Source organism: Trachypithecus francoisi, unplaced genomic scaffold, assembly GCF_009764315.1.
Source record: "Trachypithecus francoisi isolate TF-2019V2 unplaced genomic scaffold, Tfra_2.0 Lachesis_group2, whole genome shotgun sequence".
Classification (NCBI taxonomy): domain Eukaryota; kingdom Metazoa; phylum Chordata; class Mammalia; order Primates; family Cercopithecidae; genus Trachypithecus; species Trachypithecus francoisi.
In genome coordinates, this window is record NW_022681465.1 from 168,262,967 (window position 1) to 168,335,055 (window position 72,089).

General features: G+C 36.9%; 1 long non-coding RNA gene across 1 annotated transcript; it reads left to right on the forward strand.

Moving 5' to 3' along the window:
* The first annotated feature begins 6,120 nt into the window (after positions 1 to 6,120).
* LOC117065951 lies at positions 6,121 to 49,503 on the forward strand. Its single transcript, XR_004430111.1, has 3 exons — positions 6,121 to 6,179; positions 7,144 to 7,285; positions 48,542 to 49,503. It is a non-coding gene; the product is annotated as an uncharacterized LOC117065951 (long non-coding RNA).
* Positions 49,504 to 72,089: the final 22,586 nt, after the last annotated feature.

Genomic DNA, 72,089 nt, shown 5'->3' on the forward strand with positions numbered 1-72,089 from the left:
AAATAAGAGGGATCTCTGACAGGCCTGCATGGTTAAAATCTGCCTTGGCTGGCATTTGTGATACAAGAACAATTTTTATCACTCCCTGAGTGTGTCCCTAAAGAGATACAATAGTGACTCAAGTTTCTGTACCCAAATGTCTTTTTAAAATCTGCATAAAGCAGCAAAGATAAGACAAATGCCTACATTAAACATGCTTAAAAGGAGCTTGAGCAAGGATAGTTAAAGAGAAAGACAAAAATTCTGGTTGAATAATGTAGGATTCTTTTGAATTAAATTGCTCTAAAACCATTGAAACAACACTTGAGGTAGAAATCAAGAATGTTTGGGTTTAGAAAGGAAGCAGGGTACACTCACCATTTTCTCATGTATGTATGTGTGTGTATTAGTCAAGAATGTAATTGTTAGACAGCTGCTGAAAATAGAATTGTTCTGTAAGAAAGTAGTCATTTACAAACTAGCGTGGGGTCAGGTAACCTCCTATTCCCTTTGCAGTTCCCATTAGGTCAAAATAGCAATCCCCCTACCATCACTTTCATCTTAAGAAGCATGGGCTAGTTTTGCTCTTTTAACTTGAGCTTTTTATTCTAGGGAAGGATTAGACTCTACATAGTCACTGTTTCTTTTTCATTTCATTGCTATTCTATCTTTAGGGGAAATCAGCTTCACATTGTGTTATTCTTATGCCCTTAAGTCATGTTTCTTAAAAAAAAAAAAAAAAAAAAAAAAATGAATCCTTTCAATAAAGCGGCCCCAGTTTGATGGAACTACCAAAGTGAAAAGAAAAGAAAAGAAAAGAAAAAAAAAAACTGTTACTTAAAAAGGGCCCGTGGCATTATAGCAGTCAAATCTCTAAAGTCTAATGGTGAAGTCATTGATACATTATTATTCTTAGACTCCTCTTCTTTCAAATAAAAATGTAAAGGAAATGATTTAAAGTCTAAAGGATGTCACTGGGCAGGAGCTAAAAGACATGCCTTCTATTCCCTAATGCTGAAGCTAAGGAAAAGTGCACCCTAATGTATATTTAGGTATCAGGCCTTAGAGTCAGATTTTTCCAAACTAGAAGCACTCATTTACAAGCAGACACACATGCACACAAAACCAGTCAAATATGCACCTTCCCAGCTTCAATTGCCCTGCTTTTTACCTGTGGATGACTGAGAGAAACATATTACCAGGTATTAAATTGGATGCACAGTAAGACCTTCTGGCTAATAGTAACTTTGCAACTGACACCAGCCATTCTTCAGAGCTACACAAATATTTCTGAAACATCTGTTTCTTTCTGCCACTTTTCCATTTCATCTGTCATTATGGTCTAACGATTTTATTATAAATATGAGCTTCTCTATATAGGTTAAATGAATCCAATTTATATGTAATGATATCATGAGAGAAGGTAGTGGTGGAGGGAAGTGGTTGGAAATAAATGGCTACCACCAGTAATCGACTTACTAAAACTCCATCCAAAGTCCTGGAAAAACAAAGCAAAACAAACAAACATAAAACAAAACAAAAAAAACCCTATTCTGCTAAAGTTATTACTGGCGAAAAAAATCTTATTTACTGATTGATATATAAGTAAGTGTAAGTATTATCCAACTTGGATAATAGTTTTCCATTATAATACATTATAAAAAGTCAGTTTTATTTTGGGTTCCAAGCACAGAATTTTTGGGCGAAGATAGACTCAAAGTAGATCAGATATCAAAGTCACCAGTTGTCACATACAGCTAGCTATGGCAAAGCTAGGTTTTGGGGAGTGGGAGGGTAGGAAAGAACAGACCTAAGCTCCACAGCTTTTTCTAAAAATCTGACACACCTCAGCATTTCTAGGTTTTGTTTTGTGATTGCAATTACCCAAGAAGGAGAAAGGTCAGTGTATCTTCTAGGCACAGGAGGAATGGGTTGTTTATTCCAAGGTTTTAATGTTCAATTAAAAAAGCATGCATTAATATAAGTAAATAAAATCGCAAGAGAAGGCTACATAACTTTCATTATTATCATTGTCCTTATTTTATCAAAGGAGTGTCCTCAATGAGGATCTTGTGTAGTAGTGAGTGCTCTGTGTTTTCAGGGAGTAAGATATTAGTCTGTTTTCACACTGCTGAGAAAGACATGCCTGAGACTGGGAAGAAAAAGAGGTTTCATTGGACTTACAGTTCCACATGACTGGGAAGGCCTCAGAATCATGGCAGGAGGCAAAAGGTGCTTCTTACAGGGCAGCGGCAAGAGAATAAAGAGGAAAAAGCAAAGCAGAAATCCCTGATAAACCCATCAGATCTCATGAGATTTATTCTCACGGGAATAGCATGGGAAAGACTGGCACCCATGATTCAATTACCTCCCTCTTGGTACCTCCCATATGTGGGAATTCTGGGAGACACAATTCAAGTTGAGATTTGAATAGGGACACAGCCCAACTATATTAGCCCCTAACTTGTAAAAAGAAGATATGCTTTCCTTTCTCATTCGGGATTTTGAAGCTAGGTGAAGTTTGATGGAGAGATGGGCTGCTGGTAATCTGACCAATGTCTGTTTCAGAAATTAGCTAGCAGTCAGACATATCTACTTCCCCACTTCTTTGCCACTCCCATCCCACCCCATGCAGAGATTTTCTGTACTGAAAGCATCCTCTTGGCAGAAAAAATTATATATCTTATTTTAGATTAATATTTCCAAGAAGGGAATTATAATGACTTCTAGTATCGATAAGATTTAGGAGACACCTTAGGCCTAGCAGCAAAACTCTTACAAATCATTCCCAGGAGCTTCAGGTACTTCTCTGTAGGGCTCATCTTTGCCCTTGTGTTTTGATGGTCATTGGCTTCAATTCAGAGATGTTTTAAAATCTTGTTCCCAATTCCAGGGGCACTCACTATTTTGTCTTATATTTTTCCAATGTATAGACATACATGAAACTGTTAGAGTAAGTGAAATAATCAATGGAGAACTTTGTGAAGCTTGGAGGCAGAAAGAATAACATCAAAAAGCATTGTTGGTACTATTTGTGGATCAGGATGCAGCGCAATGTTGTTAACTTCCACATGGCTTCTCCAGTTGAGATAACTGCAGCTTCCCACTGCTCTCTTCTGCATACCCAATGTTGCTGTTAATGGTCTCCAGCTGTAGTTGGCTTATTTTAACAGTTTAGTTTTGTGCTGTCATCTCTCATCTCTGAAGTAATTGCAAAGACAACAGAACTTGAAACATTGCTTGAGTGAGTAATAATAATGTTAGTCCCTTGGCTAAGTAGCAAGCCACCCTACAACTTCACCTGTTTTTATAAATTGTACAAAAAAAGCAGAAAAATTCAAGCAACTTCATCCTTACTTCACAACATGCATATTAGTGTATCAGTAGTACTTAGATCAGACTTGACTAAGTGAGTTCCTTTGACAGTCATAAATTGAATCTATTCAATAAGTGAGTGTGGATGCTGACCCCCATTGATACACAGATGATCTCAGATATTTATTTCCATAGTTTAAGACTGCATCCCTGGAAATCAAGTTTATCAAACTCCCTTTTCTCTCCCAACTCCTGAAAAGTCAATGAGTCTATTAGTTTCTATTGTTTTATTTGACAACCATTTACCAATCTACTATGGATTATGGGCTATTCTCAATATGGGTGATACAGAGGTGAATAAGTGGCCCTGCAACCCTCCTCCAAGGTGACTATGGACTAGGAAGTCATATAGTGAACTATTAATAAGGTGATAAATACACACAGTGATTTCTGATAGTTTAAGTGTTAAGGAGAAAATGAAATAAGTTGATGTCAGACAAAGTGACTTCAGGGGATGAGAAGGAAGGCTGCTTTAAACTGGATGGCAGTAGAAGGTCCTGCAGAAGAAGTGATACCTCTCTGAAAAAAATGACACCTGGATGACCAGAAGGAGGAAAACAAGTGAAGATCAGAAGAAAGAATTGTTGTGTGGGAAACAGCTATGTGCAAACAGTTTAAAGCAAGAAGAATCAGTTAAAAATAAGGAATATGGCATTTGAGGCAGGTTTGCAAGGGGAGAGTGATAAAAAATGAGGTAGAAGAAGAATCAGATCAGAAACCAGATCGCGTAGATCCTTGGAGTCTTGTTAGGGAGTCTGTGTTCTACTTTATGAGAGTTAGAAGCCATTGGAATGTTTTAAATGGAGATGTGCTACCATTTGAGTTAAGCTGGCAAATGTAATGCTGACCTCTGTGAGACTGCAGACGGGTGATACACTGTGGAAGTAATCTGGTAGGGGATGATAGTGGCTTGGACAACAGCTAGTGGTGATAAAGCAAGAGAAAGTGAATGGATCTGGACATGTTTTGGAGTCAGATTCCAGAGGACTTATAATTGGGTGGATGGATGAGCGTGCTGTTTATTGAGATGGAGAACACTAGGGAAGTAACATATTGGGGAATGGGAAGAGGGTGGAAGCAAAAATTTTATCTTGAACATACGTATCTGAAAGTACTCTTAGATATCTAAGTGGAGATGACAAGCAAGCATGTATGGAAATCTGGAGTTTGGGAACCAGGTCAGGGTAGAGGTATATATATGAGTCATCGGCATAAATCTGGACTAAATGAGATCCTTTTAAAGTTTTCGTTTATTAATTCTTTACCTTCTTTGCTTTTTACTCTATGCTGATCTTCCTGCATTTGTACTCAGGATCCTCTTGAAAACTCATTTCTGGACTAAATGAGATCCTTTTAAAGTTTTCCTTTATTAATTCTTTACCTTCTTTGTTTTTTACTTTATGCTGATCTTCCTGCATTTGTACTCAGGACCCTCTTGAAAACTCATTTTACCTATAAAGCTTTTCCTAGTTAAATGGGAAGAAAGTGCAGGTGACAACTGCAATTAAAAGTCTTGATGATGAGGGCTGGGTGTGGTGGCCCATGCCTGTAATCCTAGTACTTTGGGAGGCTGAGGCAGGAGTATTGCTGAGGTCAAGAATTCAAGACCAACCTGGCAAACATAGTAAGAACCCATTTAAAAAAAAAAAAAAAGAAAGTCTTGATGACAATATGATAATACAGTCACTAGTCATCTCTAAAATACCAAGACAGTGAAATCCAGATACATGATAATCAATAATTACTCACATAATCATGTATTTAGATGTTTCAATTGGATATTTAGCTATATCCCATTCTGGGTATGTTTTCAATGGTGTCTGTTGCAGTACATGTGCTCCTAGTAGATAGAAATCTATTTAGTTTGCTTTGTGAAGGCCTATACAGTCTTACATGTATGATGAATTGTATTAAACGTTACTGAATACAGAAAATAATAAATGAATCTTAAATAACTCACATTTTCCAAAGGATATTCGAAATATTTTCTTTATCTAATGTAAAATCCAATTTGTTTTCAATTTTTTTTTTACTATTAGTTGTTGACAATTTCTATTAAAATTTTGTAAAAGAAAAAGTCTTTTTCATTCTCACATTCAGAGGAGCAGAATTGTTCTTAGGTTATTTACTGAAATAGTCACTTAACTACCTACTTTATCAAATAATGACTTATACCAAACCAGAAAGAAAGAAAATAATACTGTAACACCTGTACATTTTATGCAGTTGAGTAAACTGATAGATTTTTTTTCACATCTTAAATTAAACATCACTCAATTCTTCTTGTCTTACTGCTTTTGTCCCATCTTTGTTGCAAATTTCTAGTGAATATCATATGGATTATAATTTTCTAATTAAAAAATTAGCAAACAACATTTTGATATAGTGAAAAGCAAACAATTTTTTAAGCTGTCTTCCTGTCTATCTATTTATTTATGGGGTCAATCTGATTATGGAATCCATGAAGAATGTTAAATCAATAATGAATTTAACATCAATTTCTGCTGAGGTTGTTGATGTAATAAGAATTATCCAAAACATATAGAAATAAAAAAACTTCATTTGCAGGAGTGTTTATCTCAACTACGGCATATGATAATATCACACAAGAGATAGTGCTAGTGAAGCCTAAACACTCAGTGAAAGAAATCATCTGACTTTAATATAAAGAATCTGGTCTGGAGACTTCTGAAGAGTTCTCAAATCTTAGGAACTGTATGGAACATACATTATGTAAACCCATCATATTTATTACATTTAACTTGCAGATATCCTAAGAACACTGGAAATGTTCCAACCGAGCATGGAAGGAACTGAATTTCAGGGTAGGTATTCTGAAAAGAGAATTGGAGATATGCAGCCTGAAGACAGCAGAGCATCTGGGTAAAGATCCTGTAGTTACAAATCTACTAAACCTTGTCATTTTCACTTCATTGGAAAGAGTCACCCTGCACCCTTCAGAACCTCACTAACTTGCTCATGTGCAAGATGAATGAAATACTAGTAATGGAATATTTCACAGGGCTATGAAATGGCTAAATTAGATACTGCAATACATTGCTTATCACAGTTCCAAATAGTAAACACTCATAAATGTTATTTAGTATTATCCTTGTTAATTATTTTGACTGGTCAACATAAGGGGCATGACTTCGAAAATGACCTTAAGTTGAAGAACTGTGAAAAAAAAGTAAAAACTCTAGACAAGAAGTATTTCTTCTATATATTGTATAAATATTTTTGTTTGATTATTTGTTGCAGACTGCTCACTAAAAGGTTTCCTTCACTGCCACCAAAGTTATACATTGTTCAATTAATATTTGTGCATCCACTCTGTTTGTTAAGGAAGATCAGGCAGTTGCTTCATGCCTACTATATGATAGACAGTGATAATTCAAGAAAATTTAAAAAGCACAGTTTCTATCATTTAGGAGCACAGAGACATGGCAAGACATTGTTTGAGTAGTATGATAATTGCCCCAATTTGACACAAACAGGTGTTAAACACAGGAAGACAAGTGCTTAATTCTGCAAAGGGAAGTAAAGAAAACCTTCTAAGGGAAGTGATATTTAAACTGAATATTGAGGTTTGATAAGTAGACAAGAAGAAAGGGCCATCTCTGGTAGATAAAATACCACAAAAGTGAAAATAAAAGAAAGAAGGTGCATTCAAAAGCTGCAGTCAATTTGACATAGCTAGAGAGGCAGGTGGGAAATGAGGAAGGCAAACCAGGAAGGTGAGTAAGGACAGTCTGTGTGATGCTCAGAGCTTTCAATTCTGTCTTGCAGGCAATGAAAAGCCAATGAAGGACTTGGGCAGAGCAGAGACACAATGAGTACTGAATTTTGGAGAGAACATCCAGGCCACTGGATAAAGTGTGCATGGGGAAAAAGAGCTAAAGGAAGCAAGGAGACTAGCAAGAGAGTTCACGTAAGAGTTGTTGAAGAGATTCTACTTGAAAGCCACAGTGGCGGGAAAAGAAAAGAAGTGGTAATTTGAGATAAATGCAGAGATAAAACTAACAGGACTTAGTCGTTCTTAAGATATGATATTGCAGGAAAATAGCCAAATATACTTGCCTCTATTATGGGGTACATGTGCAGCAGATTTGCTTGAATAATCTATTAAAGTGTGGGTAAAATATTATAATTTTATTCAAAAATTATTTTTATCTTATTCATCTTTAATTTTTATGCTTTACAATGTATAAAGTAAAATAAATATATGTGAATAATCCATATAGATATGTCTGTATTGGGCTGTACAGTCCAATTTTTACTAATAAAGATGCAAAATTAAAGAGACTTGGAGATCACTGCCTTATGAAAACCTCTGTGTTTGGACAAGGTAAAATATGGTGATATTAAAGGAAACATTTTTCCAAGTAGCATCCTAAAAGATAAGCAATGTATTTTAAAAGTGTTACTCTGTACTCCCCCAAAAGCTTACAGTCTAAAATAGAGCTCTCTAATTTCTCACTGCCTTACTCGTCTTACTGACTAATATAAACAGTAAGAAGGGCAGACAGACTCCCTTCTACTTTGTCCACAGCCTGGCTCAACTCTTTATTTTCATAAATGTCAACTTAAACTAAATCAAACTTGATTTCTGATTGCTTTTTTCCCCTTGCTCAACATTTCTGATAGACAAATGTGCTATACATTTGGACACAAGCACAAAGAACTAAACCAAAGTACACACTGAATGTATAAACTATCAATTTATATACACATTAGTTAGTGGAGTGGGAAAGAGAAACAAACGTTGACAATGTCCACAGAATGACTCAGGAAGGTAGGGTAAATACCACCGCCAGGATTAAAGTTGGTAAGTTCAAAAGGCAAGGAGGATATTACTGAGGAAGGCTCAGAGGGAGATGGGTCTTTGATAGTCTGCTCAATGGGATTCTGAAGAAAGAAGGGATTGGCTGAGGTTTCCAGAAGATGAACTGTGTAATTTAGGTCTGTTATCTCCACCCCTCACCTCCATATTCTTTGCTTTATCCCTTCAAGTACCAGCGAAGTCTTTTGACTTTTTGCTTTGAAACAATAATCTGAACTTTTGCCATATCCCATTTTTAAAAGAGATGTACAATAGACTGTTTATCCCCTGGGAATTTCTGGGCTCTGCTTGCTCATGAAAGTAATAATAAAATATAGAAACACATACAGCAAAGAAAAGCTCTAAATAGAACAAAAAAGTGTGTGGCACTGCCAGAAAATAAATAAAGAAGCACTTTCAATTAGATATTAAGGAAAAGGAAAGTGTTGGGAAAACCATATTATTCAAAAAACGTATGGTCCTACTTTAGGACCATAAGGAGAGGGTTAATGAAATAGTCAACAGTTCACTGAATATAGCAGTGCAAAGAAAAGGAACTTTGTCTAATTGACTACACATATGAAAATCTAGATAATGAGGAAAATGCATCAAGACAAAAGACCAGAAATACACATTGTGTATACCCACTCTTGAAACTTTTTCAAGAAGTATGTGTCAGAGTGAAAGGATCCAGTTCCATCAACCTTCTCTCCGCCCTGGATGAAATTGTCTGAGCTACTATGAAAAGGCGTAAGAGTTGCTGAATGGATTCAGTATAAGGACAGTTCAAGCAGCCCTTTACCAAATCAACCAATATGAGGATGTCAGAAGTAGATGACCCCATTTATATATAAGTAGACACTACATTTATGTTCTTAATACTCAGAGAAATGAGATTATCAGAGAGTTAAAAGAGAAGAAATGCTAAAAGAGTAAGATCTTTTTACTTTTCAGAGTGATGCATAGCTTTTGAGGACTCAGCAATAGACACTCGACACACTACTTGGTAAATTTTATCCTTCACTTGTATCTGCATCTGGGAAAACAAAAAAGAAGAAAAAAAATCTTGTTTTAAAAATGTCATTAACTATACACAGTATTGAGAAAGAAGCATGCAATGTAGCTCTTTATCTTTTGGAAAAGGAAGTAACAGAGGGTAATTTGAGAATTTGGAAATTACATCCCATGGGAGACAACCAAAATGTTTTCAAAACTTCAGCAAGGGAAACATAAATCCCTAAAAAGTGCTTTGCTTTTTTTATATAGTCTAATATAAGTGCTGAAGCTGTTAATACTGCCAAGATCTGAGGAGCTACAAAAACATGACCTTAAAGTGGATGGGACTAAATCTTTTTTCAATCATTAATGCTGAGCTATTTTTATCTAAAGATATAAACAAATAAACAATCCTAGCATCTCTCTGATGCCTCTAAGGAAAGGCTTCAAGATACTATGTCTTGGAGTGACATCAGCAAGATGACTGACTAGAGATAGCTGGCATTGTAGCTGACTAGAGATAGCTGGTCTGCAAGCAAGAACTAAGGGAACAAATAAACAGCTAAGATTTGACAGGATAATCAATGGGAGAGTACTGAAGTGGAGAGGCACCTGAGGTGATTGGAAGTCCAGGAGGGCAGCATGGAGGCACCTGGTGTCTGCAGCCCCATCAACCCCATCCAAATATCATCAGCCTAGAGTTAGGAAGGACTCCCCATTGCAAGGAAAAGATAAGCAGAAAATTTTCACCAACCCCCATTGCCACTTCAAACACCCACAATTTTTACAACAGGAGAATCCCACAGTCCTCAAAATCCCTGAGTTGAGTTTGGAGAGCTGTCAGGACTTCATGCTATTGCCTCGTTCCAAATTAGGAGCACATGGTGTGTACTCCCTACCCCACCCCCCACACCCTGTGAGCCAAGCAGCTGCAACCTGGTTCCATCTTGAGACCACAGCCACCTCTGGAGTGTGTCCTACCCTGGAGCCAGTAGCCACGGCACCTCTCCAGCATTGGGGTACCATCTTTATCATGCCAAACCCAGAAGGGTACCTGAATGCCATAACCCTAGATTTGTGGAACTTGGGCCAAGGATCAGCTATGACTCTGGTCCTGCAAAGCAGAGAAAACAATTCTCACCACTGCACTTCTGGCTGGAGGAACGGTCTGCTTTACCACCCAGGGTGAACCGGCCCTTAAGCTGGTCAACTTACCTTACGTTACCTAGAAAGACACTTGAACTGAAAGTAAAGGGATGAAAAAAGATATTCAGTGTAAATAGAAACCATAAGCAAACAGGAATAACTATATTTATATCAGACAAAACAGACTTCAAGTTAAAAGCTGTGAAAAGAGACAAAGAAAAACATTATATAATAATAAAAGGATCACTTCAACAAGAAAATATAATAACTGTAAATTCAGATGCACCCAATACCAGAGTATCCAAATATATAAAGCAAACATCAAATCCAAAGGGAAAAATAGATCCCAATATAATAATAGCTGGGGACTTAAATTCCCCACTCTCAGCACTAGACAGATCATCTATATGGATAATCAACAAAGAAACCTGAATTTAAACTGCACCATAGGGAAAATGGACACTTATAAAACATTTCAACCAACAGTTGCAGAATACACATTCTTGTTACTAGGACATGGAATATTCTCCAGGACTGACCATAAGTTAGAATACAAAACAAGTCTTAAAACGTTTTTAAAATCAAAATCATATCAAGCATATTATCCAACTACAGTGGAATAAAACTATATATCAATAACAAGAAGACCATTTGAAACTATACAAATACATGGAAATGAAACAACATGCTCCTGAACAACCAAAAGATGAAGGAAGACATTATGGATGAAATTGAAATATTTCTTGAAACAAATGCAAATAGAAACACAACATACCAAACACTATGGAACAGTGGAAAATCAGTTTTAAGAGGCATATTTATAGTAATAAATGCTTACATCAAAAGGCTAGAAAGATGTCAAATAAATAAGCTAACAATGCATCTCAGAGAACTAAAAAAATCAAGAAGAAAGCAAACCCAAAATTAGTAGAAGGAAAGAAATAATAAAAATCAAAGCAGAAATAAAATTGAGACAAAAAATACAAAAGATCAAGGAAACAATAGGTTAGTTTATAAAAAAAGATAAAGGGAAATAACAAACCATTATCTGGAGTAACTAAGAAAAAAGGAGAGAAGATCCAAAGAGGTAAAATCAGAAATAAGAAAGGAGATGTCACAACAGACACCACAGAAACACAAAGGATCATTGGAGACTACTGGGAACAATTATATGTCAATAAATTTGAAATGGATAAATTCTTGGACACAACCTACTAAGATTGAATCAAGGAGAAAAAACAGAATACTAGAATATACCAATCAGTAATAATAAGTCTTCCAACCGAGAAAAGTCTGTAAATAAATGGCGTCACCACTGAATTCTATCAAAACCTTACAGAGTAATTAATATCAATTCTTCTCAAGCTATTCTAAAAAATTGAAGGAGAGGGCACTCTTTGCAACTCATTTTATGAGGCCAGTATAAACCCTGATATCAAAATCAGACAACTGCACAACAAAAATAGAAAACTATAGGAAAAATCCCTGATTAGCATAGATGAAAAATAATCAACAAAAGACTAGCAAGCTGAATCCAACAAAGAGATAATATAACATGATCAAGTGAGATTTATCCCAGGAATGCAAGGATAGTTCTATACATACAAATCAACAAACGTTATATACACATTAATAAAATAAAGGAAAAAAATATGTTCCTCTCAATAGATAAAGAAAAAGCTTTTGATATAATTTAACATCTCTTCATGATAAAAATTTAAAAATTAGGTATAAAAGTGAAGTGCGTCAACATAATTAAGGCTATATATGACAAACACATAGCTATCATCAAAAGTCTAAAAGCTGTTTCTCTAAGAACTGGAACAACACAAAGATGCTCACTCTCACCTCTGTGATTCAATATAGTTCTGGAAGTTCCAGCCAGAACATTTAGGCAAAAGAAGGAAATAAAGGGCATCCAAATAAGAAAGAAGAAAGTCAAATTTTGCAGACAACAATATCTTATATACAGGTTTTATATATAGAAAACCCCAAAGACTCTACCAAAAAACTCTGAGAATTGATGAATAATTCAGTAAAGTTGCAGGACACAAAATTAATATGAAAACTTAGTAGCATTTTTATACACAAACAATGAACTAGTTGAAAAAGAAATTGGCCAGGCGTGGTGGCTCAAGCCTATAATCCCAGCACTTTGGGAGGCCGAGACAGGCAGTTCACGAGGTCAGGAGATCGAGACCATGCTGGCTAACATGGTGAAACCCCGTCTCTACTAAAAAACACACACACAAAAAATACTAGCCGGGCGAGGTGGTGGGTGCCTGTAGTCCCAGCTACCCGGGAGGCTGAGGCAGGAGAATGGCATAAACCCGAGAGGCGGAGCTTGCAGTGAGCCGGGATCCAGCCACTGCACTCCAGCCGGGGCGACAGAGCCAGACTCCGTCTCAAAAAAAAAAAAAAAGAAAAAGAAAAAGAAATCAAGAAGGCAATCTCATTTACAATAGCTACCCTGAAAATAATAATTAGAAATAAATTCAACCAAGGCAGTGAAAGACCTTTATAAGGCAAACTATAAAACATTGATGTTTTGTTTAGAACTACAAGCAACTAAAGAGGATACAAACAAATGCAAAGACATCTCATACTAATGAATTGGAAGAATTAATATCATCAAAATGACCATCCCACCCAAAGCAATCTACAGATTCAATGCAATTGTTATCAAAATATCAATGACATTCTTCACAAAAGTAGAAAAAAAAAAATCTTAAAATTTGTTTGGAACAACAAAAGACCCCAAATAGCCAAAGCAATCTTGAACAAAAAGAAGAAAGCCAGAGGTATCATATTGGTAGACCTCAAAATATACTAGAAAGCTGAGGCTTTGAGAATGATATCGGCATAAAAAATAGACACATTGACCAATGGAACAGAATTGAGAACCCAGAAATAAATCCACGTGTTCCTAGCTAACTGATTATTGACAAAAATGTCAAGAACACTCACTGGGGAAAGGACAATCTCTTGAATAAGTGATGCTCAGAAAATTGGATATCCATATGCTGAAGAATGAAACTAGACCTCAACCTTTCACAAATACAAAAAAATTTTAATTTTAATTTAAGACTTACAAGTGTAAAACTACTAGAAGGAAACATAGGAGAAACACTTCAGAACATTGGATTGGAAAAAGGTTATGTAAATAAGACCTCGAAAGCACAACAACAAAGCAAAATAGACAAAAGGGATTATATCAAACTAAAAATCTTCTGCACAGGAAAGGAAACAATTAACAGGATGAAAAGACAGCTTATAGAATAAGAAAAAATATTTGCAAACTACTTATTTGACATGAGACTAATTTCTAGAATATACAAGGAATTAAGCATGTCAATGGCAAAAACTAACCAAACAAACAAAAAACCTAAACACTGTAATTGAAAACAGGGCAAGTAATCTGAACAAACATTCTTCAAAGAAGGTATACAAATGGCCAAAAAATATATGAAAAAATACTCAAGATCACTAATCATTGGGGAAATGCAAATCAAAACCACAATGAGGTATCATCACATCCCAGTGAGGACAGCTATTACCTAAAACACAAAAAATAACAAATGCTGACAAGGATGCAGAGAAAAGAGAACTCATACACTGTGGTGGGAATACAGACTAGTACAGCCACTCTGCAGAACAATATGGAGGTCCCTCAGAAAGCTACAAATAGAACTACCATATGATCCAGCAGTCCCACTACTGTGAATTTATCCAAAGGGAAGGAAATGTTAATATCAAAGAGACATCTGCACCCCCATGTTTATTGCAGCACTATTCACAATAGACAAGATGTGGATTCAACCTAGGCATCCAACAACCGATAAATGAATAAATAAACTGTCGTATATGTACACAATAGAATACTATTCAGCTATGAAAAGGATGAAATCCTGTCATTTGCAGCAACATGAATGGAATTGGAGGACATTATGTTAAGTGAAATAAGCCAGGAATAGAAAGCTAAACATTGCATATTCTCACTTATATGTGGAAACTAAAATAAGTTGATCTCATAGAAGTATAAAGTAGAACAGAAGATACTGGAGGATGGGAAGGGTAGAGGGAAGGTAGGGTTAAGGAGAGATTTGTTAAAGGATATAAAATTACAATTAGGTAGGAGGAATAAGTATTAGTGCTCTAAACCACTGTAAAATGACTATAGTTAGAAAATATTCCCAACACAAAGAAATTGTAAATGTTTGAGATGATTGATATGCTAATTAACTTGACCTGATCACTTCACATTATACATATGAAAACATCACTATATGCCCAGTGAATATGTACAATTATTGTCAATTAAATGCTTTTTAAAAGTATCATGTTTTAAAGCAAAGAGGTAGGTGCCTGCCCATGTCAAAGGCTGCAGAAAGAACTATAATGAACACAAAAGGATGCATCTACAAAGGGAGGAGAGGTATTTTGTGACAGTGAGATATTTTGCAATTAAATGCATAAATGACCTGAGTTTTGAATAGAAGTTGATCTTATCCCTCCCATAATAGTGACATCAGCCAAGAATTAAGTCATATTTTCATGAACACAGAGATTGATTTTTAAATTGCTATCTGTATGAGATATGATTAGCATTTCTATGTTGCTGAGAGGCACAAACTCAGGTGCAAATTCAAGTGGTAAATCCTGTGCCATTATGGTAAGTGTTAATTCATGTCAGATTAGTGATTACAGTGCCACCCATCCCACCTAATACTGTAGACTATAAATGTGGGCTGGGCAAATTGTCACTGGTTCCTGGGCAAGACTTTCATCTAAAACACACAGGTGCTGCCTGGCATCCATTTCAACATGAGCAGAAAATGCTACGAGTACTAGATATCAGACCCATAATTAGGCAAATACTCTCAGGGAGTCAACGACTCCCTTACTGCAAGTAGGTAATACAGGAAATAACGCTTAGTCCTCCACTTTACCATACTAGCATTTAACAAGCTTTTTGTTTGAGTAAATGGTCTTTTCAGTGCACAAAATTGTATTGGGAGATTAGAAATAGAGAATACAGCTTCCCCAAAGTTTCTAGTTGATTATCAGGTAGTAACTGAGGAATTAAAAGAATATGACTCTATTGAAGAGCAACAGAACTGAGTTATTACAAAGACACCATCCAATTGCCAGGTTTCTTCCAGCATTAGGAAGAAGAAGGGATGATCTATTTGTTTATTCATTTATTCACTTACTCCAAGTACAGTGCTTAAACATGTGGTTGTACAGCTGAACTATCCAGTTTCGCATTCTGGCATCATTAAAAGTTAGGGCAAGGTATTTATCCTATCTGTGCTCAGCTTCCTGAATTGTAAACTAAAATTAAAAAGTATATTCCTGAAAGAGCTTTAATTAGGATTAAGCTGGTTAATATATATAAGAATCTCAGAGCATAATGTTTGGTGTTAGCTGCTATTTCTCAACAAAGATTTATTCTGCATCAATTACATACATTCCCTGACAAATAAAATTGTGCTTTATGAGTCACAGTGAATCTACTCTGTCATAATAGCCTTATCTTCTTTCACTTAAGCTTCCTAATATTTTAAGTATTTTTTAAAACGTGCATAAATAAGTGAGCTAGCCTATTCTTGTGTGTTACATCTGATCATAATTTGGAAGAGGGAGACAAAGACAGAACTTTCTAATCAAATGAAAACTTATCCTAATGTTTAATGTTCTTAAACAGTTGTGAAGGTTCCAGGTGAGACCCATAAGAGGAAAACAACAGTCCCCCTTTGTTGATGAAAAACAGTGCTAACCCTGTTGGATAGGGTAGGTAGACAATAAGGGGAACCATACAAATTATCCTCTCTTAAGATCCCTTTCCCCATATATCAGATTTTCCTCTTGCCCCTTTGGTATCTGTATTCTTACATCATTAGCCTTTACATATCTCTGTCACTGGAGTTTCAGTCAGGATTCTTTCTGCTGCAAAAGGCAGAAAATCTAACTAAAGGAAAGAAAATTTAGTGACTTAGGTAACATGTAAAGCTCAAGGGTTGGGTATTTTGAGGGCAGCTCAGATAACATGACCAGGACCCAGGCTCTATTTTCTTCCACATGGGCCTCATTTCCAGGCTCCACATGATTGCATAAATACCTGCCTCCAACCTATAACCTCCTGGATTTGGGTCTCACAAAAAAGACAGTGTGCCCCACAATAGCGTCAACAAAAGTCCCATTGCCTTTTATTGGCTTTTCAGAGCACTCATCCATTCAGAACCAATTTTAGTGATCAGGGAAAACAAGTTTGGGGGTGCCAAGTCTAAGTCACAGAGTTACCCATGGATCTAGGAGTAAAATGAATTCCACCCAAAGCACACAGCTTAGGAGAAGGGCAAGGAAAAATTACATATCGGATAATTAACGTGTTATTATCAGCAGATAGATGAATGGACAACAAAAACTGGTTTACTATATCTGCCGTATAGTTCTAATCCTGCCAAAGTCATTTTCAAAGACTCCAAATGACCCTTTTTGTCTCTTGCATAAAGTCCAAAATCCTTATGTGGCATTCAAGATTTTCAACAGTCAGAATTTATGCTTCCTTCTGCATTCTAGCTCCAGTTTGTTACCAAAATGTCTTTGTTCCCTTTTGACTTTTGAACTCCTTGTCTGCCTCCCCTCTCCATCTTGTTGACATCTTTTATATTATTGAAAATCCAGCTCAAATGCTACATGTCTCACTCCCAGGAAAGGGCTAGGCTGGAAAGGTAGAGGTGGAAATGACGAGAAGTGGATCCATTTGAGAACTATTTGAGAGGTGGTCTCAAGAATGATATCCAGGTTTATATTTTCAATTACCAGTACATTTGAGATGCCATTTACTAAATATCATTATTTAAAATAGTCCTATATCTAAGGAGAAGGGCAGGTAGCCTGGGCCAAGCTAAAGAAATTTCAGAACAAATGTACTCTACTGGATTCCTCTTCTAGTTTTGAGTAAAGATCACATGCAAGAACTTCCTGTTGATTCTATGGCTCTGGAAATGGAATCTAATCTTTCCCAAACTGATCCTTTCCTGCCACCACATTGTTTTCTTTATAATTTCAGGCTGAGGACCAGCTGGGGAAACAGATGCTATCGGTACTAAGATGTTTCTGTTGGAGTCTTGACATTTACTGACAGTTCACGTATTAGAACGGTCTGTGATGCTCCCACCTTCATGTTTCCTCCCTGCTCCATAAAAGCTGTGCCCAAGTTTTCCAGCACTCTGTCCTTTATCTCCTGACTAGTCTCTCTGCCTAGCAGAAATAGATATGTAAAACTGACATTTCAGCACCCTTCCGAATTTGTAACCAGACATTCTTTGCACAAAGGACTGATAATCTTTTCCCATTTCAGTGGTTCTACAGATAAACACTTGTGGATTTATGTTGCTATGTCTGTGAAATTTTGATTTCATTTTAAGAAGATAGTATTGTGATTCTGTTCTCTCAAATAGCATCTGCTTCTTTTGAAAATTATTCTGAATTTATAAGAGCATATGATTGTCAGAGAACTATTAATATTGCCAGTGTTGTGAAATTTACAAAACTCTCTCGTATACATCATTATAAGATTATCTCAAAAATACTGAGAGGTAGACATTTTTATATCATTGTTGTAAGAGACAATTGAGACTCAGAGGAACCAAGTGAACTCTGATGTTATACCGCTGGAAAATAGTGCCACAGGTCTCAAATTCATGGTCAAATCTCATGCTTTTATTTTTGTTTTGGTACAGCAACTTATTTGATGTTATGGGTGAAGAGGTTATATTTCAAAATATTCCACTACATTCTATTTGAATATAAAGTTATTTTCTCTCAAGGCCTCCAGAAATATTTATAGAAAGTACTCTAATTGTTCCAGAGCAGGTTACCAGAGTATTATGACAAAAACTTAATGACTAGAAGGGTTAGTTTTCCTTCAAGAAAACCTCTACCTTACAATAGCAGTCTTGACTCTTTAGGCAACTTATAAACTTGTTTCTTAAGTTACTACAAGAAAACAGAAAAAGAGTATAGGCTATGTACTCCTGGGAACACAATTCAGAATATAAACTGTGCAGCCAATAGGTCAATTTCATTTTCATTTGGCAAAGGCAACAATTTCTGTACCAAATGTCATGGACTCCCACCTTACCTCAAGGGCACAAAGGACCTGTTAGGATGCCTCAGATTTAGAATGCAGAGCATCACTCCCGGGAAATCTCATCGACCCTCCTCCAATGAGAGTATATTTATATTTGCTATTTTGTTTTTAAAAGAGTGTTGGATGAAAACATGTAAATTCTTCAAGTCCTTTGGAAATAAAGCAAATTTTGCACCAGATCTATACATATATGTTATTATTTTGATATTTGTTTTAAAATTGTTAAAACATTATGAATTTGAGAGATAGAAATGCATAGATTAAAGTCTAACCCTGAGATGTTTCCAACAAGGTTTATAGAGATGAAGTAATCTGCCTAAATAAGGTGGCTGAGCTAGAAGTTGAATCCAGGCACTCTGAACTCTGGTTTAATGGCTAAGAAGGGTTAGAATACAGCCATAATGGGTATATATTAATGGATTAAAAAATGTTTCAGCTCCTCAACTACCAAATAAATTGGCCAACCTCATTGACCTCTTAACTCTTTTTTTTTTTATTTCTTACTTTAAAAGATTTTAGGTATAATCAAGTTGCCTTTCCACTCCCATCCTCAAAATGTCCAAGTTAGACTGAGACAAGATGTTTTTAGATCAGTCTAGATCATTTCAGGAACGTTCACCCTAGGTGTAAGTCAAGCATAATACTCTAATGAGAGCTACTGGTAATCACCTTTGTGATAGTTAGTTTTATATACCAACATAGCCAGGCTGTAATACCCAATAATCTAATTGAATGCTCATCTAGCTGTTGCAATGAATGTATACTGTAGAAGTGGTTAACATATATATATATATATATATATATATATATATGTTGATCTTAATCTATTGGTTCTATTTTTCTGGAGACCTTGACTGATACAGATTTCAGTACTAAGAGTGGTGATAGAGGAACAAGATCTTAAGGATGAATTTTTTGAAATGTTTTGGAGTTCCTGTAATTAATTCTCTAATCCGACTATATTGAAAGACACTAATGATTATATCCAGTAGCAAAGATGGCACTGATAGTCCATAGTGTGATATAGCAATAGAGATAGGCAAAATATCACCATTGGATACTCCGAATGAAAAACCAATAAGAAGCAAGGTTCTGGCTTTCTGTTGATTCTCCTCAGGAACCATCCACACCACTCCTTTTTGCTTTTAGACCTATAACTTGACTCAAGTTCCAGCAGGCCTGAAAGGGTGAGGTACAACGTGTGGCCCATAAGGACATGCACTACCCTCGAAAAGAGCTTCATGATTTTCTATTTATACAGACAGGAATCTGGGGAATACATGTGGGAATGGATATTAAGGGTATGGAATAATGCTAGAAGAAGCATAAAGTTGGATCAGGCCAAATATTTTGATATGCTCTCACTGAGCAGATATTCTGAGTTTAATGTTGCAGCTTGGAGGATTAGAAAGGGTTTTAGCTATTTGTTGGGTTGGCTGAAACATAGACCAAAAGGTGCCCCACTCTAAGTGCAGTTGACATGACAGAACAGCCATGGTATATTTAGAGGAAAGAATCCAAAGTCTTCAGGATTTGGGGTATTTTAGGGTAGATTTATCATTTAAGACCTGCTCACCCACCCAAGAATGGTCCACAGGATGTATCTTTCACCATGACTGTGAATAATAAATTTGTGAAGGGAGTCCCAATATCCTCGAAGAGCTTTGTGATTGCTTTTTTCTGTAGGTTAGAAATTATAGTGGGAACTGCTACTACTGAATTAAGAAGCCCAAATACAATGGGAATAATTGGATCCCTGGGGTTGCAGGGGTAAAGTGGTGACATTCAATCTCAAAAGGCAAGTTGGGCATGGATATCATAATGGACAGCAGTGTCAGAGCGGCAGTCGCAATAATCTGACTCACAGAGACCTGTGACATTAGTTAGTTGATCATAGTGTTTTTAGAAGTGAAATAGGTAGGAAGCCTACTAAATTCTTACTTGATCTGTAAAAGTTGAGAGTTTTAGCTCAAGTAAACAAAACTCTAACTTGAGTAGTAAAAACAGAGTCATGACCCCTCTATCAATCCCCAGACTTGAGCAAGTTTGCAGAACAGAACCCCTTGAATGAAGAGGAGGCTGAGGATCCTTGAGGAAGGATCCCACTACACTGCCAAAAACTTATACTATTAATCTTTCTTCCAGCCTTTCCCAAAGAGACCTATAGCTGTTTACCAGAGTGACTGTTCACTGGGAAAAAGGAAGTAATCAGATATTTCAGGTATTACTGGAAGCTGGCTATAAACTGGCATTAACTATAGGAGACCCAAAATGTTACTGTGGTCTGCCAGTTCAAGTAAGGAAATATGGAGATCAGTGTTCAATGAGGAGGTTTTAGCTCAGATCCATCTCACAATGGGTCCAGTGGATCCCTGAACTCATTATGTGGTTATTTCCTCAGCTCTGGAATATATAATTTGAACATATCTGATAACTGGTTGAATCTCCACGTTAGCTCCCTGACCTGTGGGTTTAGGGCTATTATGCAAAAAATGCCAAGTGGAATCCATGAGAACTGCCTCTACCTAGGAAATAGTAAACCAAAAGCAATACTGCATTCCTGAAAGGACTGCAGAGATTAGTGACACCATCAAGGACTTGAGTGATGAAGGGGTAGTGATTGCCACCACATCCCCATCAAATTTGCTTATTTGGGATGTACCAAAGACAAATTTTGGAGAATGACAGTGACTTAACCAGATGGTGACTCTGATTGCAGCTGCTCTGGTAGATGAATTTCATTGCTAGAACAAAGTAATTTATGCACTGGTATCTGGTATGCAGCTATTGATTTGACAAATGTCTTTTCTTATTTGTTAGTAAAGTATATCAGAAGCAGTTTGCTTTCAGCTAACAAAACCAGCAACCCATCTTCACTGTCCTACCTCAGGGGCATATCAGCTTTCTAGCCCTTTGTTATAATTTATTGTGCAGAGATCTTGATTGCCTTTCCCTTCACAAGATATCACACTAATCTACTACATTGAGGGCATTATGCTGATTAGATCTAGTGAACAAGAAGCCAAACTATTCTAGATTTATTGGTAGGTAAGACATTTGCAAGTCAGAGGGTGAAAAATAAGTTTCAAAAAATCTAGGGGCCTTCTACCACAAGGAAATTTCTAGCAGTGCAGTGCTGTGGAGCAGGTCAAGATATCCCTTCTAAGATGAGGAAGAAGTTGTTGTAGCTGACTCCTCTTACAACCCCAAAAGTGGCACATTGTTTAGTGGGCCTTTTTGGATTTTAGAGGCGACATATTCCTCACCTGAGTGTATTACACTAGCCCATTTACTGACTGACCCAAAAAGCTGCTAGTTTTGAGTAGGTCACTGAATAAAAGAAAGCTCTGCAACAGGCACATTCTGTTGCACAAGCTGCTTTACCATTTGGGCCATAAGACCCAGCAGATCCAATGATGCTTGAAGTGTTAGTCACAGATAGAGACCTGTTTGGAGTCTTTGGCAGACCCCAATAGGTAAATCAGCACTGGCCTTTAGGATTTGGGAGCAAAGCCCTGCTATCCTCTGCAGATAAATACTCTCCTTTTGAGAAGCAGCTTTTGCCCGCTACTAGGCCTTAATAGAGACAAAATGCTTGACCATGGGCCACCAAGTTAACGTGCCATCTGAATTGCCCATCATGAACTAAGTGTTATCTGACTCACCAAGCCATAAGTTTCATGAAGAAATGGCCCAAATGCCCATGGTCTCCACACCTGCTACAATATATTCTTTCTCAATCCATATCTATGGTCTTAGGGGATTTTCCCTAAAATCAATGACTGTAGAGGCAAAACACTCAAGTCTGGATTGCAGATGGTCCTGTACAATATGTAGGCATCACCCCAACATAGACATCTACAGCACTATAGTCCTTTATAGGACATTCCTAAAGGACAACGGTGAAGGGAAATCTCCACAGTGGACAGAACTTCAATAAATGCACTTGGTTGTTCATTTACTTGGAAGGAGAAATGGCAGAAGTACAAGCATATATCAATTCATGACTTGTGGCTAATGTTTTAGCTGCATGGTCAGGAACTTGGAAGAAACATGATTCAAAAATTGGTGACAAGGAGACTTGGAGAGGAGGCATATGCACCCACACACATCCTATTGGTTCTGCTTTTTTGGAGAACCTCTCTGAATGAGCAAAAATGTGAAGATATTTGTGTGCTATGTGAATGCTCACCAAGGAGTAAATTCAGCAAAGGAGTATTTTAATAATCAAGTGTATAGGACAATTCTTTCTGTGGATAATAGCCTCTGTTTCCAGCCACTTCTGCCATTGCCTAGTGGGCTCATGAACAAAGTGACCATGATGGTAAGGATGGACTCAGCAACATGGACTTCTATTCACCAAAGCTGACGTGACAACAGCCATCATCGAGTGATCAGTCTGCCGGCAGCCGAGACCAACACTGAGTTCCAATACGGCACCATTCTCTGGGGTGACTAGCTAACCATCTAGTGGAAGGTTGATTATATTGGAGTGCTTCCATCATGGAAGGGGAAGTGGTTTGAATAGACACTCTAGATACAGAATTCCCTTCCTTGCATGCACTGATTCTGCCAAAACTACCATCTGTGGACTTACAGGATGACTTATAAACCATCATGGCATTTCTCAGCATGGCTTCTGATCCAGTAACCCACCCACTTCACAGAAAGTAAAGTGTAGCAACAGGCACATGCTTATGGAATTCACTGGTCTTACTGTGTTTTCTACCATCCTGAAGCAGCTAGCTTGAAAAAACGGTAGGATAGTCTTTTGAAGACTCAATTATAATCCCAGTTGGGTGACAATACCTTGCAGAACTTGGCCAATGTATTTCAGGAGGCTGTATATGCTCTAAATCAGCATCCAAGATCTAGTGCTGTTTCTCCCGTAGCCAGGATTCATGAGTACAGAAATCAAGGAAATGAGTGGAAATGTGAGTGGCACCACTGGTCATTACCCGTGGTGACACACTAGCAACATTTTATTTCCTGTCTCCAAGACCTCATACTCTGCTGGCCTTAGAGGTCTTAGTTCCAAAGGGAGAAATGTGTCCACCAGGAGACAAAACAATGATTCTATTGAACTGGATGTTAAGACAGCCACTGGTCACTTTGGGTCCTCATGCTTCTGAATCAACAGGCAAAAAGTTTACCTGTTTGTATACTGACTGATGTGATTGATCCTGATTACCAAGGGAAAATTGGCCTGCTACTACGTAATGGAGAGAAAGAAGAGTATGTCTAAAATACAGGCGATCCCTTAGGGCATCTCTTAGTATTATCGTGCCTTGTGATTAATGTTAATGTAAATCTGCAACATCACAATTCAGGCAGCACTATTAATGACCTAGATCCTTTAGGAATAGAAGTTTGTGTCACTCCACCAGGTAAAGGGCATAGTGGAGGAAGGTAGTTTAAATACCAGCTAAAACCATGTGACCATTTTCTTAAATAAAAATTGAAATTGTTACAGGCCTTTCACCTTATTTTCTTATTTTTGTAGGGTTTTTTTTGTTTTGTTTTGAGACAGAGTCTCAATCGTTCACCCAGGCTAGAGTGCAGTGCTGTGATCTTGGCTCACTGAAACCTGTGCCTCCTGGGTTCAAGAAATTCTCATGCCTCAGCCTCCTGAGTAGCCAGAATTGCAGAGTGTCACCACACCCAGCTAATTTTTGTACTTTAGTAGAGAAGGGATTTTGCCATGTTGACCAGGTTAGTTTCAAACACCTGACCTCAAGTGATCTACCTGCCCCAGCCTCCCAAAGTGCTGGGATTACAGCTGTCAGCTAACATGCCCTGCCTATTTTCTTATTTTGTTATAAATTTGTGTGTATGTATGTGTGTATGTGTAGGTGTGTTTGTGTGTATGTATGGCAAATATCTCTGTTTTCTTTTCTCTCCTCTTATCATAATGATGTAAGACATATTAAGTAATAGCTATCTTTCCACCATAGTATTTAAGTTACAGGATATCAAAGAAAAGAGTGAACGTTATCCAAGGACTTTGCATCCCTCTGGGGAAAGAGTATTTTTTTTTTTTGTCACACATTAGATAGTTGTATCACGTTAGGTGGATACAATAAAAGTGTGACTTGTTATTGTCTGATTGTTTTTATTTTGGAGATTAAGTGTGCTGTAAGGAGATGTGTATGACTGTCAATCTGACAAGAGGTGGACTGTGATGGTTAGTCTTATGTGTCAATTTGATTAGGCTATAGTACCCAGTTATTTATTGAAACACTAATCTAGGTGGTACTGCAAAGATATTTTTGTAGACAAGGTTACCCTCTACAATCAGTTGACTTTACATAAAAAAATTACCATCAATAATGTGGGTGGGCCTCATGCCAGCAGTTGCCTTATGAAAACAAAAGCTGAGGTATTGCCCAGAAAATAAGAAATTCTACCTCAAGACTCCTGCTCGAGTTTCCAGCCTACCAGCCTACCCTGCTGATTTTGGACTTGCCAGTCCCCATAATCAAATTCCTTAAAATTTGTCAGTCTATCTGTCTACATATATATAAATATATATATATATAGTCACATAATTGTATTATAGTTATACATTATATATTATATAGTTATACATAAACATTTACACACACATACACACATAAACACCCTATTGATTCTGCTTCTTTAGAGACCACTAACTGATATATATCTATAAATTATAGCTCTAAAATTAATTGCCCTTTTTTCTTCTTCTAATTTTGTTAAATTTTATTTACAAAAATAAGACATGATTATTTTAACAAGTTCAAAAATACAGGTTTATAGAAGTGAAGTGTTAATACTCTTCACTTATCTTCCCTCTAAATCTATTTCTATTTTTGTATACCTTTCTATACTTTTCTTAATAAAACACATACATACACAAATGCACATTCATATTCACATGTCTATAATTTCTTTTGTTTTTTTTAAAGGTGGCTATAGCTATACTTATTTAACACTCTATAATTTGCTTTTTAAATTAAGCAATACATTATGTAACTGCTTCTAAACAAATACTTACAGGGCCCATTTTAAAATTGTTGCATACTAGTCACTATATTGACCATAACTTAACCAAGCATTTCCTTATCCTTATAAGGAAATATATAACTTATATTTATATAAGTTATATAACTATAACTTATAGCATTTCCTAAAGCCTTTTGGGTTGCTTTAATAATTTCTGTAGTTTGAATAACTTAACCAAGCATTTCCTTATCCTTATAAGGAAATATATAACTTATATTATATAAGTTATATAACTATAACTTATAGCATTTCCTAAAGCCTTTTGGGTTGCTTTAATAATTTCTGTAGTTTGAATATGACTGCATTAAACATATTTGTACTTGCAACTTTACCTACTCATTTTTTGTATATTTTCAAAATTGAGATTTCTAGGTCAATGGGTATTGATAGATTCTTTTCATAAAGGTTGTAGCAATTCATTATTCTACCAGCAAAGTATGTAGCCCTATATTTTCACCAGCACTGGATATTAGTTTTCAATGTAAAGAATAGAAAGTGAGATCTCGTTTATATTTTATTTTACGTTTCCTTGCTACCAACATGTTGGACCATATATTCATACGGTTAAGAGGTGGTCGGCCTTTCTTTTTCTATTACTTGCTTCTTCATTTCATTTTCTATATAGCATTACTTTCCTTTATGTTTACTTACTAATAAAAAATAATTTATTTTTATGAGACAAGGCCTCACTTTGTTGCCCAGGCTGGAATGCAGTGGCATGATCACAGCTCACTACAGCCTCAGTCTCCTGGGTTCAAGCAATCCTCCCATCTTGGCCTCCTGAGTAGCTGGGGCTCCAGGTACATTCCACCATGCTCAACTAATTTTTTTTATTTTTAATTTTTAGATATGGGGTCTCACTATGTTGCCCAGGCTGATCTCAAACTCCTGGGCTCAAGTGGTCTTTCCATCTCAGCCTCCCAAAGTGCTGGGATTACAGGCAAGAGACACTGTGCCTGGAATTTTTTGTTTGTTTGTTTTTAACAATCTCCAAGAATGTTTCATTTTGCTGAATATGGCCTTTCAATTTACCTAAGGTGACCACAAGCATAAATACAATTTATGTATTTCCACTTAAGCTGACATCAATATATAGAAAAAAGCTGAAAACATGTGATACCTATTAAATGAAACACAAAATATGACCCTTAAAAGCAAATTGGTTACTAATTCCTGGAGCTGAATTTATTTAAATCCCATTTAAACCAAGTAGTTGACCATTTAAACCAAGTCAATGTTTATATAGATTATTGCAGTTTATTGCACTGACACCACCACTTACCCCCAAGGAGAAAAACAAAGGACCAGCAAAAGGTGATGATATGGTAGACCTTGAAATTTCTGTCAGTGGCACATCAACTAAAGAAATTCTAAAGAAAAATCATCTTGTCAACTTCTTCAAACTAGAAATGTATTTAGACTGCAATATAGATCTAATGCCCAGCTTGCAGAATTGCAGAATTTTCCAATTTGGTGTTGCTCTAGGTTAAAAAACACCAGCTGAAAAATGTGAATTGGAATCATTTGCCATTCGTTCCTAATATAATGACTGATTTCCCACTCTGGATTCAGCAAGCTGCAGGCAATGGGTTTGAACTGAGTCCAGGTGGAAGGGGGCCAGACATATTAAATTTAAGGCCTCTATTGCACAACTCCCTACAGAAATTGTACAAATAATGTAGCTGAAGTGCTTTCTGCATGCTGTGTAACCCAACTCTTTTGGCAACCTGATTAATTCCTTGCCCTTTTCTGTAGTATGCACAGTTGGGAAGTATACTAAAAGGTGACAGAAACCATAATAGAAGCTGTCAAGTATTACATTCAAGATGTTATCCTCTTCATTTTCGGTTTAGAAAAAAATTTTTCAAAAAAAAGGCCTCATAAAGCTTGGACATAATAATTACTCCTCGGTGCTGTTTTCCTTTTGTTAATACCACTCATGTTAGTAATAAATAAGTCCAATCCCAGAGATGATTGTTATTCTAAATTTATGCTGTATTCTACAGAGCTGAATATAAATATATATGCAGACTTACTAAAAACTGTCTCAATTAATACAAAAAAATCCTTTTAATTGTACCTACTCTAAGTTGGACCACCATGTCGATGCGTATTTCTCTGTTTGTTTAAGTGTCTGCACAGCCTTCAGGGGTTACACTTTCATTCACTCCCACCTGCTTTTTGTGCTTTTTCTCAAAAGGGGGGGGGTCTGTGAAACAAGGATACCTTTTGAGTGTAAATACTAAAAAACATTTAATCCAAGATTTGTGGTAACTCCAGTTTTAGTCTTCTCAAAGATGGAGATGTTAATATTGTCAAGGTTCCAGTGAGAACACGATGCCAAGAATGACACATCAAATTCTACCCAAGTCATCTAAAACCAAAGCTTGTCAAAAGCAACTAATGTTTAAGTAGACACAATTTATTTTTCAAAATGAAAACAATTTAGAGGTATTCTCTATACTACTTTTTTACTTGTAAATTCTTTTTAAATTGCACACTAGGAACAAGGGGGTAGTTCAATAACTGGTTAATGAATTCTAATGTGTGACTTAGAAGTCAAATTGGCAAACACAGAGGGAATAGTGACTTGGTGCATTACCAATCTGGAGTACCTGAGAAGCTCAAACAAGGACTGTATTATAAATTCTGGGAGAACTTGGCACAGCACTGGAGTCAGAATATTTCATCAGGCAACCTAGAGCCAGAGTTGAATTTTCCTTTTGTTTTCTGGACTTTGATTTCTAAATGTTTCCTTAGAATAGGTACCTGGTTTAAATGGGATTTAAATAAATTCAGCTCCAGGAATTAGTAACCAATTTGCTTTTAAGGGTCATATTTTGTGTTTCACTTAATAGGTATCACATGTTTTCAGCTGGTCTTTTTTCTATCTATTGATGTCAGCTTAAGTGGAAAGAAATTCAAATAATCAAGCACCATAATACTTAGAGATTACATCCATAAATCAGGCTTGGCTATAACATCAGTATATGCTTAGGATAGAATCATGTTGCATGCCATAAAGTATTTGTGTGGACATGTGTCATTCATGTCTGAAAATAATTTTGGGAGGCAGCAGTCTAGTTGTTGGCCTGTTAATCTAAAAACAAACAGAAAAACAAACAAAAACAACAAAACACCTGGCAATTAAATGGAAACAATTGTAGGGTTAATTGATAGGGGAAGACTAATAGGATTCTGGCTGTGCTTGGGATCATGATGTGACCTCTGAGATATCATGGATTGGAAACTGGAAAATATTTTAGATCTTACACTTAAAAAAATATTTGAAGTGGCACCACATGCCAGAGTTAATCAGTGTCAAAACGTATTGCTTCAAGTCTTTGGAAAACATTAACTAAGAGGTAAGTGAAATAAAAATGTTTTCCTGTTTGTTATGGACTAAATTGTGTTTCCTCAAAATCAATATGTTGAATCCCCAACCCCCAATATGACTGTACTTGGGGATACGGCTTTTAACGAGGTAATCAAGATTAAATGAGGTTAAAAAAAAAAAAAGGTAGAACCTTAATCCGATGTGACTGGTGTCCTTATAAGAGAGAGAGACACAAGAGAGCTTTCTCTCTTTTTCTCTCTCTCTGCAGGAGCACAAAGGAAAGGCCATGCGAGGACAGCCCTCTACCAGTCGGGAAGGAAGCCCTCACCAGAAACTGAACTGGCCAGCACAATGGTCTTAGACTTGTAGCTCCAGAACTGTGAGGAAATAAATTTCTGTTGTTGAAGCCACCCAGTCTGTGATTTTTTTTATCACAGTACTAGCAAATTGATATACCTTCCATCTAGTTGCCTGAAAATAGGGTCTAAGGTACCATGCGTAAATAAAACATATCTGTGGTACCTGTGGTGCCAAAGCAGACATTTCGTATTTTTGTGGATTATCTGGGGACAGACATAGCTCTTACAGCTGGCTAGAAATTCTCCCGATAGTGTCTGAAGTGGTTGTAAAAGTCGTCAGAGTGAGTGGAGTGGACATCTGTTATTTTTGTTTGCCTACATTTATTTCTCCTTCCCCTCTAACATCACAATGGCTTTCCTAGAAGAAGTGAATCCTCTCTCACTCTTCTCATGCTTAGTCCACATGATTTGGGTATGGCTGACTCTACTCCAAGGCTCTAAGTTGGGCAGGTGACTCAGACCTGGAAGGAGGAGTACAGTAGCCCCTGCCAGAATGATTACTCAGGAGAGAACGTGTGACTATCACAGCCATTTAACATCTGCTCACACACTTTTTCTGGAACTACAGGGAAATAATCATGAAATTACTGTTGGATTTACTAATATGAGAGCCTGTTAGTATGGAGCTACCGGGGACCATTTCTCAAGGAATTATGTCAAAAAAGAGGAAGCCCAAGTCAAGAAGAGTCTAGTGTGTTTCTGAAAGCACTCTTATAGGAGCAACATCCAGCGATTCTTGGGCCTAGACTTGGAGTTTTCCACTACTGTCGCTGATACATTAGCCCATTTTTGCATAAGCCTGCTTGAGTTGAATTTTAGGCTCTTGCAGAAGGAAGAGACATCTTGGTTATCACTATGGCTGACGCTTAAAAGAGAGATTTAAAATTTCAACTCAAATGCCCTCTCCTTTCTCGCAATCTATCCAAACTTCTATTAAGCTTTTATTAAGGCTGAGTTCAAGTTCTACATTCTCTGGGTGGCCTCCTCCGGACTGTTATGTGAACTACACAGCAAGAAAAACGAGGTAGAGGCACTGGGTTTTGCAACACATGTAGTCAATTACCTGGATGGAGGCTAGGGGCTGCCAGGAGTTTAAGGGCTACTTTCAGAAATTTGTTTGTCATTTATTAATTGTAGTGAGGTGAAAAATGTTCCCCTCCACCGCAAATCTGTGTCAAACCACATCCTCATAATGTTATTTGGAAATAAGATCTTTGCAGATGTAGTTATTTAAAAATCTCAAGATGAAATTCTCCCAGATATAAGGTGGGCACTAAGTTCAATGACTGGTATCCTTATAAAAGAGGAGAGGACACAGAGACCCAAGAAGACCATGTGGAAAGAGAGGTAGAGGTTGGAGTTATGTTTCCACAAGCAAAGAACACGAGGAGCCACCACAAATTGGGAAAGGTAAGTAAGAATTCTCCCCTAAAGTCTTTGGAGGGAGCATAGCCCTGCTGATGTCTTGATTTCAGACTTCTGGTGTTATGAGAAAATAATTTCTCATTTTTTAGACACCAAATTTTTGATTATTTGTTATGGCATCCATAGGAAATGAATACACCAGTGAAGCTATAAAGCTTGAAAAAGTGAGGAGAAAGTTGAAAACTCTAAGAAATGACTTTGCTGGAGAAGGGGAAGTTCATGTCAAAGTTCATTAGCATTGAGATAAAAAAGATCAGTGCTATTCCCCATGCACTGTACATTCTCCCTTATGCCTTTAATCCTAATTAATCACATGCTGACCAGGCTTTGTATATTAGCTGATGGCCATTCTCAGGAAAAGCAAGGATTTGCTGAGCTTTTGCACTTTTCTGAGATGGGGAAGGAACTGAGAAAAAGAGAGCATGATGATTTTACCACAGAAATTCTGCAGTGTGATTTGGCATCATGACAATTTGGCCATCTGCTTCATGGAGGGAGTCCAGCACCATCAACGAGACAGTGTAATTTCTGTCACTTCTTAGAGAAGCATCCTTGTAACACAACAGTCCTTTGGTGGGTTCATTGTGTGGCAGTGTAAATTTTCATGACTAGAGTCATCGTCCATCCTGGTTTGCCTCAGACAGCCCCAATTTATGCCTGTTGTCCTAGCTGAATTAATTATAGCCCTCCCTTTTTCACTTTGAAAAGTCCCTGTTTGGATGACAAATTATATAGCCACCTTAGCTATGACACAATCTCTCATTAAAAAAAAAAAAAAAAGCTGTAAAGCTTTGCAAATTGATTTACTTTCATTTTCTTGCCAACTCCACAAGATTACTTACAATGTTTTGGAAATAGTAATTACTTTTTTTAAAGAGAGTTTTGCCTGGGAGTTAGAAAAGGGAAGTTCAAAAAGGGAAGTCTGTGTTGTCTGTTTCCTAAAGACTGCTTTGCTCCCCAACAGCAGGTGCCCCCACCAGTTCCTACCTGCTCCTAGCTTTGGCAGTAGAGCAATGCCTCTATCCAGTGAAAGGAATCTGGCCGCTTCAGCAGGGTGACAACTGCACACATCCATATCTGCAAGGCAGGTGTAAGCTGGCATTTTGCCCAAGCCTGGCCAGACAGCTTCATAAATCCTGCCCTTACCACAGCCCGAATTACTTTTCATGACACAAAGCCAAGCTGTGTTATTCACCTAATGCCCCGATTTACAGTTCCCAAGACAAAAGAACATACAGATAGAGTTTCAGGGCTCTGTTTGTCTTCACGTTTATCTAAAGGTCAGTTTCAGGTCACGCTCAAGAAACCTGACAAATGGTGGTGAATAAACCTAAAAATAAATTAAGTGCAAGTGGGAAACTTAAGCATTCCTTATTCTTGTGCCAAAAGAAAACTCAACCCAATTTACATTCTTTTAATATCTGAAATACGCAGCTGTTCTCTTATTCATGGCATAGCAGGGAATTATTATGCTTCCTTCAGCTCATGCGCATATGGGCATGTGTGTGCTTCCACATAAGGTATCCACATGTACACACATACACGCATACACACGTCTCGGCACAGTTCCCATTTAGGTATTTGTTCTTGTGTCTTTAAGGACCTGAGTTCATGGAAGACTTGAGGGTCCTCAGAGTGAGAACTGTTCTTATCTGAAAGAGTGCTGTGGTTGCCCAGGAGTGCCAGTCATGTCCTGCCAGACTCAGGGGCACTAGGATGTCAAGCAGAAATGTCATCACTATATGAACAAGAAAATGAGACCAAGAAATGCAGCTCCTTGGAGAGAGATAACTGCTCATATGCCAGATTCATGAAAGTGAAGGTTGAGCAGTTAACCTGAAGAATGCTCCATGCAAGTAGGCTTAGAACTGCAAGAAAGTGCTGGAGCCCCACCAACTAAAAATGCCTCTGCAGAAACCTCAAGACCCCAACAGTCCATTGCTGAGTTGTTGACCATGACAGGGCTTCTAGAGCAGCACTTAATTTACCCTCGGGTGAAGGGTGTTTCTAAGGAAAACCATAGACAACAACGAAAAACCCACCTTCTCTCCTTCAGAAAACTGCAATAGACTTTGAGACTTACCCTACTCTGCTGTATTTTTCCATATGTAAACTTTCTCTATGATGTAGATTTTCCCTTCCTCCCACTCCATCCCCAAACCCCTAGCCTCACTTTTCTATTCACAAGATTAGGACAGAAATTACACTAAGAGAAGTAAGACACTGCTTGAGAAGAAACACACGGAGCCCATCACATTTCATAGTGGGTTTGTAAATTCCAGCTGCCTCTGTTAGGGTTGCAGAAGAAGCCCAGAGTTGTTTCTAAAGACAAAGTCAAGTAAGACTCATCACTGTCAATCTTCTGAATGCAAAGAGTAAGTATGGCAGATGAATGTGTTTCTGTGACTGGTTTGACAAACCTGCCATATGGTTTGTGGACAGTAGCATTTGGACCACTGAGGTAAAAAGGAGTCTTATGGCACCATCAGCAGCCACATTTGCTCACCCACACTCTCTCAGCTCTCACTTGTCCCATACGTGCAGATGGGGCCCTACTGCAAGACTTTTTGGCTTTCCTCCCAACAGCTTCCATTGACTTACAAAGAGTGCAGGCTGGAAGCACTGGGATTTCATGCCCCCAGAGAGCAGCCAATGGCACATGGGAGTTGGTGGATATATACCCCTGTGGTGAGAACTCTGAGATGTGTTTTACACTGGCTCCCAACAGTCCCTAGTGGGGTTATGCCCCCATTGCCCACCATGATAACTGGCTCAGTAAGGCACCATTTAGTGGCTTCTTTACCTTCCCTCTCTCATATCCCCATCCCACTACAGGTGCTACTTGGATCCCCTCACAAATAAAGCACTTGCATTAAAATTCTTGTCTGGAGTCATATCCTGGAGAATCCCAGCCTAAGAAAGCTCAATATGAGGATATCTGTGAAAAGGCAGGTGGAACTACGTAGAATATGTGACTTGTCTCTGAAGAGTGATCCCCATAGGGCATTTGGAAATGGCACAGAGGATATGCCCTGGAGTACCCACATGTATTGATGGAAGTTATAGAATGTGAACTTCCAGATGCAAATGTACCAGTAAAAAGTACATTGTTTGTGTGCATGTGCAAGCCAGGGAGTGGGGATTGTGGGGAGAGACTAGGAGGTAAGGATGTCTCATCTTCCATTATTATTAGGATTATGACTGAGAAGACAAAGCATCACTTTGAGATTTCTCTGTGTGTTTGAAAAGGCAGATGAATGTTAACGTATTCCAGGAAGTACTGAACACCAACTTGAAGCTTTTATTTGCTTTTCTTTGCTCTAATTTCTAAAGCAAAAATGCCTTTCCTCCAAATACTCTATTAAAAGAATGTATGAAATTAATGAAACTTATCATTACTTTTACAATGGCCAAATTGTAGATTTGTCACAGTACAGAGATGGAAACTCATTAAGTTATTGTGTTTCTGCCTCACATTTTATAGTGTATTAAAAGAAAAATAATTTTCCAAACCTACCAAACCTTCTTTTTTTCTATTGTCTTTCCACAACTTCTTTCATAGTTTGAGCTGCAAATCATCTGACTTATCTCTCTATGCCTATAGTATCCATAGAACAGAAATTAAGAATAGCTGTGGCTGAAAATGAGAATCTCAATTTGGGGTTGTAAATTTCATGCTTTATTTGAGAACTAGGATAGAGTTGACAAGTCTTTCCATCCTTTGAAAGCAGATGAGTAGAGTAGCATTCTTCTTTTATCATCCTGTCAAACCCCGTCCCTCATATCTTTCAGGGAAACTGTGAATTATTTATCCCACTAGGTTTGGGCATTTTAGCAAACGTCAGCACTGTTGCAGTGTGAAGCCAAGCTGATCGTTCAGTTACCCTCTATATTATACTGAACAATGCGACATCTTTTGGTTAGATGCTATGTATACAGGAAAGAATGATATGAGAAATGGAGCATGAATCAAAGTAGAATCCATCAGTTCTCCTTCTAGACTCTACTCCTGCACTTAATTAACTACAATTACATTCTTTGCAAGAACAAGAAAATCCTCTCGTGCTTATCCAAATGAACACTTCTTAGTTTCCTTTTATTTTCAGACTGAGTTTGCATTATAAAAATTACTGCACAGGGACAATTTGAAAAGAATTATTTTTAAACATTCACAAACTTTTTTTCACCTTGAAAAAAATAAAGCACACAAAATTTCTCATGAGGCACTTTACAGAAAAAGCATCTTTCTTACCTTGATCATGAAGTTATGTGCTTCTTGTCATATTCTGGAAAGTCATCTAGGAAATTATCTGTTGAGGGAGAAATATATTTCCTTTGACTCTTTCCCACATTCTCTTGGGTAACTTTCAGTTACTCTTTGTCTCAGTCAGGGTTCTCTAGAGAAACAGACCTATTATATATACATATTAATGGAGAGAGATTGATTTATATTTATGTCCCCCTCAATTATATGCATATATTGGAGATATGTATATAAAGAGAGAGAAAGAAAAAGAGAGATTTATTTTAAGGAATTGGCCCATGTGATTCTGGGAGCTGGCAGGTCTGAAAAATATAGGGCTGGCTAGCAGGCTAAAGACTCAGGCAGGATTTCTGTGTTATGGTCTTGAGACAAAATTCCTTTTTCTCTGGAAAGCCTCAGTTTTTGCTTTTATGGCCTTCAATTGATCTGATGAAGCTCACCCACATTATGAAGGATAAACTGCTTTACTTAAACTGATTGTAAATTTTATTTATTTACTTATTTTTGTTTTTTTGGTGACAAGATTTTGGTTTTTCATCCACAATGGAATGCAGTGGTGTGATGATCATTACTCACAGCAGCCTTGACCTCCTGGGCTCAAGCAATCCTCCTACTTCAGCCTCCCAAGTAGCTGGGATTATAGGTACATGACACCACGCCTGGCTAATTTTTATTTTTATTTTTGTTGAGCCAGTGGTTCACCATGTTCCCTGGGCTGGTCTTGAACTCTTTGGTTCGAGGACCTTCCTGCCTCGGCCTCTCAAAATGCTGGGATTACAGATATGAGCCACTCTGCCCAGCTGATTATGAACGTTAATCATATCCACAGACACTTTCATGGAAACATTTAGACTAGTGTTTGGTCAAGCAACTGGACACCGCAACCTAGCCAAACTGACATAAAATTTACCATCACACCCCTCAAAAGGAAATCATTGCCTTCAGGCCTCATGTTGCATTAGAAAAAACATGATATTCTGAATGAGAAAAACTTGGATTCAAAGTCTAGGTCTGCAACCTACTGGATAACTTTGGACAAGTGTAAAACTTTTTGAGCCTCAGTTTTCTTATTTATAACACTATGTAATCAATGAATATTCTTTGTATTACAAGACACAGAAAACTCAATCCAGTCAAGCTCAAGAAAACAAAAGGGGGATATATTGGCTTAAGTGCCTAAAATCAGTGTTGGACTAAATTCAGGGTTCAGTTTGATTCAGAATGCAAAAGATGTCAGGAATATTCAGTTAGGCTCTCATTTATCTTTCCCATATATCAGCTCCCCTTGCTCTGTGTTGGTTCCATTCTCATATAGACTCTCTCTCTCTGTGGTGGTAAGTCACTTCTAGCAGCTTCGGTCTATGACCTTTGAGGTTAAAGACCACCTTTCAGCTTTCCAAAGACATGCCGTTACTAACCACTTTCTGTGTCCCAGAGTATAAAGTGTTACAGCATAGCTGAGATTGACACAAACTATTTCCTGGAGCTGAAGATAGAGCTCTGTCATACTCTGTTTTGTGTTGCTATAACAAAATATGGAGATTGGGTAATTTATAAGAACAGAAATTTATTTCTTAGAGTTCTGTAGGCTGGGAAGTCTAAGATCAAGCTGCTAGCGGGTTCAATTGTCTGATGAGGACTGCTGTCTGTTCCCAATATGGTGCCTTATTACTATTTCCTCCAGAGGGGAGGAATGCTGTGTCCTCACGTGGCAGAAGGCAGAAGGGCATGCTAGCCAAATGCTGTGTGAAGCTGTTTTTGTAAGGGACTTAATCCCATTCACAGAGGAGTAACTCTCATGGCCTGATCACCTCTTAAATACCCCACTTCTTAACACTATCACACTGGCAACACCTGAATTTTGTAGAGGACACACTCACACACACACTCAAACCATAGCAAGCCCCATTCAAACAGATGGACAGAGAGCAGAGCCTGCTTATCGAAGAAAAGGAAATAGATACTAGGGAGGCAAAGACAAATGTCCACTGCATGATAATGCTAGTACTTAACTCACAGAGTGGTTATCAGGACTTAAGATGTGTTTGTAAAGCCCATAGAGAATTGCAGAATTCTATGAATGGCAGATATTGTATTTGATATGTTTCTATTGGTACAAACTTGGGAGAATTCTGAACTGTACAGACTTTGTAGCATTGTAAAAACACTGCTTCCATCTTAGCTTTGACTCTCCCAGGTCTTTCCCTTTCTTACTCACTGCATTTTTCTGAAAGAATTGGCCTTAGAATAGTTCACTGAAGTTCAATCTCTTTCCAGTCAAATGTGCTCTGATTTATGTAGCTAACTAAGTACCTGGCTAAATAGTCTCAGGCATTGGAGCACACTGTGTTAGGTCAGGAATACAAATATACATTTTAGGAAAAAAATTTCAGGTGAATTTTTAAAAATGATGAGCTATTAGAAGATTTATCGTAGATAGTCTTATCCAAAGATGGGCAACATCATCTTGATATATCATTTTTGTGTAATCAAGATGTCCTAAAGAAAATGAATAGAAGTGATTCGAAGTGAAATTTTGGCAAATTGAAATGATAGTAGGATAATTTTTAGTTAAAATTTAAATGATGGGAGTTACAAGCAGGAAACAAACAACAAAAAAAACAAGCATAATGGAAATTCTGAAAGATTCTATAATCAGCTTATCTTGCATGACAGAATTAAAAGCAATTAATGAAACAGATTGGCTCTTGGGGTAAAGTTAAACACAACACCCACTACTCTAAGCTCCTTATTTCATTGTTTTAGTTCTATGCCCAAACTTTCTTCTTTCTTCTTCTGTCTAACTTCTTTTGCATCATTTTTATACTCTACTTTCAATGAAACTTTTGGGCTTGTCAATGGCATCTGTGCTTGTAACTTAATTCAGTCTGCCTCGGGGCAAAACAAAGTTGTGTGTGTGCGTGCATACACACACAGTGGTGATAGTGGTGAGGTGATATTGGAGATGTTGGAATTAGAGATTCTGAAAATAGAAGTTATTCTATTGGCAAAATCATTTTAAGCACATTGGAATTGGAAGAGATTGTCAGGAAAGAATATTTCTAAAACTCCACTGTGGCAATCCAAGTACCAAACAAAATCTTGGATCCAAGCTTTGATGGAGACTGGGAACATTGTTATTATTAATATAAAACAGAGTGTTCAATTCTTGTAACTGCATCTTAAAGAAAAGAATGGGAAAATCACTATTAGGAGAGAGAAAATAAGATGAGGTAGCAAAAGACAGTTAACTCCTAAGAAGGGATTTATAATAGCCACATAAAATTTGTGCCCAAGTATTTCTGAATAGTTTTTCAAGTCATTCTATTTTGTTTTTAATCCCAATTTTTTTGAAAGTTGAGGATATTTGCACAGTCAAATTTTTTCTGTGCTATGCCAACAACCTGGTTAGACAGTTGAGGATTACTTCTTGTTCTTTGGCTGCTGGCATTAGCCTTCAGTGGGTAGGGGAGGCAAATGTACTGAAATACTGACTTGGAAAAACACTAGAAAATTTTGAACAAATATTTAGTGGTAAGTCACATTTCAGCCCTCTCAACTCTGGCAGAGTTCCATGTACATGGAACTAAAGGAAAACGGAATACAAATCAAGTGAGAGAGAAAAGAAGAAAAACTATTCAAGCCAAAGTCTGTGTAGGTATTATAAGGGTGGTATTTACCTTCTCATCTACATCTTGAATCATAAACAATGATTCATTTAAATGATAATCACTCCTTAAAATGTTAGTCTTCTAGTAAGCACTCCCAATTCTTTATATTTGTCTAAACATCACAGCAAGATTTTTATCCATCAATACTGTTACAGGTCATCAGTATGAGCATAAGCCAACTTGGCTTCAGCACGTTTAATTCAAGCTAACCAGAGAGGTTAATATACTGACGATAATTGAATTTTACCCATGAACATCACTGCCATCTAGACAGAAAGACAGAAAATGATTTTTAAATATCAACAATAATATTTATGGAGTGTTTGCTAAAGACTATGTTTTCCAGAGATTATTCCAATCAATATGTATATATCAACCCTCTCGAGTAAGTGTAATTACCCCCACTTTTTCAGATGAGGAAACTGAGCCTCCAATAGATGAAAGTAACCTGGCTACTAACAGAATTTCATCCCAAGACTTTTGACCCCAAAGCCATATTTTTAACCACTCGTGCTATAATCAGGGATGAACCTTGGTTGATACTTGATTTTTAAACAAATTGACATTCTTATGCCCTGTTTTGCAGATGAGACAAGTCGGTAGCCACTTTAAAGTAATCACATTCTTCTTAAGCTGTGGAGTGAGGAATAGAAGTGTCTTTTCCAATTGACCTGAATGCATTGTTGGCCTACTTACTGAGTATTTTCATTGCAGCTCCCCCCATTTATGTTTTATTGACAATTTCCCTTTTCTGGAATGGAATCTTGGTCAGATTTCTTAACTTTCCAGCCAACTTTGGTTCAAGACATTCTCAGGAGTTTTTGTAAAACTTGATTTTGTTCATTTTATAAAATCAGTCTCAAACTCAATTCTGAGCTTATTTTCTTTTCCTAATCCTTCCCCTCTCGCCTCATTTATGCTCACCCACCTACTCCACCAGAACCAGTCTTGGTTTCGTTTTAGTGGCTTGAATTGGGTAGGGGAGAGGTATGCTCTATTCTTTACTTTCTCTCGTAAACCTTCCTTGCAATCTTTCTGGGCTGCCTTTTTGTTCAGCATCAGTGAGGAAGAGGAGACTACTTATGAGGCCATAGTATGTCATTCATGGGAATGTCTCTGGACTGCTCTAGTTTAATCTGGTTCTATTTGATACTGGAGGCTATGGTTGATTCGCAGTCTGCTTATTTCTTGGAATAAATATTCTTCCCCACAGCCTTCTCTATTGCTAAACAACCCCCCTTCCCTCAAAAGGGCAGTGAGCTGCCTCATTCGGCTCTGCCAATGCCAATCAGTATATGCCATAATCCATTTCCTGAGTTGAGGATCCCTATGCTTAGCCCAGTGGCCCCATGATCTCTACTCTCTGTTCCCACACTTTGTCACCCTAAACTCTCTAACACAGGAAGGCATAGTACCTTCTGTGGTACTTTTCTGTATTCTGGGGCTAGTGAAAACTGGGAGGGCACCTTCCTCTTTCCAGGCACCTGGCATTATAGTTCTCCCAAACCTTGATGCAAGAAACTATTCCAGCAGGCCTCCCACTTTTAAGAATCTCTAGACAAGGCTTTGTATTTAAGTATTCTCCAGAATGTAATGACACCCACTCCAAGCACCCCTTTCTCTTCCCCATAGGGCAGAGGGCATGATGGTTACTTATAATGACAACCTTCTAGAAACTGAGGCTTCCAAACATTTTTCCCAAAAAATGTTGTCATCACACTCCATTCTGGTGGCAGCATCACCCATCCAGGGGATGAGATGCTAGTCTCCCATTCTTTCTGCAACTCATCCTTTCTCTGTGACTCTTTGGGACTGCCCCCACTCCTCCCCATAAACAATCTCTGGAAGAAAGCACTCTTTCCACAAATATTGAACTCAAAGCCCAACCATATTGCTCTCTTTCTTGTATTAACCAAAGTGGGGATGAAGGCAACCATGTTGGTAGTGGGAACATACCAGTGCCTCTCCTAGCAGGTTCCATAGGCAAACAACTGGTCCCGGTTGCTGGGGGCTCACTGGTGTCTTGCCAACTTAGATTGTAGTCTCACTAGCAACCTGGCTCTCAACTTTGGGCCAATTAAAAGATGTAGAAAAATCCAATTTGCCATCTTGTAACATGAACATACATGTTTCATTTTGTACTTCAGTACTTGAGCGTTTAGAGGATTTCCCAAGAAATTGTTCTCTAAGCCTGGTCACGTCAATCAGGAAAAAGCTACTAGATATTTGCCTAATAAGATACATACTTTAGGGGCCTGCTCACTCTTGAAAAAAGATTTTAGGAAGGTAGATGAGCCACAAGGCTAGATTTCCTGTGTTTTAGTTTATTTTAAAATAATCAACAATCTAATAACAGTGACACTAAATGGAAAGGTTATTCTTCTTTACTCATGAAGGCCTTAAAGCATGTCTTTAAATCAAATAGACTTAAACTCTATTCACTAGCATTATTTTTCAGAGGATACACAAATAGATTTTTTAGGTGTGATTAAATGTGCACCTAAAGCTGGTTTTTGTTTTCTATTATGCTCAACTCCAACTTAAGTTACTATGGCCCAAGGAAACATGCCAAAGACTACAGGCCTATACTCTCAATAGCTTCTTCATTAGATTTTCTATATTGTCAACCTAAAACTACTTACCTTGAAGTTTATGAGACTTCCACGGAAGACCATACTTTCTAAATATAATCTTCCATTAATCAAATCCACTGTTTTAAACTCCCTTGTTTCACTAGGGACCATGGATATGTTTTCCTCTATGATCTGTCTATTCAAACTCTTGCTTTCCATTAGGATACAGATCAAATGTCATCACCACTGCTAGTAAGTAAAACCCACCTCTCTGACTGGGTTAGTGAAGTTCAAATGGAAGTAAAGTACAAAATATTTATTGAAAAAGTGTGTGATTCATAGGAGTCACTACAATCCTTTAAAAAGAAAGATGAACATGTGTATAGCTGCATGGCATTTTTGTCTTATTGTTGATTTTTTTTTAATTACCCTATAAATAAAAATAAGATGGAGTACAAAAAAACTAATCAGAATTTGTAAAGACTTGCAGAAAAGAGACAAGAAAATAACAGACTACTTGAAAGACAAGAAAGGGGATTAAAAAGAATAAGAAAATATCAAATAAAAAATTACAAAGAAAGAAAACTTAATTTTTATTCACATTGGAGTAGTTTTACATAAACTATAAACTATAAAAGAAGATAAGAACATTAAATAAATTATTGATTGTAATAGGAAAAAACTAAGGAAAACAGGGAAAGGAGGCTAATCAAATCCTGTTAAAAATAGAATGTTTGAAAATTTAAAAATTTATAAATTTATGACTGCAAAGTAAACAAGCAGTCAGTAAAAATAGTACCAAGTAAATGTTTTTAATTCAGAGAAAATTAAATATATGTACAATATACCTGTTAAATATAGTCAAGGAACAAAAATGGCATTGTTATTAAATACTAAAGAAGAAGACAACTCAAACTGTTGCGGGTGCTTGGGCAGGAGTTCAAAGAAGTCTATTTATGTCTGCCATTGTATAAGACGCCTCCTTGTCTTCAGGAATCCAGAGCTGGTTTTGTTTAATGAGTATAATTTAAATTCCAATAATAATAATAATATAATACATTTGAAGAAAATAAAGCTGTAACCTAAGAACACAAAGAGATTATTGTCAAATGATGGACAGCAGTAGGCAGAACCTCCAGTATTTCAACTGGAAATGTACCAGGTGTGTTACCTTTGAAGAAAAAAAACAAAAAATAAGTGTTTATTTTGATCAGGTGACTATTTTAACCACCAGGGAGAATTTTTTAAATATCTTTTTATCTTACTCTCGTTTTTGTTGCTGTTGTTGTTAGAAAAGCACAATATGACTAATAGAAAGCCTAGAAATATAGTCAAATACAGTTTTCTCTTAAACATATAAAAACAATTCTAAAAGTTCTATATTCTGCCCCATTTTCTAAGTAATACATTGTAACTGGTATGTCTTTAAATACTCAGTAAAATTCAGTTGAATAACCTATCTCCCACTATTTTTGGGAAATCAGATTGTTTTTACTCTTACTAAACAATAACAACAACCACACAGCAAAACAACAAAATGCTCAGATTTTTGTACTCTTCTTTGATTATTTCTGAAAGCCAAATTACCCAAAGGATAAGAAAAATCTAAATGTCTTTCAGATTTTTACCTTAGTTTATGTACATATTCATAAAAATCTCAATGCGGTGTTTGATCTAGAAAGGCTTACTATTTTCTGAGACTTTTCAGAGTAATTTGAAAATAACTGAACTATGTGAGGAACCCGGATGCCTGACTACACGTAGCATTCCCTCATCTCTGTTTCTCTTCACTCCAGTAGACAGGTTTATTAGGATCTTTTGGAGGGTGTGTCCATTAGCAAATATTCCTCTTCAGAAAAGGGAAGGGTTAATTTTACCTGGACGCACAAGATATAACACTGTCTATATCTCAACATTTTTGCTTGTGGATAGAAGTACCCCGGATTTCACAGTTAAAATAGGTTTTGATTCCCCTGGCTTTTAAAATATTCTATTGATCATTAAAATGGAAGTCTTGAAAGATGTATTCAAATTCATTAATTACCTGTAATTTCCTCTGAAATTGGGTATTCGAAAACACAGGAAGTTCAATGATGTAAGTTAAAAAGTTGTGTCTTTAAAAGATGTGTCTAAAAGCATCATTATATAACCAGATTATGGGATACGTGTCATTTTAAAATGCCCAGAATTAATTTGTCATGAACACAACAAATTAGAAAAACCAAATATCGCTTCTATGTTCCCCCAGAATATGTTTTGGACCTTAGTTTGTCCTAAAATATAAATTCAGAGATAACTTTGTACTCAGTGAAATTTCCACTTAACTCCAATCCTTTAATACATAAGGTTTCGGCCAAAAGGCAAGACATTCTAAAATAAGACCAGTTAGGCTCAAAAACCACAAGACCTACACTACAAAATTCTCTCCTCAGAACTACCAAAATGCTAACAATTCTGTCTTCCTAAGATTGGTCATTGTTAGTTGGTTGATTGGTAATGAATTCAGGAGTCATTAGAGTAACAGGAAAGTGAAAGCAATTATTCAGGTATTTTAAACTAAAATAAAGAAACATTTTGCAATGAAGGGATATAGGATGAAAAGAAACTCCATGCAACCCATTATATAATTGCTCATATCTGTACTTCAGGAAGCTCCTGTCTTTGTGTCTCTTGTCTCATACTGAGGCTTCTTTCAGCCAGTTTGATTTCCTGCCCTACTCTCTACCTCTCCTACCTATTTATCTTCTTTCCCATGTGTAAAGCCCACTTACACGTTCTTCCAGACTCCCCTCTCATTTCTTATTCTTTGGAAAGCTGTACATTTTCCTGCTGCAAGTCCTTACGTGTATTTTCTTTTTCTTATTATTATGTGAATCTCAAGACATTGCAAAAATTCCCTATGTTTTCCTGTAGAGTGGAGTAAATCATCAGTTAGATGGAGAATGTTTGACCTAAGTGAAAGATGACTTCCATCTTGAAGAAAAAAAAGTCTCTTATGAATTTTCTGTCTTGTATTTCTAACTGCACAAGCAACTATCTAATTTCTTAGACCAGCGAAAATTAAGATGTGAATTAACAAGTATGTTGATATAGCAAATTATAAAAAGCAAGATCTCTGCTAAAATTAAGAGAACGTTATAACCTGATCTGCTTATATTAGAAGAACTTTAGTTTTGCTGGATGTAGAGAGCATATTCTCATAGAACATTTTGCATTTTTTATGTCCACTATGGGTGAGCTCTTTCAAGAAAGCTGGCTCATAAAGTTACTTCAATGCTTTTGAAATTCAAGATGCAGAGCGAACTTTGCCAAACAGAGTACTATACTATCTAGTTCAATGATCAAACACTGTATTTGGAAAGCAGAGCTGAATTGCTAATTGTTTGCCTACATTCATGACAACCAGGTATAGCATTATCAGAACCTTTTTTGATATGATTTATTGCTTTCATTTCTTCTTTTTGAATAATTAATTCTCTACATATTTACCTGTAAGGTTTATTCCACCAAAAACCATGTTGATAAAAATCATCTCTCCTGCAGGAGCTGGATCAAAAAAAAATCTTCATAAGCACATGTTCTGAAATTTACATCAATTGTGAATTTCAGGACAAATTCCTTTGGTGATGTTCTGATCTCCTATGGATAGTACATTAAGCCAATCATATAAATTGATTTATTGGTTTTATGCCTGTCTGGCAATCCTTTTTTGCAAGTTTGCTCTTATTAATTCCCAGTTTCACTCTCTTTCTTCTCTCAGTTGCTAAATAGTCATACAATTATTATCATATTTAAGAAATAAATACTAAGACTACAGGTCACAAATAGGCAGTCTGTTGACTGAATCCAGCATGTAGGCATGCTTTATTTGGCTAGTAGCACATTGAAAAAAATTTTTAAAATCACCAAAAAAATCAAAATCTCCTAGCTTTGTCTTGAAAAATTCAAAGATCTGCCGATCTTCAGCCCACTTCGACGTATGCTGCATGGTAGCTGCCTGCATTAGATGAAGCCAGGATTCTCCAGTTGAATCTTGCCAGCTCTCACCTCATCCTTCCCACTCATTAATTGCCCATCTGTCCCCTGTAGGTTTGCATAGGCTAGTCCTGATTTTGAATACTTGGAGAGGCTTGGATAGAAGTCCCAAAAGTAAATCACAATTTTTAAAGTAGTCCAGGCTTTTCCAATTAGCATAAGTATGATAGTGCTGACATGAATCTTCATTTATGTCAGTAATTACAGTCAATTCCTACAATTGTCTGACCAAAAAAGGAGGGAAATGCATTTCTATTAGTTATTTGCATCATAAATATTCATAAGTATTTATCATTCAGAACCATCTTTTATACATTTCTTATGTAGAATTAGAAATTAATTTTATAGGACAAGATGCCTAAAGTTTTATAGCTTTTGTAGATCTTTAAAGAAAGATGTATAAGCCTGAAAAGAGAAATGCAATGATCAATTGGGCCAATTAAGCCTACGAGCCTATGGGGGAAAAAGTCCCTGTTCCCTATTAAACTGAATCTCAAATGTATTTTATGTGGAATGCTTTTAAAAATATGTTTGTTTCTTTGGATAATAAGTTCCTAGGGAGACTACTGTACATTCACTCAGCAAACTTTCATCTGGCATTCCTAGATGCTATACAAGTGGATAGTTCCTAGGCAATCCCATGTTCTTATTCAGTATATTGTGCTTATCTTTGTATTTTCATCAGTTTAGAAGTCCTGGAAGATATCCATCAGCAAACAGGAAATATGTGTCTAGGTAAATATATCAGGACTCAGCATACAATTTTAAAAAGAATAAATGCACACAAAATTGATCACTTTGTAACTAAAAATTTGTATGCATGAGAATGGTTATCACAGACTTATAAAAAGTTTTAAATTAGAAACAATCTAACTGGCCTTGTTAATAAGTGCTTGTCTAAATAAATCACAATGTATTCATAGGACGAAACACTTTTAGTATTACTATTGTTATGTAACAATATTACTTAGTGGCTTAAAACAACACACATTTATTATTTCACAGTTTCTGTGAGTTAAGAGTGCAGGCAGAGTTTAGCTGGGTCTTTTGCTTAGAATATCACAAGGCTGCAACCAAGATGCTGACGGGGCTGCAGTGTCATCTGCGGCTTGACTGGGGATGGATCTGCTCCAAGCTCACTCAGGCTGTTGGCAGAATTACAGCTGTAGGACTAAGAGCTTCAGTTTCTTCACATCTGTCAGCTGGAATTCTATCCTCAGCCACTAGTGGTCACCTGCAATTCCTTGCTATGTGGGGATTCTCAATATGACCATCTACTTCCTCAAAGCCAGCAAGAGAAAGAAAGAGACTCCTGAAAGATGAGTTTCTAATTTTATGTAATATAAGGTCATTCATATGCAAGTGATCTTGCACATCCTATCAACTTGACATATACTATTTGTTAGAAGCAAGTCACAGGTCCCACACAAACTCAAAAAGCACACCAGAATGTGAACACCAGGAGGTGGGGATAATGTGGGCTACTCTTAAAGTCTGTCTACCACACTCTGCAACATCAAAATTATGCTTTTGACAAAAAAGGTCTTGGATATTAAAAAAAATCTAAAAATATGGCATTGGGTTCAAACAAAGATATAATTGCAGTATTAGCTTTTATATCAAATATATGTACACATTTTATTAACATATATACAAACGTAAAAAGAAAATATATATACATACATACACACATAGAGCAAAAATTCTAAATAATAGATATTGTTTATTACCAGTTTATGGCGACTCTACTTTGTATGTTTCAATGTATTCCAGCATTTCCACAGTCAACATATATTTCCCTTATAGTTAGAAATAAACCAGCTTTTAAAAGTTTCATACTTTTGAGCATGCATGACATTTATTTAGTTATAAATTTTCCTTATCAAAATAAACCAAGGATTTTGTTTGTTTTCAGGAGTTTTTCTTCTTTTAGTTTATGATGAAATCCAAGCACTTATTTTCAGTAGACTGCTTGGTTGGAACATGGTTTTTCATGAGCTGGAACTTGTTCATCATTAGCTCCGAAAGCCCTTATAGGATTCATTTTTGTTGTTTTTTTAAGAGTTAAATAATTAATTTTTTAAAAAAGAAATAATCTTTCTTTAATACATGATTATTTGTGGCTGCTGTTATCTCTTATTCCTATGCTGGCTCTGAAACGAAAATGTTCCCTTGTCCCCCCTCACAGGGCAACCAATGAGGGTGTGGCTCACTTCTTCAGTGCCCAGCTGCTCAAACCTCTAGGGGAGCAAACAGATGGGCAGGCTGTGGGGCTTCAACCCCACAGCAGTGTCTAGGGGTGAATGTTTATAGCGCCTGAAGCCCCAGTGGTCATGTGTTATAGGGTGCTCTTTCAGTTTGCCTATAGGTGGCTTGTATTAACAAGCTCAATTAGACCCTCTACCTTGTTGCAAGGACAGAGAGCTTTCTGTATCCTGGGTTCTTGCCTTAGGTGTACTGGAAGAATCAGATTACACATGGACCTTAAGAATGAGTGCAAAGTTGTATTGAGTGGAAGTAGCTCTCTGCCAGTTGGGGAGCCAGAAGGGAGATGCTTTTACCCTGGAACTGGGCCGCTTGGTGGTCCCAGCTCTCCTCTGACTGCCCCAGCCAAACTCGGCCTCGTCCCATTGGTCGATGGCCTGCCGGCATGCCAGTGCCTGTGGGCATGCTCTTCTGTTGGGGTGCTCCTCTAGAGGACCAGCCACTTTTGTCTTCTGCCGCTGTGTTCTCACGATGTTCAGCCACTTGTGTGCCTGTCCACTAGGGTATTGGGTTTTTATAGGCACAGGATGGGGCATGGAAGGCCAGCGTGGTCTTGGGAAAACATCTGGGCAGGAAATGCCTGTCCTCACCTAGGTCCATGGGGGTGGAACCCTAGCCAGGGACCACGACAACCTCCTCACCTCAGCACTTCCCTTCCCCCTTTTCGTATTATTTAAAGGGACCACGCTCTTCCCTTCCCAGCACTTTCATATCAGCTCCATCCTTATGCCACCTGACAAAAACAGGATTATAAGTTCCTCAGGTCCCTTCATGCAGGACATACGTTCTCTTTGGAGAAGATGGAGTCAGGCAGACCAGGACCTAAAGCCACCCTAAGCTCCTCCCAGAAAATATCAGTACTTTTTTGATGAGCTAATAACCTCAACAAAAACAGAAAACACCTAATTAAGTATACTTGGCTGGGGAAAAGAGGCATTTCAACACCCATCTTATCTACCAAAGGATCCTATTACTTGGAATTAGCAAACTAGAAGGCCTGAGCCATAAATAGAGATAGGAAATCACCATGTAAATGTTATTTAATATTATTTAGTGAAAGCCTTTAATGTTCTCATTGATGCCTTTTTTTTTTTTTTTTTTTTTTTTCAGTTCCTCAAGATGCGAAGACAAAATGACATGCTTTCTTACTAGGAAATACTCAAAAATCTTGCAAAGCAAAATTGAATTTTATCCCCAACTTTCAAGTTAAATCTTGTGGTCTGCATATCACAATGTAAGTGTTTGATAAAACACACCATTAGAGTAGCTTTTCTGCCTAGATATTTAGAAAGTATACTTTGCTTCTCAAATCAAGATTTTTTTAGAGGAAACGTATTAGGAAAATAAAAAGAAACATTAAAGAGGAATCCTTCCAACTAAAATGAATTTTTAGAATCGACTAAAGTAACTTTTTTTTGGCTATTGTTTTGTTTAGTTTTTCAGATGTCAGGTCGAGAACTATTATTTTTCCCCATGAGAGCCTCATTAGAGTGTCTGACCACAGTTCTTAGAAGATACATTTGGTACTGCTGGGGAATTGACACTTGCGTGTCAGCATTTCCTGCCATGTCTGGTTGTTCTTGGCAAGAAAAAAAATTACTTGGATATAAATTCAGATTGAAGCAGCTGTCCAAAGTCCATGGCCTACATTTTAAAGAGAAATTGTAGAGGAACTAAAGCAGCTCACCAATGGATCTTGAATCTTGGCCTCCTCTTTTTAAACTGCAGTCTCTTAGAGGAATTGCCCTATTCTATTTTTCCTATGTGTACAGAGCTCCAATTTTCTCAACTTTATAAAAGCCTCTATACATGATACTAAACTTCAAATTGTTCCCCAATTTATGTTGAAAGGAAATTATCTGTTTGGCTTCAACTAATACATCTGTATAATTTTCATCCTATTATACCTCACTTTTATATTCAAGTCATTACCCTTCTGGTTTAGTTAACTATGGTTCCAGTTTTATGAATTTGGGAGTTGTATTCGTCTGTTCTCAGACTGCTAATAAAGACATACCTGAAACTGGGTAACTTATAAAAGAAAGAGGTTTAATTGACTCATAGTTTCACATGGCTGGAGAGGCCTCAGGAAAATTACAATCATGGCAAAAGGGGAAGCAAACATGTCCTTCTTCATAAGGTGACAGGAAGGAGAAGTGGCAAGCAAAAAAGAGAAAAGTCCCTTATAAAACCATCAGATCTCATGAGAACTCACTCACTATCAGGAGAACAGCATGAAGGTAATGGCTCCCATGATTAAATTACCTCCCACCAGGTTCCTCCCACAACACGTGGGGATTATAAGAACTAAAATTCAAGATGAGATTTGGGTAGGGACATAGCCAAACCCTATCAGGGGCTACAGTAATATTTCATTAATACAATTTAAAATAAGGGTCACTTTTTCTAGTTTGCTAACATGTGCTAGTTCTTGGCCCATGGTAGATGTGTGATAAATATTTGTTAAATTAGTTATGAAAAATGAATTAATGCAATTGCCATTTTCATAGGTCAAAATTTCATATAATTCAACCTAATACTCCATAGCAATATTACAGAAAGTAAATAATGTATCATTTGGAAATTGTGTAGGCAACAGAAAATACAATTAACATTGGCTTGAAGAGTCAGTTGGGAATCTCTTTCTCACACATAAGAGGAAGCCTGGAATTTGGTAGCCCAAGACTGTGGCATGTACTCATGTGTGATTTTCATATTTATGGTTACAAGGTTGCAATTCCTCCTGAAAGTCTATTATCAACATTTTATACAGGAAAGACAAGAAGGAGCCAGTATCTACCTGTTTTAAGGAAGCAAAACCTTTTTCAGAAATCTTTTTGCTAGATTTCCACTGCATCTCAGAAGCTATTACTGTCTCTCATGGCTACCACTTGCTGTAGTGGAGACTAGCACATTAAGGAGATTTTTGTTTGGACACATTTCCACCCCAAACAAAATCAGTGACCTGTTAGGAAAGAATAGACTATTAATTGGGTAGGCACTAGCAATGTCTGCCAGAAATGAAATGATCCATATAAAGTGCCTAGTGTCTGGCACAGAACAACCACTGTAGCTGTTATTGCTTATTTATCAACTAATATTATTTCCCTCCTGCAATTCTCTCCATAACCAAATATTGAAATCATACCAGATGTGTTTAAATTTTAATATCTTTGCATTCTGTCCAAGAAATTCTATGAAAGCAAATATTTTTTAAATTTAGCAAACATTGTCAATATCTCTGTTTTCTTTTTAACATTCTAAATTATTCAAATTCTTCAATCTTGTCACTATTTCCATTTTTTCAAAAGGTTATAAACCCTTATTAAACACATCTTATGATGTAGGTGTTATACTAGGCATGAATGTACTTTCAATATTGAATAAAACATGAGTATATCTTATGAGTACAGTGATCCTGTAATTCATCACCCAAAGACACTTTGAGAGTAAAAGAAGGAATTAAAAAATTATCCAGTGTTAACTAATCTAAACTGTAGTGAATCCAGTACTTCCAGACAAACCTAGAAATAAAGTTACCCTACTTAAGGAGTTCACCATCTTTTACGGAGAGACAGATACACACACAAATAGTTATGACACAATGGGCTTTACTTACTAATATTGGTGTATATTAGGTGCTGTAGAAACACAGAGGAGGAAGTAACTAACCTTTCCTGAGGTAATCGGCTTTCTCAAACTAGACTTGTTCTTTGTACAGGGTATATTTCCACATGACCCCAGATGAACACATTGCTTGGCTTTCTGGCACAGCCCTAGCAATGACATGTACTTGTTTTTGCAGATGTGGATCCAGGTTTAGACTGTTGTCCACTCCCACCACACACACACACACACACCACACACACACACACACACACACACACACATACAGAGTGTTGGTCCCTGTATCTGCATGTTGGCCAAACTAGAGCCCTGAGGGTGCTAGCTACACTAGAGCTGTCCATGACAAATTGAGAAGCATATGGATATAGCGGGAAATAGTGAATGAAAATAAACCAACATGTACGTTCTTCTTTCTCTTTTCCCACAGACAGACTGTCATGAGGCACAATAGTTTTGTGGCTTCTCAGAACCTCTGTTATGTTCCTCCAGTGATCAGCTGTACCTATTATCAGGGTGGCCAGGTAGTTCTATCCCTCATATTGCTTTCTCTCCCTTTCTGCTTCACTCCCTTCCTTATGTCCTTTTCCTCTGGGATTGTACCAAGGCTAGTATATGCCATCATATCTTATTCTGTACATTCTGTCCCCAAGTAAACTAATTCATCTTCACTTTCAACAACCTACCCAGTACCTATTTCCCGAAGGGGGCACTTTACAAGTAGTAAAAGTCTTTTCGGTAAATACTCACATTTTATTTGCTTTGACTGAGGTCAGGAACTAGTTGTAGGCCCCAAATTTGACTATTTTCTGTAAAGGCGTCAAGACTGGATGAGTAAGTCTCACAAAGGCATAGCTATAGAAACAATGGCTGCCCCTTCAAGCCAGTCGGCTATTTTTCTACAGTTTTAGATTTTGTAAACAGAAGAAACCTCAACACTGCAAGGATACTCCTGGGTCAATTCATGCCAGACTGTAGTATGTTCAGACCTGTAAGAAGCAAATTTAAGAGGATTTTTTGGCTATTGAAATGTCAGTTATTGGGATAGTTTAATGCTCCCTTTTCTGGCACCATATTCTTTTTGTTAGCAATAGACAACAGTACTGTATTTCAGAGATTGATAACTTAATAATGTAGGACATCAAGATTATAAAAAGCAGGCCGGGCGCGGTGGCTCAAGCCTGTAATCCCAGCACTTTGGGAGGCCGAGACGGGCGGATCAAGAGGTCAGGAGATCGAGACTATCCTGGCTAACATGGTGAAACCCCGTCTCTACTAAAAAATACAAAAAACTAGCCGGGCGAGGTGGCGGGCGCCTGTAGTCCCAGCTACTCGGGAGGCTGAGGCAGGAGAATGGCGTGAACCTGGGAGGCGGAGCTTGCAGTGAGCTGAGATCCGGCCACTGCACTCCAGCCTGGGCGACAGAGCCAGACTCCGTCTCAAAAAAAAAAAAAAAAAAGATTATAAAAAGCAGATGTTCAGTGGCTATATTAATTTAGACTATCATTCCTAAAACTTACTTTCCTCCATTGGCAAAGATATCGTTACTAGCGATACATAGCAAAAATCAAGAGAGAAAGAGAGATACAAAGGTTATTAGTATTTCCTTACTCTCTATCTTATGGAACATATACTCTTTATATTATTTTCAAATGAAGTAAATTATTTAATATTTTTTAGGGGCAGAATATCACCTTGACTTGCAAGGAATAATTTCTTATTATGCGTATTCTTCCAAGCACTGGTCAAGTTTCCAAATCTTACATTTATTTCCTTTTATATGAAATGTTAAAATAGCATCTTAAAATTTTAATTTGAGATGACACAATTGGTGTAATATAATCATACAAAAAATACTATTAGTATTTTGTGAACTTAAATCTGGGAAAATTTTTAATCAAACAATTGAGAAGCAGAGTTGGTTTTAATTTTTAAATGAACCTAAGCTCTTTTTAGTAGCTTCCAGACTTACATCAAACTCGGCCTGAAAAAGAGAAAGAAAAAAGAAAAGGAAAGAGACTGTAATGAAAAAGAACAAGAATATTACTTTGAAACTATATCTTAGTGAAGAGGAAAATATAGAAAAATAGGAAAGGGAAACTGGATATTTGCTTTTAATTAAACTTGAATCCTCTTCTTTGCTACCTGGTGTACATTTTAGATAAGTCACTTAGCTGAGTTCTTTTATTGGTCTTGGGATCTATTTCATTGCTCGCTACAAATTCCAAGGTGGTTTTAATATGATTTATGTATCTGTTATATTGGAGGTTAACAGCCTTCTAAATTAAATTACTCTTGCCTTACACTGAAAGGGGAAAAAAAGACTCCTTTCAGGTAAAATTGCATTTCCTTTAAGTGAAATAACTCATTTACAGGTTTTGTTTTTCAAGGTTTTTGCTTCTACAAGTTTCCAACACTGTAGAAACAAAGAAAGGTGATCAAAGAAGTATATTCTCTGTGATTTCTTCTAAATATGCTTTGCCAGAAACATCTCTATTTTTAGGTGTTATCTAGGGCTTGCCTTAGGCTTAGAGTTTTCTTTATTTCTTTAACAATGGCTTGCAAGACAGAAAGAACTAGTTTAATTTCTTTGAAGAATAATTTTCATAATGGGAAGGTTTTCCCAATAGAAAATTTGGAAAACTCACTCCAAGCAGACATAAGGCTTTTTTAAACAAAAGTTACAAAGTTTTGGATAGCTCAATGGGTAGAGGATAAGATAATGAATCTGAGGCTCTTTCTGGGATTTTTATTTTCTTTCTAGAGGACATAGTAACATCACAGATGTTGATGCAAAACCTGGCACCTAAGGGATTATTGAATGTATGTCTAATAAATGAATGTATAATGAGAAAACATTCAGTAAATGAATGCCTACAGTTTATCTCTTGCCACCGTCACCTTCTAGATACCTAGTCTCTATTAGGAAAAACAGGTGATAATTCAGAGGGCATTCCTGCTGAAATAAAGGATCTCTGATAGACACGTTGCTGGTTAGTTGCCCTTCCTGTGTACACACAGGATAACCTGTCCTTGTCCTTGTCATGGTTGTTTAGCTTCTCTGCTTCACTAGAATATACAGGGAGAAACAGCTTAGGATGTGATACAACACACACAACTTGGATGGCATAATGACCCATCTCTCCTAAAGCTTGTAGTCATAAATTGTGAATTTATTTTTCTATCTTGAAAAATGTACACATTTTTTAGACTTAGTTGAAGACATCATGAATGTGTTTCATAATTTACATAGCTTATTTCATCCATTTTTCATATAGTTATTACACTTTCAATGCTATAATTCTTTTCGTCTGATATATTGGGGCACATATTGAAACTTATTGAGTGGATAGGGGTTAAAGAAAGGGTATGAGATCGAACTTATGGTGAATCCCCATTTCTAGAACTTCCTGAGGGTATTCTCGTCTTTTAAATACCCCAAAGCCTACAGTAAAATCAGTGCCCATTAAATATTTGTTGGATTAGTTAATTAATATTTTTTAAAACAGGCTGCAATGGATTACAGAATAGATTTTTTAAATTAAGGCAAGGTGTCGCTTTAGCTAGGCTTTTCTAGGACTTGTCTTTGTGGATAAAACCCATTTGGTAATTGCTCAGCTCTCTCCTTAATTTCATCTCTAAAGACAGTCAGAGTCCTCAGGAATATTATACTGATTATTAATATTTGCTTAAGTATTTCCACTAAGTATGAAGTAGATAATGACAGTGGAAATACATGGACATAGTTTTGACTGGTAAATAGAAAATGATTGTTATTATTTCCCATGCTACTGAATTAAATCTATTTTTTGGAGACCAGCTACATCTCTTGCTGTGAAAATTTTCTTAGTATTCTTTTTATCAGTGTCAAGTTAAAAGGTATTGCCAGATTTTTATGCAGGCTAAAATACATATACTGATGTATTTTTCTAATGTGAGTGAACAAGTGAATGCAAAATAGGGAAATTAAGTAACTAACATGATAAAGTGGTGAAACCATGAAAAACAGCAGATTGGAAAAAATAGCTGAGCTGGTGTTTTCAGTTCCTTTAACAACCAAGTGGGCAACTTGATTAATGGTGCAGATTGCAGGCAATTCAGTGGCCACCTGAATGAACATAAGCAGAGCATAATCACCTGGCAAATAGTGGCCTGAATGTTCTGCTTTTGAAATGAGAACTGAGTAAAACTCACATCCTAGCTGAACCAAAGCACCCAGCAGTCTCAAATTAGACACTTATAGAAAGAAGTTTTTAAAGTTTCTAAAACGTAGTCTAAAATATAGTACTGATTTGCTACATTATCAAAAAGCAAATTAAGAATATAAGTTTACTTGTAAATAAGGAGTTCAGAGTGGGAAAATAGAGAAGTATTGTCATTAGATTATCGCCCTCTTTCCAGAAATGAAAGACTTCAGTTCTATATCAGGATCACTATTTGTATAGTCTATAGTTGTTTCTTTTGTTCCATTTTTATGTTCTCAACCGTTTATCAGCAACTAAAGAGACCTATTAATCATTTTCTCTAACTGCTACACTACATAGTGTATCAATTGTTGTCTTGAAATAAAAATAAGATAAATGATTTGGCCTGAATTGTGGCCTGATGAACCAAGAACAAAGATCTGACACATGGTAGATCTAATAATTCCTGCCTTATGTTTAAAATGCACACTTACTAGACTCTTCTGATTTGCCATTTCCTTCCTACTGGTGTTCTGAAAAAGTGCAGATTACAGAATAGGGAAGTTAAATACAAATTAAATTGCATAGTGCTTGTAAAACGAGAATAAATGTGCCCAATAACAGTAACACTATTCTTTTTTCTTTCATAAAGGAAGCACCAAATCTTGCCTGTACAGGGTACATCACAGTTATTATTGATCTTATGTATGAGGCAGGCTTCTCTGCGAGGTTACACAGCACCATGGGATGAATGATAACATTTTACTGAGTGACCAAGGGCTTTTAGGAAAGCTGGTGTTTTGTCTGAGTACGCCCAGAAAGGAATGTGTTAATATAAAAACCTTTAGAAAGGTTATTTGCCCACTATCGGTTTATAGGTATTAAATGGGCAGTAAAATGATTAGGAGACGTCTAAAAATGTGAAAGAAGAAACATAATGATGTAGTTAATTTATAATGTTTAACATATGAGAATACGTCTTTGATCCTGATTTATGCAGAGGGCCATACAATTGCCCAGTGCAAGTGTGACTTTCTAGTGTACAGACCTGGGTCACAGAGGGCCAGCAGAGCTGTCATTTTATTATTCCCTTGATATTTTAGTATGCAACTGACAAATACATTTATGGCCACTCCCTGTCCTATACCCACGCATTGTGGGTAGTATTGCCAGGAGATTATGACCTTGGTTCTCACTGTGCCCAAACAGTGTCAGCATTCTTCCCAACACACCATTTAATCAGGATCAGCATAGGCTTGAGGGATCAATCCCTGATTGTTTATTGTGATGTGGAGCAGCTAATTCTGTATGCCTTTGTTTTCTCATCTTTTAAAAGGCTAAGAGAGGATATAATAAGTATCAAATGCGAACTGTATGTATTCGGTATTTGCTCAGAAACACAGAAGCTCTCTGTGTACTCTGGGGATAAATGGTTTTAATACAACCATTCGGGACTTACATGTAAAGAATTGGGGAGGTGAAGATAAAAAGAGCCACCCCTGATCATCTCAGCCTGAAGTTCTGAAGCAGGTGATCCTCAAGAGCTCCCTGGAAGGCGGATGTGAATCTCAGGTCTGTCCATATGTCTGGGTACAAATGTCTCAGGAGAATAATGCCTATCCATCCCTTCCACCCCACATTTTCGTGCGAATGCCATTCACCAGTGAATATCAACCTGAAATCATGGAGGAAAGGGGATTCTGGGGACGGTAGTTCCTGACTTTTCTGTGATGCAGAGAACTTGCAAGGCGGTGCCTCTGGCTTTCAACTACTCTTTGTTTTATATCTCTTCATGACACATTTTTGAGTGAATTCATCAGTTCTTAAAATGTACTAATTCTCTAATTGTGCTTATTTCAGCATTTTTGCAATTTGTGAAGATTTTTTAAGTTCTTTTTTTGTTATTTTCACGGTTCCTAATAGGCTTATTCACATAGCTCACATTTTTCATGCCTCATTTCTCCACATCTTATTTTATAATTTATTTTCCACACTGAAAAAAGATGAAACGAGCATCCATAAGCATCCTCATTTTAAAGACTGTCAAAGTGCTTTCTAAAATTAATTTTATTTGGAATAAATTGATGGTCTCATTGTTGATTTTCTTGGTTGTCAATAGCTCTTTTCTTCGGCCTCATTTCATGTTGGGTTTGAAGAGAGTCCCTGGCTTTAATTAATAAGACTGGATTGTGCCAGGTGAGGCGATGCCTCGCCCTGCTTCAGCTCTCACTGGTCGGGCTGCAGCAGCTGACCAGCCCCGATTGTCCGGCACTCTCTAGTGAGATGACCCCAGTACCTCAGTTGAAAATGCAGAAATCACCTGTCTTCTGTGTCGCTCGCGCTGGGAGTTGGAGACTGGAGCTGTTCCTATTCGGCCATCTTGCTCCGCCCCCCCCCATTCATAATTTTTAAAATGTAAAAGGGTTTTGAGGCTGGGCATGGTGGCTCATGCCTGTATCCTGTACTTTGGGAGGCTGAGGCGGGTGGATCACCTGAGGTCAGGAGTTCGAGACCAGCATGGCCAACATGATGAAACCCTGTCTCTACTAAAAACCACAAAAATTAGCTGGGCGTAATGGTGTGCACCTGTAATCCCAGCTACTCAGGAAGCTGAGGCAGGAGAATCGCTTGAACCCAGGAGGCAGTGGTTACAGTGAGCTGAGATCACACCACTGTACCTGGGCAATAAGAGCAAAACTCCATCTCAAAATAAATAAATAAATAAATAAATAAATAAATAAATAAAAAGGTTTTTGAGGTGTGGGTATCATATGGGGTGAAAACATTGCCTAATTCAACAAGTTGATTGTTTAGCAACTTTGATAGGCAACGTGGACTGATCTTATAGGAGAGCTTGTCAGGGTTTTTTTCTTTTTTTTTTTTTTTTTAACTTTAAGGTCACTTTCAATTTTTTGATTTGTTTTTTTTCTTTTTGAGTTGCTCAATATCATAATAAATGGTTACATAGTCTTAACGGGAAGAAATCAGGGAAATATTACTTTGAATCTCTTGTAATAAACATTAATCTCAGCCAGAACTTTTAGCTTCATTCTTTTGTGTATAAATTTGTTATATGAAATATTTTTCCTTTTGAATACATGTTTCTAATTCATCATGCTCTAGGACTTAAGGCAGAAAATCTAGCTGAAGGCCCCAAATTAAGCAAAGTATATAGATTTTTTTTAAATTTTCATATTAATTGGTTAGAGTATTTTAAATAAATGTTTCATAAGAGTAAGATCTGCAGTGGAATGAAGCTTCGATGAACTCTTACTGTGCATCCATAGGCCTTTTCTGACAGCTTATCCTTTACAGAACTGGGAATCCTCATTACTAGACCCAGCAGGCAATAGGAAACTGCCTGACTGATAACATTTCTGTTATCTCTTTTAATAAAAACTTAATTTCCTTTCTTTCTTCTTATACTGTCAGATATTGGCACGTTATTTATTTTCCTGACAGTTACTGGTCAACTTGTGAGCACCTAAGAACTCCCACCATCTCTTCTGTCTGCCTTTCCATCCTTCTTTCCCGGGGAAAACCATAGAAGAATGAGTTTGGGGCTGTTTCCAGGCAGGGCCAGCAGCGTTTCCATAAACACAACACAGGCTGGCACAAAGGAGATGCAGAAGGAGCAGCCACAGCATGTACAGTCAAAAGCACTGGTGGAAATCTGAGGAATGTTAACCAAAAGACTTGCCCCAAGTCCCCGAATGCTTTCCTCATGGCACACTGAGCGCACTGTGTGTCTGGACAGACAGCTCTTTCAGCTGCCTGGAGCTTTCAGCCCAGGGTTTGACGCATGACAGGATGTGGCAGCCCTGACTCTGGATAATGTAGAACGATGCAGCAAAATGCACCAAATTAGAAAATGGAAACTTTTCCTTCCCTGAACTGTAATTTAGCTGTCACTTGGCTTTAAAGCAGCTGAAAACAATTTCTTGAAAGTGAATGTTTATTTCCTGAAGTTTCGGGAATAATTATAGGCCTATTCTCTACATGTTTGACATTCCACCCGCATTTCCCATAACTATGTGAGCAGTGCAAGTTCCTAGCACATGCATATGGTGGTCCTTTGCATTAAAAGATGCTGTCATTGAATGCATGGCACCTTTTATCTGTGGCATGTCACATGCTTTGCCTATAACTCTCTTATCAAGTTCAATGCATTCTGTCAGTGTGTGTGTGTGTGTGTGTGTGTGTGTGTGTGTCTTTATGTGTGTGTATGTGTTTCCAAGTTCATTTTCTAAATGCTATGAGAAGGATCTACTGGGAAAATTCTTGATTTTACATCTGTCTTACTACAGGAAAAGAAGGGCAATATAATGAATTTTTTATGAGCCATGTTGCCTAGTGTTCACTGAGAAACCTTTGCCTTTTCAGGGGAAGCTTTTGACTTTGCCTGGTGAGAGAGTTGGTAACCTGATGCTATTGTTAGAATAATTATAGTCAAAGGTTTCCATGTCAGCACAGAATTTAGCTCAGTAAGGTTATATATTTTGAAATTCATGTGCCTCTTCCTCTAAAAATATATGCTCTGCAGAATCAGGTGGGTGAAGTCCAATGAGTTGGTCATAAAACAACTTTTACATTGCTGAAAGGAATGTCTTAGATGTCTATGTGCATAAGTATCAAGTTTTACAGACAAGTGTTATATACATGAGTAGAACTATTGACAGGCTACTTACCTGAATTTCCTAATATAGGAATTCAGTTTATTCTATTGAATATTAGAGCTAATATTTGGAAATAAAATATTCATTATAATGAATAACTTTTTTTTTTATTGAGATGGGGTCTCGCTCTGTCACCCAGGCTGGAGTGCAGTGGCGTGATCTCAGCACACTGCAACCTCTGCCTCCTGGGTTCAAGTGATTCTCTTGCCTTAGCCTCCTGAGTAGCTGGGACTAGAGACATGCACCACCACACTCAGCTAATTTTTGTATTTTCAGTAGAGACAGGGTTTCACCATGTTGGCCAGGATGGTCTTGATCTCCTGAGCTTGTGATCTGCCCACCTCGACCTCCCAAAGTGCTGGGATTACAGGCATGAGCCACTGCAACCCGCCTAAAATAACTTTTTAGTTTGGAGTTGCATGATGCTTTAGAGAAATATTTTTACCAGGTTCTGTAACACAACCTCCATTTTATACTACCACCTTTCTGAACAAATGCTATTATAGTCTTATTTTGCAGAAGGAAAAACTAAAATGCAGAAAAATCTTATAGTTCTTAGACTTAGCCTGATTTTCAGAGTGCTCCTTTTAAAATATTAGGTTGGTTTTGAGGCAAACAGCCTTTCCATGTCATCAAATTCAACATTTGATTCCTGATATTAGTCTTATGAATAAGCAATCATAATTTCCTATTTATTTTCCTATCCGGGACGGTGATGTTTCTTTATTGTGTACTATCTAGGAACATTTTTATATAGCTCCTAATTATTTAGAAAATAATTTTATTTCAAACCTTCTATGTTGTGTAGATAATCAAAATTTTTGGCAATACAATATACAAAACAATGCCAAAATATTTAGCAATACAAATTTTATACTAGTGTTTGTTGTCTTGTGTTATTCTATGAGGCTAAAGGTATCTAAGAATTAGCACAAGTCTACTAAATTTAGTACCAGCACCATCTTTAAGCTGGTAACATGAATAAGTACACTTTAGAAAAATCAGTTGGAAAAATCCATCAGTAAGTTTTATTCCCATATTTGTGAATGACATCAATGTTTTACTTTTGCAAACTGATTCAGTTGTAGTAAACTAGCATTTACAGCATTGTCTCTGAAGACATACATTTGTTATACACAAGACAATCAGATAACTATGGATCTAAGACACTAGTATACAATTACGAATGCAAACTTCTCACCATCGCTCAAGAACACCTATAAGGGAAAGACAGAGTGCTGTTTTTCATCCAAATTAATCCCATAGGACCCAGAACTCTCATTTGCAGGGAAATATCATTTTATCATGCTTCATTTTTGATACCAATTGATGTGGAGAAAAATCAAAATTGGAGAATGAAGGTCTATAAGAAGCAGATTTTCCCATTTAACAGATATTCAGAATTTAAGTAGAAGTTGATAGAAGTGGTCCCATAGCTGACTTACCATATGATCACAACCTTGATGATTTCACTCAAATTAGTGTAGACACTGAGCTGTCATAATACCACGTAACTACTTTGCAGTTGAAGAGTAGGTTGCTATTGGCCACTGTTGTTTAAAAGGCCATAATTATGTTCCAGTTCCAATCTCACATCTAAATTTCAGATTTGTATATCCAGTCATTTACTCAACGTCTTTGGATGTCTGATAGAGATTTCACATTTAACATGTCCAAAGCTGAACTACCAACATTTCCTCTGACGTGTGCTCTACCTAGTCTTCACTGCCTTAACTGAATGATGACTACAACCTTTCAGTTGTTCAAGCCAAAAGCCCTGAAGTTATCATTGTCTCCTCCCTTTTCTCATGTCCTATATTAGTTGGCTGGACTACCATAACAAGGTAACATAGACTGGGTGGCTTAAACAACAAACAGTTATTTTCTCACACATCTGGAGACTGGAAGTCTGAGATGCGGGTGCCAGCATGGTCGAGTTCTGGTGGTGGCTCTCTTCCTGGCTTGCACAGGCCATCTTCACACTGTGTCCTCACATGGCAGTCAGAGAGAAAGAGAACAAACTCTTTAGTGTCTCCTCTTCAAAGGGCAGCAATCCCACCATGAGGGCTGCCTTTTCATGACCTCATCTAACCCTCATTATCTCCCAAAGGTCCTATGTCCATATGCCATCACATTGGGGGTTAGGAGGACACATGTGAATTTTAGGGGGATACAATTCAGTCTACAGTGCATCTCAAGTCTAATCTATTAGGAAATCCTCTTGAATCTGCCTTCCAAGTATATCTAGAATCTAAACTACATATAGGAAACCTAAATAATATTACACTAATGCTGCGGTTCAAGCCACTCCCATCTATCATCTATGTTATTACAATTGCCTCTTAATTGTCCTCCCTTCCATGTGCCCTCATATAAACCAGAGTGAACGTTTTGAACTAAAAGTCAAATTATGTCATTCTTGTACTCAAAATCTTACATTAACATTAGCTTTCCACTTCACTTGACTAAAACTGTTCCTTTCCAGTTACCTATGAAACTGCACATGATAGCCTTCCCCAACATACACACATACCACACACAGCTTATTAGTTCTCTGATCCCTTCCTCTATTCTTCTCCCCCTTCCTCACTCTGCTTCCATCACATTGGCCTTGAACTTACATGTCAGACATGATTATAGCCTGTGTATTGATGCCATTTGTACCTAGAAGACACCCGTATTAGCACTCTCTCTCCTATTTCAAGTCTTTACCAAACTCTCACCTTTATGATGAGGCCTCCCTGGTCTCAAATCTCTCCCAGCCAACTTCCCAATAACATTTCCCCTCTCTCTCTCTTTTTTTTTTCTTCACCATATGCTTCTATTAATTTTCTTTTTTTATTTTTTGAGACGGAGTCTTGCCCTGTCGCCCAGGCCACAGTGCAATGGCACGATCTTGGCTCACTGTAACCCTTGCCTCCCAGGTTCAAACAATTCTTCTGCCCCAGTGTCATGAGTAGCTGGGATTACAGGAATTCAACACTGTGCTGAACTAATTTTTGTATTTTCAGTAAAGATGGGGTTTCACCATTTTGGCCAGGCTAGTCTCAAACTCCTGACCTCATGATCCTCCCGCCTTGGCCTTCCAAAGTGCTGGGATTACAGTCGTGAGTCACTGCACCTGGCCTAATTTTCTAATTTACTTACTTGTTATGTTTACTGTGTAATATCTATCTCATTCTGCTTCAGTGCAAGCTTCCTAGGAACATAAATCTTACTGTTTTGTGCAGTGTCATATCCTAAGCATCTAGGGCAGTGTCTACATATAGTAGGTGGTCAATAAATTTTGTTGAATGAAAAAGAAAAGTTTAGGTTAGAACAGTGACCCTTGCAATTGGGAATTATTAATATATTCCATCACTATTCTGATCTCTCTTTTCCACATTCCCTCCTACTTCCACTCCAGCCAACATTAATTGGTCAATGCACACATGAATGCTAACTCACTACTACATATTTCACAAAGTCAATATGCTGGAGATTTAAACTAAAAGATATGGCTCCTTCCCTCAAATAAGAACAAGTGATTGACAACAAACAGAAAACAATAACACATGTACTATAGGATTCTATGAAAATGTTTAAATTTTGTAAGGGTTCAGAGGCAAAAAACATCAGAAAAGTTTGGAATTATAATTGTAAAAGGCTTCCCAGTACAGAAAGGGATTTGAAAAGTGAAGAATAATGAAAATAATATACATAAAACATTACATAATTATTTTTATGATTATATGACATGTATTATATTCATTTACTTTGTTGTTACATGGAGTAATTCTTTAAATGAAATCACTGAAACTGGCTGACTAGGGCCTCTAACCACAAGGAAAGCTTGTCAACAGATGTCACATTCTGCTAAAGTGACTTACCACAAGAATAGGCTGTTGGGAGGAAGCAGAGAGGTCTCTATGATTTTCAGTCAGTAGTAAATCAGCCAAATCAAAACTCAGGGATATGATGTGGCAAGGAATGTGGGAACCTCAGGCATGTCAGATTTTCCCTGGAGGGAAGCGGCATAGGCAGGCGAGCACAAAAGCCACATAATCACCTTATTCATGACTTTGAGATCATCTCCGCTGGTATCGATTGGCAAGCAGTTGCAAAGAGAAAATCGTGAATGTCACTCTTAAAGAAACGCTTAAATATATTAGCTACCTAATTGAAAGCCTTCAACATACACCAGGCTTCAAGCAGCCCCACAAGAAAACCAGCTAAATTTACCATAGGTGGAAAGAATAGAAGGGAGTCAAGATGATCCCCAAATGTCAATGCCTCCTAACTTTTAAGTTTTAAGTAGTACATTCCATTTCTTACAACTTTTGTCTAGTGAAGATGTTTATGAGCATTTTTCATGCTTACTGTGTTTTAGTAATAGAAAAATTTAGAGTAAGAAAATCTGCTTATAGAGTAATTCCCCTTACAGTCTTCATGATAATGTATCCAGGAAGAGCTGCTCAATGAAACTCTACTGTTTGTTATTAATACTAGTAATCACATACTGCAGTTTAAAGTTTCCTGTCTTGCTAACATGAATTTACGCAGCTTGACACATTCAAGCATGTATACTGACTCAATTACCTACCAAAACCAAATGGCTATAGTTTGTCAACATAATAAAGATAGGAGATAACTACGGTTATGATAGAACAATTAGGATACCATTTGACCAGGGCATGGAATATATGTTCATTCATTTATTTATTCAAAAAATATTTATTCAGTGACTTCTGTTACAACAAATAATGACTTGATAAAGTGGGTATGGGGAAAATATGAGAAACTTAAAAGTAAGAGTGAGAAATTAAAAGTTCTGTGTCTTAAAGTAGGAAGCATTAATATTATAAACAGAGAGGTGTCTCAGTGGAGCAGTGAAACTCCTGGACAGGATGAAACAAGTATGGATTAGAGGCAGGAAATGGAAAAGGCCAGACTAGGGTTAAAGCAGGGAAGGATAGGGAGGGTGAGATGTGATCTGAGGCAGCTATCAAATATACCCATAAATAGGCCATAGTAATAGTTGGATGAGAACGATGGGAAATTCTTCTTTTTAAAAGTGATGAGAACAGAAGCCTGTTTCCAGGGTATGTCAGTGAAAATGGAGGCGGTAGACATAGGCTGCTTATTTGAAAAGTTTGAAAAGAGAAAAAAATTACAGCACTAGCTAGAGAGGGCAGCCGGGTCAAGAGAACATTTTCTAAGACAGTGAAGAACTAGATATTTTTGAAGGCATAAGGGTGAAAGCTGTGAGGTGGGTTTGAAGATACCTGAGAGGGCGGAGATAAACTGAGAATTAGAGTCTTGATGGGACTGGGAAGAGCAGAGTAGATGGCGTGAGAGTGGCTCTGAGCTTTAGAGGAGGAGAAGGACTTGTTTCTGGAGTGGAGACAAGACAAGAAGTGAGTCACTGTAACTAAATGTGCCAATTGATAATGACTTGATCTTAATAGTGATATAAATACTAAAGGCAGTTTCTGAGAAAGATAATATCTTCCTTCACTTTTATTACAACCTTATCATGACAATTAAAGCATACACGCTCACCTGTAATTAAAATACATTTCTCCTTCCATAGTTTGATTTCCACTGAGTTTCTAATAGTGATTTTTACCATTTTTTCTCTTATCAGTCTTATTCTCTTTTATTAAAATTCATTTTCGTGTACTTGCCCTGCCAACCACATCAATCTGCTCTACGCTGCTTATACACTCCTAGAATTACCTCCCCCAACCGTATATTACTCTCCTTCTTTTCTAAGAAATAAACTGTCTTGTATTTTTAGATAAAGACCAACAGAAATTAATGTAACTTGATCCTTGCCTGTGTTATTGTCTTTTCTTGATTTTCAATTTGATTTTTACTTGGAGCATGATGTATCTGAGAACTAAAAATAGCTCTATTTTTTTCCTTTCATCGTGTTTGGTTTTCCATTTTCAAATATAAGTTACTTAAGCCAGTGGGCTTCAAATGGAGGGTCACAACCCAGTGGGTGTGCAAGATGGAATACAAAAGGAAATTATTAAAATTTCCCTGTTTTTAAGTCTAACAGTATGAAATAAATTATTTGTTCTAATATTTAGCAGATAAATTGAATGAGGCCCAGTTCATATGTCACATATTCTATATAAATATTCAGCCTATTATTGGCATATTGCAGCTTCTGTGTGTCTGGTTAAGGAAAGCTTAATATCACTCACATTAAAGACTATTTCTCATTAAGAAGTACAAGTGACTTTAAGAGATTCTGACAGAGAAAAACACACATTAAAGTTTATACTCATGATACAAAACCGGCAAACAACTAGAAATTGGCAGGCCTGTCACTACTACTTTCTAAGTGAGCTCAACTTCAGCCAATATTCACAAGAAAAAGAAATGGAAAAAGATCTGACAAGCAATTAGCTGACAAAATTAAAATTATTGAGAAGACTGTTTTGAATATAGCCTTACTCATATTATCATTACAGATGGCTGTAATCCCAAGTATATATTTCACCTTTAGATACTAGTTAATAATTGTACAAGAATAAAATTTATAAATAAATAAATATTCATGTAGTGGGGGATTTTTCTCAACATCATTTTACTAATTGAGGTGTACAATAATAGCTGGGAGACCCCTGATTTTTATTGGATAATATGAATAATTTTTTTCCATAAAATAATAAAACATTAAGGTTCCCATAACTATAAAATGTAGGTTTGAGAATTGTGGAAGATTAGTATTGCTTTTGAAAATGTACTGATAGGCCGGGCGCGGTGGCTCAAGCCTGTAATCCCAGCACTTTGGGAGGCCGAGACGGGCGGATCACGAGATCAGGAGATCGAGACCAACCTGGCTAACATGGTGAAACCCCGTCTCTACTAAAAATATACAAAAAACTAGCCGGGCGAGGTGGCGGGCGCCTGTAGTCCCAGCTACTCAGGAGGCTGAGGCAGGAGAATCGCGTGAACCCGGGAGGCGGAGCTTGCAGTGAGCTGCGATCCGGCCACTGCACTCCAGCCTGGGCAGAGCGAGACTCCATCACAAAAAAAAAAAAGAAAGAAAGAAACAAAGAAAAAAAGAAAATGTACTGATTTTCCCTTAAACTACTATACAGCAGAATACAAAAGAAACCTCCCTATTGACAAAGATTAGTAAGATGCTTCAAGGTTGAAGATGGACACTCTAGGGGCCTGCCACACAGCACAAGCACTGATTTTTAGGTTGAGTTACTATTATCTCTGTATTCATACACTGTTCAAGTAGCCACTGCAGACCATGGGACTTGGTGGCAAAAAACCATGAACACTTTGGAAATGTTATTTCACTTCTATTATAGTTTTAAATGTCCTAACTCAAAGTAGATTTTTAAGGTAACTCGGTAATTGATATGCCGATTGGAGCTTGATTTTTATCCTTGGAATACTCACAAGTATGGAAATGAGTCTTCTAAATGGATCTACTGTGCTGAGAAACATTCATAATTTTGTCCTCAAAGAAAACAGACCCCTATCATGCATTATGTTCACCAGCTATACTCCATTTTCCATAAGGACACAAGAGATTTTCTCTTTTTCTATTAGTTAGCATGGGGGCATAATCATAAATGCAATTCCATAGACTAGCATTGATTCCAGTGGACTATTACCTCCAGCAGGAATTCTTTAACAGTATTTTCCTTTCAAAATTTAAAAAGCTGCATGCCAGCTCCCATGTGTAGATATCATTACGTTTAAAATTAAAGTGAACCAGCTTGGCATTTACTAGTGTTTTGTTTAGAAACTGAGAAGCTAGCTCTGTGAGTCATTAGCTAGTCGTCTTCTACATGGTGATGAATACTACACAATTGAAAAGCCTATTATAGTTTTTTTGAATTATAAAAACATTCTTTAAAGTAGAAAATATCTATGGTAATGACTACTTAGATTTACATAGTACCTGTTTTAAAGTTTCCAAAGTACTTTAGAGACTTATTAATTTTCACATTTCTCCCTGGAATGGATATGAACAGACTGAGAAAATTGAAGTAATGAAGTCACATGATGCTCCCAAGCTTCATTAGTAAGCAATGAAGAAGCAAAAACTATAATTAAGAATTATCTTGTGACAGAGTTCTTAGGTAAACTAAGAAGCTATCTAAGCAATAAAGTTAGAGTGTTTAAATAACAAAACTTTAATACATTATAGTCCACCTAATAAAACCATAATGTCAACTAAACTATGTATTGTCAAGTTATCTTTGTGCTGACTGCATAATTTTTAAAAATAAATTTCCTCTGAAGTACTAGGGTGAAGTTATCTTTAAATAAAGAATCTGGGACCATTTTATTAGAATAACACTTAGTTAAGCAGCTAAGATAAACCCCTTGTAGCAATCTAGAATATTACATATAAAAGATTGTAGGCCTGGCAGGAGAGCTCATAGAACATTTTCCTGCCCAAGAACTCCAGGCTTTAACTATCAGAAACTGAGGGTGGGCAGGAGACTTAAGAGGACATTGCAAAGCATTGAGATCCTTCATGAATAGAGAAGTGGGTGGGGGGAGGTTGCGAACAATTTGCTGAGATACAGAAAGTAATTGGTGGTAGGACTGGAGAGAAAGAGACTCTCTGGTGTCCCCAATATCTTTTAACTTGGCGGTAAACAATGGTGGTATCTTCAACAATTCTAAAAGCTGATGGTTTGGCTGTGAACACAGACAGATCTCTTCAGATCTCAGTCCCAGCTAATGAGAAAGTTATACTCCCACCCTCAAAATATTTCAAGCCAGTCGTGAACTGAATCAAACTAATGCTGTAATAAAATCTAGACGCAGCTAAGTCACAGATCAGATTGGCCCATTTCTGGTAGACTGACAGAAGATGGGCCATGTATTTTTCTGAAGATAAATATCTACTTTGGATTCTCTGTTCCAAATATTAAGTGAATGGAATACACTTAAAGATTACAAGACCGACAACAAGTCAAGAAAATGGCATTCATGATCAAGAGTTGAAACCATCAATAGAAGCAGATCTAAAGATAGACCAAACATTGATATCATCAGACAGCTACTTTAAAATATAGATAACAAAAATGATAAAGGGTATATTCAAAATGGTGTACAACATTCATAAAGAAAAGGGAAATATTAGCAGAGATACAAAAACTATTTTAAAAAACAAACTAAATGGAAATTCTAGAAATGAAAAATACAATATTAGAACGGAAGAACTCATATATGGACTCAAAAGCAGATTGGACATAGCAGAGAAAGCTACTAGTAAAGTTAAAACAGTCCCTAGAAAATATCTAAATTAAAAATGAAGATTTTAAAAGAAAAAGCAAAGAGCCTTTGAGCTCAGTGGAATAATGTCAAATAGTCCCAGGAGAGGATAAACAAAATGGGACAAAAGTAGTATTTGGTGAAATAATGGCTAAGAACATTCTAAAATTAATAAAAGATCCAAGTCACTCCACGCAAACCCAAGCAGGATACATGAGAAAAAAAGAAAAGAAAAAAAGAAAACCCTTGTCATTGTCAATTGCTAAATACCAACAATAAAGAAGAGTGCTTAAAAGTACTGAGAAAAAACAGACACATGTACATGTGAACAAAAGAATGGACAAGTTCTCATCAGAAATAATGGAAGAAGACAACGAAAGACATATTGAAACTGCTAAAAGAACAAAATAGACCTGTCAACATAGAATTTTGTGTCCTATGAAAATACCCTTCAAAAAAGAAGCCAAAATAATATTTACAGGGATAGAAAAACATTGAGCTAACTTATCTCCAGAAGACCTTCACAATATAAAATGCAGAAAGAAATTCTTCAGGCTGAAGAAAATAGTACCAAATAGAACACAAAAGTTTTTCTTTTAGCTCCATTATGTTTTAGTTATATGTTTTTCTTTCTTTAAAAGACCAAGTGCTTAAAGTAAAAACAATAACTATGTATTATTACAAGGTTATAAAGCCCCTACTTCTTAATACTATCACATTGGCCATGACATTTTGAAACCTGAATTTTGGAGTGGACACATTGAAACCATAGCAGTTTGGGATAGGCAAAGCTGTCTTGGGATTCAGAAAGTATTAATCATAAAGATAAAATTGATAAATTAGAACTTACCAAAATTAATGTCTGCTTATTAAAAGAAATCATTTAAAATGAATGGGCACTTGGAAAATGTAGTGAGGAGGCTGGGGCCGGGGAAGTGGAGATGGTTAGTGGGTATGAAATACCAGAAAGAATGAATAAGACCTAGTATTTGCCAGCACAACAGGGTGACTATAGTAAAAAAAAAAATTAACTGCACATTTTTTTAAAAAAAAAACTAAGAGTACAATTGAATTGTTTGAAACACAAAGGAATAATGCTTGAGGTGACAGATAACCCCATTTACCCTAATGTGATTATTACACATTGCATGCCTGTATCAAAATATCTCATGTAGCCCATAAATATATATACCTGCTATGTACCCCAAAAATTAAAAATTTAAAATTTAAAAATGAATAGGTCAGCCACAGACTGGGAAAACATAATTGCAATACAATTATATGAATATTAAATATCCAGAATATTTAAGAAGCTTCTACAAATCAAAAAAGCAATGCAATAAAAAAATAAGCAAGAACACAACTTCACAAAAGATTCTGTGAATAGATTTTGTCTTTAGGTTCATTAGAAAATAAATTACTTATCTGTATCTCACATACACAAAAACTAAAATATTTAATTTAGTTTTAATGATCAATGTTTAAATATGTCAATCTCTTTTTAAAATTTGATCATTCTTGTGACTACAGGTGATATCTCTTTGTGGTTTTAATTTACATTTCTCTGATGACTAATGATACTGAGCACATTTTCATGAGACAATTAATAGTCTATCTCCATCAACCTTTGAGTCTCTTGTCATTGATAAACAAGCCAAGTCAAGATTAGTGGAAGAGACTAATTTTGTCATGAGTTTGAACTTGTTCAGATCATGTACATGCATGATAGAAAACCATCTCAACATTAAAATTCTATCTTTATCTAGAGGTTCAAATACATATACTTTGTCAAATGTGAGGACTCACTTTTAAAACATCACGGAATAATAATTTCACTAGAAGTTATTTAGAATTATGTTGTTTATATGGCTTATACATCTATAGAAAAAAAATGTGAACTTTAACTGATAATCTGCTCTTGATATATAAGAAAAATAAATAAAATGGGGAAAGAAGAAAAACAGTGTACAATTCCCTCATGTATTAAAGAATAAAATTAAGAAAAAAATTGAAAATCTTTTAGAACACAGTGTTCTTATTTTATTTTATTATATTTTATTTTAAGTTCTGAGGTACATGTGTAGGATGTGCAGGTTTGTTGTGCAGGTAGATGTGTGCCATGGTGGTCTACTGTAGCTATCAACCCATCACCTAAGTATTAAGCCCAGCATGAATTACCTATTTGTCCTGATGCCCTCTCTCCCCCACCACACCCTCACAAAAGGCTCCGGTGTGTGTTGTTCCCCTCCTTGCGTCCACGTGAAGAATGTAGTGTTCTTTTGAAATAAGACAAGAATAAAAGGAGATAAAGAAGAAATGAAATTTTGATTTTTGTTTATTCAAAGTAATTTTATTACTGTTAATGAGTCCCATTCTCATCATTTGGAAAAGGATTTTTAATCTTTGTTCCTTAGTTCACATAGATACTGAATCAAATCAGATGCCTGAGAGATTCCTCTAGAATTCCTTCTTGCTGACTCTCTGTGATGAGAAACACGAAATATTTAACACAGGGCTATTCAGTTATTGATGAAAAGGAAAGACCCATCACATAATCCCCATGGCACTGAATGAGATTCTACTTTATTGATTCAATAGTTAAGAGAATCAGTCATTTATAGGACCTGTTAAAAATGATTTGTATTTGAATGATGAATTTTATTTAGCCTCTTTAAATTTTTTAGAAGTAGGGGAGGAAAACATTCTGCTAAAATAAATATTTTGTCTGTTTATTTTTAAAACTTAGAGTTCAATTCACATGACAGGAGTGAATTGAGTAGTAGTTAAAGCCTAGTCACAAAAAATAAACAGGCCAGTCCTTACCAGTCAAGCCTTGCTTCAAATGAAGCTGAGTAACCAATTATTGTACTTTCCCTTGGTCTTACCTTTCACTCTTCCTTCTATGTGTCCCGTGTTTTGTGGTAAATA